The 72,089-nt window shown below is 41.1% G+C and overlaps 1 protein-coding gene and 4 long non-coding RNA genes across 26 annotated transcripts in view; 1 reads left to right on the forward strand and 4 right to left on the reverse strand.

Moving 5' to 3' along the window:
* Nucleotides 1–4,985: 4,985 nt before the first annotated feature.
* On the reverse strand, nucleotides 4,986–14,558 carry LOC147758066 (uncharacterized). 2 transcript variants are annotated; one of them, XR_015320907.1, is made up of 4 exons: nucleotides 14,463–14,558; nucleotides 8,609–8,719; nucleotides 8,045–8,206; nucleotides 4,986–7,894 (listed from the first exon to the last, which is right to left on the reverse strand). It is a non-coding gene; the product is annotated as an uncharacterized LOC147758066 (long non-coding RNA). The 2 variants fall into 2 exon arrangements; XR_015320906.1 differs by having other exon boundaries at nucleotides 4,986–7,463; nucleotides 14,463–14,552.
* A 6,460-nt stretch (nucleotides 14,559–21,018) lies between these two features.
* On the reverse strand, nucleotides 21,019–29,616 carry LOC111244722 (uncharacterized). 3 transcript variants are annotated; one of them, XR_002671029.2, is made up of 5 exons: nucleotides 29,114–29,616; nucleotides 28,069–28,536; nucleotides 22,564–22,714; nucleotides 21,469–21,874; nucleotides 21,019–21,083 (listed from the first exon to the last, which is right to left on the reverse strand). It is a non-coding gene; the product is annotated as an uncharacterized LOC111244722 (long non-coding RNA). The 3 variants fall into 3 exon arrangements; XR_002671030.2 differs by having other exon boundaries at nucleotides 29,074–29,616; XR_015321092.1 differs by lacking the exons at nucleotides 21,019–21,083; nucleotides 21,469–21,874; nucleotides 22,564–22,714 and adding exons at nucleotides 24,703–25,053; nucleotides 25,826–26,168 and having other exon boundaries at nucleotides 29,074–29,616.
* A 12,994-nt stretch (nucleotides 29,617–42,610) lies between these two features.
* LOC147758067 (uncharacterized) lies at nucleotides 42,611–50,785 on the reverse strand. Its single transcript, XR_015320038.1, has 2 exons — nucleotides 50,470–50,785; nucleotides 42,611–43,605 (listed from the first exon to the last, which is right to left on the reverse strand). It is a non-coding gene; the product is annotated as an uncharacterized LOC147758067 (long non-coding RNA).
* A 2,809-nt stretch (nucleotides 50,786–53,594) lies between these two features.
* Nucleotides 53,595–67,067, reverse strand: LOC147758068 (uncharacterized). 19 transcript variants are annotated; one of them, XR_015320033.1, is made up of 5 exons: nucleotides 62,844–62,858; nucleotides 60,120–61,571; nucleotides 58,365–58,531; nucleotides 55,628–57,923; nucleotides 53,595–54,757 (listed from the first exon to the last, which is right to left on the reverse strand). It is a non-coding gene; the product is annotated as an uncharacterized LOC147758068 (long non-coding RNA). The 19 variants fall into 19 exon arrangements; XR_015320019.1 differs by lacking the exon at nucleotides 53,595–54,757 and adding an exon at nucleotides 59,113–59,148 and having other exon boundaries at nucleotides 55,413–57,923; nucleotides 58,365–58,910; nucleotides 62,844–65,893; XR_015320022.1 differs by lacking the exon at nucleotides 53,595–54,757 and adding an exon at nucleotides 59,113–59,148 and having other exon boundaries at nucleotides 55,413–57,923; nucleotides 62,844–65,304.
* The window catches only part of LOC147758069 (uncharacterized), a 24,696-nt gene continuing 9,076 nt past the window's right edge, over nucleotides 56,470–72,089 (forward strand). Inside the window, exons 1-3 of the mRNA XM_086978629.1 lie at nucleotides 56,470–56,488; nucleotides 57,020–58,032; nucleotides 58,478–60,063. Of these exons, the coding sequence (XP_086834755.1) occupies nucleotides 56,470–56,488; nucleotides 57,020–57,927 (927 nt within the window). The 3' untranslated portion in view covers nucleotides 57,928–58,032; nucleotides 58,478–60,063. The remainder of the gene's footprint in view (nucleotides 56,489–57,019; nucleotides 58,033–58,477; nucleotides 60,064–72,089) is intronic.

Below are 72,089 nucleotides of genomic sequence, written 5' to 3' on the forward strand. Positions count from 1 at the left end.
ATCTTCATTCAGAAACGTAATTCTGTCCTGTACTGCAAACGATCGTGTGCTGCCCACTACAGTAAAGATAGAGCAACTATTTGGACGCATGTTATGTAATCCAGATGTAAAATTGTGTAAACATTAGAGATTTAATAGCTCTGGCTCGCTTTAGAAGCGACTCAACGGAGTAAGACCGTAAATGCATTTTTAAGCCTAAAAGGCAAATGATTGTCTTTGTTGTACAAACACAATGAGGGAACGTTAATGTAAGTGAATCGAGCTCCTGAAGGAGCAGGCTATATCAAATATATATGCCGCTAGTTTTGGTAGGCAATATAATATAGGACGGATTTTATCAAATTTGCGTTTGGCATCATACCTAACAATGAACCAGATATTACTCTAATCGAGATATCATAGCTATAATATGTTAAAAAGTGCCATATTTAAAGACACAACTGGAACTCGAACGCGCGGTGCTCAGCAGCTTACTCTCGTAGATTTCCAAGGAGCTTATGCTGGACCGCGAGTACGTGCTGAGCGTAACTTAGACAATTTTAACAACGGCTAAAAATAGACGGCGTTGAGCCACTTATACAATTTCTTACGTGACAAAGTCTTCACACAGACGTGTACTCACATTTGTTGGACGTGCTCTCTAATTACAATAGAGGGAAATAAGCAAAGCCGTGATTTTTGTAGGTGGTCTCGTAACATCCGAATAGACCGACATTAACCAATTTTAACAGAAGCGAAATTCGCTTGTGTTCACTGTGAAACCGCGAATTGCTTTTCGCGGGGCAGCTTTCGAAAGTGAATTACAACCTTCCCTTCGTTGCGATCGGACAGACATTACAGCATCCGGCAACGACATAGTCGCTGACATTGTCATCTGGGACTTCGTAGCCTTTTGTGCCAAAATTATGTTCGTGTTACGCGAAAGAGTTGGCTCTGAAGGAAAAAAGCGAAGATACGCTCGAGGCCGGACACCGAACACGGCAACGAAGCTACACGATTTCGGCTCGATGTCCTACAAGCACAACTGTCAATTCTAGACAGACCTATCGCGATAGCTGTATGGGCTTACGCCCAAGTATTCACTGCAGGAATTTCTGCTTTCCTGTCGCGTGGTCAACCATATAGTATATTTCCTATGGAAGATCTGAAGTATCGCCCGCTTCAAAATCCTGAATGCGGCACAATTCATGAACGCCTCCCTCTCGCTCGCTTACGAAAAACCGAACTCTACCGCCTTCGCGGCGCTTCGAGTGCGCCATGCGGACTGGACATAAACGGAATGTAAAAGTCTCGATCAAGTGAAGGTCAGGTAATATTAGTCGAACAGACTACAAGCACTTATTGCCGCAATAGTATTAGGCGTTGAAGATTGGAGAATATTCAATAGCGAGATTAATGGCGGGTTACCTTTGGAACGAATCACCGAAATATCAAAAGACCGCAGATTTGTGAGAGGCGGCAAAATCAAACTAGCCCCGAACTTTTCCGTACATTCACCCCGTCATTCCGCTGGTATAAAATTCATTGCGAACCAAAGAGGCACTTGATGAAGAGCTCATGTAATATTGATTTAAGGCCGTTTACAATGAAGCAGCTTTGTCGAAGGATATGCTAGTCGCGCAGGCTTTTGGTCAAACGGTCAGCTGAGGATTATATGTATCACCTTCATTTTATGGCTTTATAGTGAGACATTCGCTTAAGCTGAGAGGTACAGTTTAAGGATTTGTACGTTCAAAAAGGTTCTGCCATCAGATACTTTATACATGCCGTGGCACTTCTGAAGTAATATTACCATTACCTGAAGTAAGGCGACAAAACTCTATACAAATAAATTTGTGCTTCAATAGACGTCAACTTAAACGGATCAATAAAGCAGTTTAACATCATATTTTATGATTCTGCCCATGTCATTTCTCATTCGCATATAAGTTTTAGCTATTGTCCATCATTTCCGTGCTGGGGTACCGGACACGCGATTTAAAATTCTTCTGATTACCCAAAATTGACCGTTTCTGTTGCTGCCAAACTTCATATAGCCTCTGAAAAGCCCGAAGTAGCTTGTTTCAGGTCATCGATTGGCAACAAAAAATTACTCAAAGAAGCAAAAAAACACTGTTAAAAACGTGCGCAAAAAGCGATATCCATTTTGTCCTAATTTAAACTGAACGTCGTCTATTTAAAGACGATCATTTCTGTAAGAACGACAATTTTTACTCTTGAACGATAATTTTCGAACGAGATCATGCAGCCTTCTCCGTACGGTGCAAGCTGTTACTGAAATGTCGTCAGAATGCACTGTTATTCGTTGCATAGGGGTTATCGGCGTATGAAGCGGTAGCATCAATAGGCTTGCCGCCAGAGTCTATGCCACGCGCGAGCCCCTCGGAAACACGACACACATCGTGACTCATTTATTGCAATGCTCGGATTCATCGTCGCCGCTGTTACTGCTGCTTTCATTCATCGATGGATCGAGTCGTTGGTTCATGCAACCCTCAGTTCTTCATTCATAATTCCTCATATCGATGCATTCTACACCGCTTCGATTTTCGTCGGTTACTGTGTCGATCTGTACGCGTATATGCATGTATTTGTCTCCTTGTGCGTGTGTGTGTGTGTGTGTGTGTGTGTATACCGATTGTTATTTTGATGCATCGGACTCCGCGTCAACGCGCCCTTCACAATGACCTCTAGCAGTAACAATGTTCGCAATGTGTTTTTGCAACGGGTCGTTTAGTGAATACTGAAGTCGAGTAGATATGGCATGAAAGGGTGGAACATTATGTATACGCACAGCCCAATATAATACAAACTATACATATACTGCACTTCTACAACTAGGCATTTCGTAGTGTTCTCGTCTACCTTACTGCGCGGGCCAATAAGCTGATCATTTACCAGTAAAGTGTAACGTGAAGCTCAGTCACCATGGCCGCCGCCGTTGGTGACGCTACTATGGCCACTACCAATGAACCGATGGCCAAACTCGTTAATCATCACCCGTCAGCGTTAGTCTGACGGAACTCGACTCGGCAATTTCTATGATGGTTAGCTATTGTCTGCATATCGACATGGCTATATCTATGTACATCGGTTGATAACTACTGGCTATAATGCAGGTATGCGCAACGCAGCGAAAGTAGCTAATAGTGTTGCCTTGCACCCATTTGATTATCTACGGTATCCAGCGCACGAAATAAATCCTTTCATCACAGACATGCGGACCATGCACGTGTTGCAAGATTTCCTCAGAAGCTTACAATTTGCCATGTAAATGGTGATAGATGCACTGTGTGGCCAAGGTGCGTATTTTGGTAGCGAAAAACGAGTTTTACAGAAAAGACTGTTAACGTACCTCTTCAGTATTCCAGACATTTGAAGCGAATTGGCAGCGGCTATCCATCTTGTTTTGGCTTACGGGTATTAATCCAAAAATAAGGCATAGAAGTTGGTAAAAACTGCAAGAGCCCTTAGCTCTTTCACGTAAGAATATTATGGAAGCTACTTTTTATGTTGGATTCGTGAACCGTATCTAAGCTTATCTGTGTCGATTTATCAATTTACGTAGTAAACGAACATTACAACTCGAAATACCCCGCTTTTATATCGATTTAGAATTGACAGTATTCAAACCTAGGCGTCACTCAACCTAAAACGCGACGAATAAGCTACAGGTATCGATTATTAACGAGATGTCAATATAGTGGCGGCGGCCTTCACCCCGTGCTCGCTAAGCAGCACGATCCAGTCAGCCAACTTGAACTTGAACCTGAATCGGAGTAACTCACTCCGCTACTGGTTGAGGCGTCGGTATCATGCAATAGCGCCGTCTCTTTCTCCGCAAAGCTGCTGCATCCACTCGCGACGAAACCGCGGAAGCTTATTGGCTACATTTGAATTTGAAGAAGATTAGCTGGCCGCTGCGTAAATTAGAATCGCAAATACGACATGATCCGCCAAGCAGGCGGTCTCGACTCATTGGCGCCCGGGCGTAACTCAAGGAGGGCACCTCACTTGAGCTCATGGTCAATGGTCATCGAAGCTCCGCGACAAACGCACTCAGATGCATCTATTCACGACATCTCGTAGGAGGGAATACAACCTGCAACAGATTGGTTGTTTGCGTCGATGAAATCAGAACTCATTACAGCCTTCAATGACCCTGAGATTTAAAAAGTACACCGACCACCAGTTTATGCGACGAGTAGACTGATACTGGTACATAAATACAGCTTAGATGGTAATACGGGACGGCGTTCGTTATAAGGTTTAGCACAAAGCCGACTTGTACACGTTTAGAGGCGCTAATTTTCAGTTAGCACATATTTAACAACGGTGCTATCAGCCACCTTTAAGAACTGTTAATAGATATAATGACATTTTTCACTGAACAATTTTTAAACTGATTTCTTCGAAACTGACAAACATGCAGTAAAACAAATGTGCAGTTTTCGCAAAAAAAGAAACAGTCTCCAATGCTACTAAGGAAGACCACACAAAGACCGAATTTGCTGCATAGCACTGAGGAAAAAAATAATTAATCTTAGGTTTAACATGGAAAAGGAATGGATTGATGATGAATATATGTATTTTCGTACAAATTGATTCATTTTTGGTGATAGACGTAGGGCATCAAAATGTAAAGTCTCTACAGAACACAATGCGTTCTGTAGATTACAGTTCCCAGATTAATTTTGGTAAATGGACGTAGAGCTATCCAGCGATTAGATCCTGATTCTGTTCGTTCAGAGTTGTTGGTTATTGTGGTTTCTAAAATTTACAGGCAACTTGTTGACCCTGCATCACCTCGCATGCAACATTGTCAGTCGCCGAGAGTTTAATCTTCTTTGGGGTCGTTTTATTGAAATGTGGGATTTTTCATCTAAAGTCAAAGCTTTTTATTGGCTAAAGCCTGGATTTCAGCCGCTAAAAATCTAGTTCATCAACTGTAAAAAAGCTTGGAATAAGTGAAGGAAGACCAGGTCGTGAAATTTTATATGTCAGGAGAGTGAAATCCAGTTTTTATTGATATTTTGTCGGAAAAGATATCATCTAAAGGGAATCTAAATAGAAAGAATGGTATTTTTTCATTACGAACGTAAATTTAACACATGCGGCGTACACAGATGACTGCAGTAGCATGGTCCATATTACGTATATGCGTCAATCAGTTGCAGGGAAGCAGAACCATTGAATAAACGTTAAGACTGGCGAATATTACAGCACTGACTAAACAAAGCAAATAGACGGAACGATGCCCTTGTCTCTGCGAAACAGATGGGACAATATTCATGGACAGGCGTAGCATACGACAAGGTCATCCAGGAAGTGGTGCTTTTGGAGGGCCCAGGTCGATCTCAGAGCCAAACTGGCAACTAAAGAGTTCGCTTTTGGGCTTTCGCTAGAGAAATTATCCGACGGCATAACGGGAACGATCAACGGTAGATATTCGCTAAGCATAGGACTAACGACTTATCTCTGCGTATGAGAATCTTTCGATATGAACATACACACATATACATATAGAACATGTGGATAGGTTTGTTATTAAGATTAGCATATTGTATATTTAGATATGATGACTCTATTAGATGGCGCATGGCTGAATTGATAAGTAACCACTCTTCTGGATTTTCAGCGTCAGCAAACGAATGATCTCACTTGAAGCATGGCAATGTACATTAAGTTGACTAATACGAAACTGCAACTACATTCGTAGATGACAAATAATTATAGCTAAGAAAAAATCATGTATAGACATAAGTTATTTTTCCAGAAGAAATGATCATTCAGTTAGCATTGTATGCACGCTTTCACACAATCAAACAATTAATTCAAACAAGGAAATGCTTAGCTATATTTTTAGAGTAAGAGGCTGCCATAATCTTCAATACAGAAGCTAGATTACTTTTCGCTCGATAAAACATTATAATTATGGCATAGGGCATGGTGTGCAAAATGCTTCTTCTGAGCGAAGACAATTCCATCCCTCGCTCATAGAATCGCGCCACTATATGACAGTCAGATGGGTCGCTTTAACACCTGCTGATTAATTTGCCAAAAAAACTATAATTTCGAATGCAAATTCTTACATTCGTCTCTTGATTTCCGAAACATTCAGGCTAAACTTTATTGGCAGTTCCATGCAATAGAATCGTACGTAGCAAAAACAAATACGGAGACGCCAGTTTACGCATGTGTACATGACGGCCTTATTATCAAGTGGCATGAAATCCCTTTTAAACAAAATAAGTACGAGAAGCTGCAGTGACGAATAGCATTATTCATATATACTAATCATATTTTCCGCAAAGATACAGTATGCGTCACTTTTAGTCGCAGTCACGCTCGCTTTTTTTACATATTTATCACAAACCCTTGGTTTCGAAAAGCATAGTTAATTCTTATATGTTCTCACAATAATTATAAGCAACGCTTAACGGTACCACTGGACGTAAAACAAGAAACATTAATTTCTGTAGCCAGTTTTACCAACTCCACTAGGACGCACTTTCTCCAACTAGGGCTACAACCAGTTTGGTGTTTTGGTTCATCTCTTGATAGAGGATACATGCGTACACATTTTTCGGCTGATATCTGCGCTAGTTTCACAGCTGTGTCAGTGAACCCGGCGGAGAACAGATTTTTTTTGCTCTTAAGACTTGCACCTTCTCCATTTTCTTCTTCGACTTCTTTCCCTCATATTCTCCTGTTACTGCCGCTCGTGCGTTTTCCTTTGTACTCTTCGTTTAACGAGTATTTTTTCTTGTGCGCCTTTGTGCTTTGTGTCCCAACTCTACCACCCCCGACTACCCCTATCTACCACCCCCGTCTAACTTTTTTAACCCCCGTCCCCTTATCCCCTTCGAACCTCCTTCTGGTTCTGGTCGGTTATGTTGAGCGCATTGTGCTCACGCGTGCCCGACAGGAGACTGGGAACAGTGGGAATGTCGTCATCAGTTCATCGTTTTCGAGATTTAGCTCTTCGCCGCTGTGGCGACTCCCAGTATCGGAAGAGAATGCTCGCCGCACCGCCCCACCTTAGCCACAGCCCAACAGTAACGTAGGGGATCACAGGGTGACACGACCCTTCAGACTTGCGCTAGCAGATACAGTTAGATAAAAGATTGAAGGGGGTTGACATTCGGAGTGAAGATATTCATAGAAAGTTTACCGGTCAATCAAAGTATTCTCGTCGTGTGTTTTGTACAGCAACCTGTCGTCGTAACGCAGCGTTGAATATCGCTCAAGATGCGCCGTGTGTTATCTGCCAGGTCAACAAAAGTACAGACTTTACTGGTTTATTGCGGATCATCTCAAATTGCAAAACATTTCTATTTAAGAAAACGTTCGCTTGCGTCGAGCCGTCGAGTGTCGAATTGCGCCTTGTTGCTGTTGTTGTTAGTGCCCCTGCTGTCTCCGGCGGGACGAAGGCGTTGTCATTTGAGAGCAGAATATCTGAGCTGCAAATACATGAAAATATGAAGACGAGAGCGTTTTTGCTGGCCATACAACGCTACAAATTGGTTACCAAAGAGTGCTTTTGACCTCCTCACTCTTTCTGCGTGACCTCTATAAACCTAGATTGTATGCAGATTCGTACTATTAGGTCACGCCTGATGGGCAAACGCCATGAAACTCACAGTAGGGCAAACAGAATTTGAATAGCTTTCTTCAAGGGTTGAGAGTCAGATGTTTCCTCCTGATCGTCCAAGTAGCCTCGGATCTTGTACTGAGTATGCCAAATGTAGACGTACAATCGATTCAAACAATGTTACCAATAGACAATTGTTACAGGTAGAATGTAAATTTAAAAAAAAGAGTTTTGTTGAATTGCATTGCGCTGTTTGTATGAAAGCGAAGTGAATGCAGCTGCTGAAGACTGAAGTCTAGTCTGAAAAGCATAGTTTATTCAATGGCTAAAACGTAACAAAGGGAAATGTTGGTTTTTATTAACTATTATATTTATTATTATATAATATCAAATAAAGCTAGTTATTTATGTTATCTTGGTGGTAAGTATCAACCCTAACTGACCACTTACCCTCTGTAGAGCTTTGTTTTAACTAACAGAGTTTGACATTTAAGCTTCACTCTCTTATTTTTCATCTTCGTCATCATAAAAGGCTGACCGCACTTCTGTTGGATACGGCAGGAGCAACAGCAGCAAATGGTACTATTACTAAACACGTTCAGACAGGTAGATCTGAAAGGAATAAGCTATTACAAGTACCAGTATTGAATTTACTGGTATCAATGGATGTTGTGTCCGTATAAAATTCCGGTGCCTACGACGAGGTTTAATACCAGAAAGGTTATACAAAAAGCTATCTTGCTTTATCTTTGCCATTTAGTTTTGTTATTCCAAATGTCAGGTCTGTCCAATCTTTCTTCGTAATTATTTTCGTACTCCCGTTTGTGGACGCGATCCGAATATGCAATATGATTGCATCACAGCTACTCTGACGCACTGAGCTGTAGATTTTATTTGAGATGGCAACTGATTTCGTAAACTATTTTCGATATAGGATGAAAACTAGGTAATCCATCCATGACCTTCTTAGGGTGTAGTCGACGCACAGTGCAGAATAACGCATTGTACACCTACCTTTTTGATTCGTCGGTCGCCAGACTGTCCACTTGATGGGCTGCTGTACTCGAAACAAAATCCCTGATCCTTTCCGCCAGCAGTAGCAGCAAACCACTCGAATCTGTCGAACTGGCAAAGCTTATCCTTGTAACGTTAATTCAATGGTCGAAAGGGTATCTGTACATGGTTCTGCGTTACGGATTGCTCGTTTTTGCAGGTCCGAACATCGGGAAGCCTTTCTGAACGTCCGAGAATATAGGTATTTCTGTCTATATGAATTCTTTGGTTGTAAAGAGCCAAACCGAACGGGTTAGCAGCAAACTGCCAATTCATGCTATATATACTAGTACGCTCTAGGTCTGCTCTTCAGACACGTTCCATTCTATGCTTAGACGCACGGCACCCATTCTAATCGTTTTCAGATATCATTGCGTAGGGCAACAGGGGCGTATACAGTTTCAATATGAAAGTCGTCTAGAATAGAGCGTAGAGACTGCAGTTATGGTTCTCGAGTGGTACTCAAATGTACAAGTACTTAACGATGACGACCGTCTTTTTATCTGTTCCTGCTTTGACCAGCGTACAACCTTTTTACATAGACTTCGTAGCTCTCATAACGCATTATTACATAGAGAGTGAGCATCGCTGTAACTTCTCAAGTAGGTTTTGTCCTCAGGGCAGCTGGCCGCTACTCGTCGAAAGAACAAGGGTGTATTTTATGCCATTGCAATCTTAGGCTGGTTTAAGTGTGCTTTTATACCCACGTCTGTCTTCTGCTCTTCGCATTTTTCCGTTAGGGCTGATTTATGGGCATGCCCCATATAAGTACAAAGTAAAACATTTCAATGAGCAAAAAATGCTCTGGCGATATTTAGTAATTGCATAGAATTTATAAAAATTTGCATTTTTTGTATTGCATTCCGTTCCCGCAACTCTTTAAATACCTCTATTACGTACAAGGGATCGGAGAATACGTACTAAAGAAAATATTTTACTTGATATTATTATGCAGTCAAACATTTTAGTAAAAATAGGACACATCTTACGCGTGCATAACAGCGTTCACCTAAAAAGCTTCCTGTTTTACCCTAGGTTTTTGTCGCATATAGTGAAAACACGAAATATCAATTTTTGTCGACAACTAAGCAAAACCACAGGAACTAACAAATTCGTCGCAAATGTTCTTAATTTACTAAGTTGAGCCTGTTTTCATTTAATTTCAGCTTTGGATTTAAGATAATCTCTCTAGCCCACCCAGTTTATGCACCATTACGAAGTTGAGCTCTACAGAGCAAATATTTGGCCACATTCAGCTTATTATTTAAAACAAAAAAGATCCAGAAAAGAGACGACCTAATGACGGCCATGGGGCTTGAGTGTTTGAAATTACCAAGCACGATATGTTCGTCAGTTCAATTTGCCTCATATATGAGTTACTGTAATCGATCTTTCAATCTTAAAATAGCAATACCAACAACGTACTGAAATTTATTAGCTCACAAGATTTTGAGTGCGATCTCACCTCCGACAATAGGTCGGCACATAACAATCGGCTCTTGCAGACGCACACTAGGGCCACACTAACAAACATGCATACGCTCGCATAGTGCCACAGCACGACTCCATCCCAACGAATGACCAGGTAATAGAGGATGAGGCTTTTCCAACAAGCTCTCCATCTCCACCCGCTATGCCGGAACGATATCGCCACAATTTCAAATCTACCCAAAGTCGATTTCATCCAATGAAGTCGATCGGTCCCTTGTTGGATAGACAACAACAGCGTCAACATCAACGATTCATCCTAGAACGATCTCGCCACTCTTGTAGGTTCAAGCAACTCCCTCGAGCTTTTGCCGGCAGACTGAGATTGTGGCAGCCTGGTGCTCTTCTTGACGACGAGGACGACGGGCGGCGGCGGGCACCGCATCGATACATCAGACAAAGCTGACTGGTTTGACTACGGCGTAGATTGGGGGAGTCTAGGCTGACAAACAGATTGCGCGTCGCGCCAATTGACAACACGACGAAGACAGAGACGAAAGACAGTCAAATAACAAAATTGCGCAATGCCGGAATGGCGGAAGGCGGGGCGGATTCGCGAATTCCCGTCCGGACTCGGCATCGGGGGTGCGGCAGTGGAGCGGGAACCGTTCGAATACACAGAACGCTCTTATATGGGCGCAAATATCTCACCATCTCATTGACTATAACCCAGTGCAGCCTATTCACTCGTTGAACAAACAACAAAAAGATTGAGATACACGGACAGACAGACAAACAACACAACAAATGAGGAAAACCAAACGACTCGCTGCGCAGCAACAAGACCAAAAAAGAAGTCATAGACAACCTGGATCCTAGTCGTCGAGTTGAGGGTCTGTCTATCTGGGTTATACCGAACGCATTGAGTTGGGCAGGCGGCAACGGCGAAAGGAAACAGAGACCAGCGGCGACGCGCTAATACACTAGCAACACGATTGTCACACGACTCCGAGTTGCCACCCACAGAGATTGAAGGACGCGTAACGCTATGGCCTCGATAAAGCAGTAATGAATGTGTGAGGTCAAACGCCGGTGGACTGAGGGTAGATTTACTGAGAAATGGCCCGAAAAATACCTAGACTTATAATTTTCGAAATTAAACAAGGACTAATGGTGAAAACAAATGATTTCTTCGTAATGAAGTGTTCTCTGTCAGGGCATATATGCGAAGAGGGTTGAAATCTCTCTAGGTATAACATGGAGAAAATTCTGCTAAACTTAAACTAATCGACCTATTTCATTTTTCTTTGCCTATTAAAATTAGTGGCTGACCAGCATTATCGGCGACGAGATAAATTAATTATTAAGAGACTTAATAGTGATCAGCTCGTAATTTCTATAATTTATTCCGATTCAATACGCGGCTTAAAATACCACTGTGACACGCAGAAAGTAATGAATGTGCATGCATAATTAGCAGCACTCATTTGGCTTTGTATTCCTGCAGCGTAATTCCAAAGTTTTCGTAAATTTGTTCGACGAGATTCGTCAACGCAAGAATTTCCCCTCGAGGATACATAACGTGCAGCAGATCGAACCGCCAAAGCACTTATCCCTTAGTAGTAGTTAATCAGAAATCTTTTTTAACATACGGTGCTTTTGGTACTCGTAGGTAAAATTGGCTATTTGGAGACAATGTAAGAAACGAAGCTAATAGTCTTTCACATTAAATTCACTTATTGATTTTGCGTTCATTGCTCACGCCTCTCACAACGCCAGCATGGCTTCAAAGCTGAAAGATGAACACTTCGTCTGCATATCTCGACGTGTTGAGTCTTGACCGGGTACCACCCCTTTTAAGATTAATGATTTTCTCGCAAAGAGTGCCAGTTCCTACCAGTACAACTCATAGTGAACGTTTCTGCACCACATTTGTGAGCTGCTAGTACGTTGACATTTCCTATCTTGATATCTTAACCTTCTAACAGCGGCAGTACCGTGTCCCGCGTCAAGTAGAGACCTTGCTACTTTACTACATATGTGAGAGATTTTCAGGTAGGCAACTTAGCTGCTTACCGCGTTACCTCTCCTCAACAGGTTAGATTAAGTATGTAGTACATACCAGTACGTCCCCTTGAATTGTCCTCATCATCGACATCGTCGCAATAATGTGTGTTCTGCATTGTGCGTCCGGGTGTTGCTGAAGTGGCTGTTATTGTTCTGGAAATAACACGGTCCGAGTGGAAACGTTTGATGTCATGAACGACTAACAGCGCTCACGAAGCAACGCGTATGGACGCTGGCAGGCAGATTCATATACATTGATGCCTTAAGTTTTACAATGCGTACAGTAGAAGACCTTTTCTAGTAGCAGGGGGGGGACTGGGGTAGCACATTGCGCGCCTATACGAATGGCAACTTAACTATTGCACGTATTTCGTCAATGGTAGTGAGTTCGTTCTTTATGGGTGTTTGTTGTATTTGTCATTTCGACGATGTCGAAAGGGAAGGGTAGCCATGCGCCAGTTCTACTCAAGTACATGCCTTGAAGGTCAGAAGGATTTTATTCGGTGAGTGGACATTACAATGTTTCTCTGATGGGCAGTTATGTAAGGAAAAAGAGCGACGAAGGGTCGCAAAGATACGCCTTCGTCAACGACGATGTCTTCTTTCAGCACCATGATATCATTTTGAGCAGAATGTTTTGCTAGTCAACTTCACGCCCATGTTGTCATGTGTTGTTGAACGACTGTAGTTCATTATAGGTTATTCCAAATGGACATAAATAGACGCAAACATGAAGAATCGAATCGATGCGTGAGAGTTCACACAAAGAGCGCAACTAGAATGCGTACGCAGGGACTTGTAGTATTCATGTGCCTATTGAATTGACATCTATCAAGAAATACATTTTGAACTTTGGCTGTAAACCTAGCCTTAAAGTGCGTTTGGCTGTTCTACAGAATAGAGTACTTCAGATGTAGGAAGTTAGATAAAGATTACTCTAGAATATTTACTGACTGAAAAATATTAGGATCAATTGCTTTGTAGTAAAAAAATAACTAAAATTGCTTGTAAAAAAATTACATACATACGAGCTATTTCGTCAGAGTGAACTTGTTGTACCTGCAACAGTGAAATGCTATGATAATATATTTTTTACATCCAACGGTTATCGCTGATACAGGGACGCCGTCGTTGTAACGAGTCGGGCCCTGATGAGGTAACAAATATCCGTCTACTTATCACGCGCTGAGCCACGTTATCTACTAAAAGCCGCCATAACCAAAGACGTCCTTCAAACCCAATGGCTGCTTCATCACATTTTTGAGACTCTTTTTTAGTTGCGAGTGGTCATTGGACATCTATTATAATATACGACATCAATAAGATGACTTCGAGCACCCAGTGATGTCATGTTGACTACAATAAAACGCGTACCATTACAGTAGCCATGTATTGTATTATATGGTACAATATTGTACAATAAAAAACAGACAATGGAACAAGCTATGGGTGGCCAATCTGTTCCTCTTGAGGTGGAGCCGCAGTCTGGCCAAAGGCTATCCCAAAGGACAGCTTCGAGTAACGAGCTGCAGAACTACGAAGCACTTATCTTGAAGCATTTGGTGGCTTGTCCTCGATCGGTTAAGCGCACCCTCGCTTCGACAATCGATACATGAGAGACACTATAAACGCATCCTGTTGATTTTCGCCCATACATCTCATCGACCTTGAATATTTAAAAGAGCTTTAGTGAAGAGCAAATCCAGAACGAACACTTCCAGCATCCCACAGTCTCACAAAAGCGTCGATGCAGTACATGGTTATGTGCCATTATCGCTCATAGATCGACAGAGTGAAGATCGTGCGGTTTCCCTAGGATAACAAAGTCCAACTATCTAAGAAAGTCCAATATTCCCTCCAACAAAAGAAGCAGATTATAACTAAAATGCAACCCACATAATTTCATGCTATCTCATCAGTTTGAACTTGACCTCAATTCATTAGACACCGAACTGTCGATTCCAGGCTGCCACTATTGAGTCCCTAAGGAACCATGATGATCTTTTAAAGTCAACCAAACGGAAATTTCAAATCATATTAGCATAGGCAGCACGATTGTGAGTGTGGCTTGTTACACAGTGGTTCTTTTAGCAATGACTGATCACTTTCATAGTTCTTCCCTTATCTCCTCTCGCTCTAGGAGTGAACTCGACTGCAGTTACTCAGGCTTTTCAGACTGAACATCGATGAGCGGTAATCACGGGCTAAAATGTCTGATTAACTTAAACGTACTGCTTTTTGATAGGCCATATCTACAATACACTTACACCTCAATATTCATAGACTATATGGAATATCTGCGCATTCCTACAACACCTACCTCTGCCAGTAATAATAATCGAAGATGGGAAGCCCAAGCGCGTTGTGTTGGCTGCGGTGTGATGGCTAAACCACAAATCATGCCAGGTCGTAACAGATGTCACCATGTTACGTTCGCACACATGTGTGAAACTTATATTCGACCTAGTTGCACATGGTACAAGCACTACATGAGGGCTTGTGATGTAATAAGATTTGACCAATATGAATGTCGCTAATGAAAAAGCAGTGGGTGGCATGCTTGAAGCGCCTTAGCTATTGTTGTCCGCCGTCCACCGCGGAAGACGTACTTCATTCAAGAAGTGGCGGCGCTCTATCATTGAACGTAGCGAACGGAAAATGGATAGACTTATCTTAAATTAGTATTGCTAATGCTGGGGTGAGTTCATACCGGGCGACCCCGCAAAAGCTGCATTTCGAAGCATTTACTGCACCCAAAAAAAAGTACCCTCTCGGACAGATGAAGAATTTTCTCGAACGCAAATGCTTAAAAATTTTTAATGTAATTTCAGAACGTACTAACATTGAGTATACAATCAAAAAATGTACTTAGCGCTACCTGAGGAAATATATAAGCAAAAATGACAAAAGTAGGGCGACAAGTTAAGCATTAAGCACCGCGGAAACAAAAAGACTCGTATCGCCGCGCAAAACTAGGATCCACCGACTAGCTGAATGAGACCTCGCAACGAAGGTTTTCCCTGTGGCGTGTTACTGGTTTAACAATATTCTTTATGAAACTGGCCACACCATTTACTGAGCCTTGCAAAAACATTTATGAATCATTAATTCACTTTTTAATATCACCCTTTGAGGAAGTCCATTTTTAGCTGTAGACTTGTCTAAACATATATACGGCCTACTTTTCCCTCCGTTAACATAATGATCAAATATTTGTGTGCTGTAAAGGCGAATAATATGTGGTAAATTAGATCCAGACCATAAGGTCATACTTTTAAGACTATACAGTGGCTATTAGAGCACCAAAACTGTTTATATCAGTTATGCAGCCCTATTGTCATTTTTCTATGATGCGACGGTGCTTTGAATGAATTGATCTTATTTTGATTACTGAAGCATTTTGCGTATACCTAGCTGACTAAATGCGATTTCTTCGAAGATCTCGTAACACGTTTATGCGTCTCTCATTCTGAACTCCGGATCTGACATTCGCTGTTTCTGAAGATGACCGCTAGATGCTTTCTCTTTTTTTTCAAACCTAGGCCTGTGCCGTCTATGGTCAAAAACCCATCGAGCGACCCGTTCCGGTCGACAAGCGCGCCCACTCCGATCTTTTATCCTACTCTGCAACGCAAATCCTCCTTACTCATTATTATCAATATACATGCACGCACACATACACACGTACACGCATTGGGCGTCTGGGATGGGATAGTGGAGAAAATCTACAGGAGATCAAAAAATCTATCAGGTATCGCTCGTCAAAGAAGAGTCATTGGCTGGACCTTGTCCGCAGCGGCATGGCACCGTTTGTAGTACATTTAGCAGCGTTGCATCGCGATCGTTGCTGTGATGGCGGCGCTGGTAGCGGCGGCCAGATCCTTTTTGGCTCGGCTTACGGTAAGAAGCTTTTAAGCAATGGATATAAGCTTCATGATTCTTATGGTGACGTTGATGATGATGATAATGATGATGATGATGGTAATGATGATAGACACTGTGATGAGACTGATTTGTATTCCTCATTGGCTGGCTTCGTGTCACCCTTTGAGTACTAATCCCTCACGAATCGGGTTGCGGTGCATTCTTTGTGAGTCGCGTTTTCACCGTTGTTGGGCCCACATCGCTCAGTTAGTTTTGTCGTGTCCTTCTCCGTCATACACAACTCTCCCCGACGCGCCTACGCGAAACGAAACAGTTGTACACACACGCACACACAGAGACGACGCGAAGTTTCGAAAGCGGTACAGCACTCCTGTTTGACCGCATGGCGCTGGAGGAAGATGAATAGTACTAATACTAATAGTACTAGTAGTAAGTAGAAGTATTTATTAGATAGAGAGCCATCCATAGAGGAGACAGAGGAGATGTGGCTTTGGCTGGCCTATAGAACGGGAACGATCGCTAACGTTCTGCTGCAACAGTGAGTAGGTATTAGAGCTTTCTTGTTGGGTTAACTCGATTGATCCGTACCATGTTTCTGTTTTGCTGATCCGCTGCCGTAGGTCAACAGATGAGCCCGGAGAGAAATCGGCGAAGAAAAGGATAAAGGCCGAAAAAGAGAAAACGCCGCAATTTACCAGGGAAGGGTGAATGAGCAAACGATCGAATGGCACGGAACTGAGAGAACTTGCTGCCGCTGCCACTTATGCTTGTGTATGTATGTGCTGAATGATCGTAAGCTATTCCTGAACGAAACAGCCTGATCACTGATATCCCTGTGTTTGAACGCTACCCAGCAGATGCCACAGGGAAAGTTCCGTCGCAACTGTGATAAGAGACAAAGAAGATAAAGCTGACCTTTGGTAATAATAGTTATTCTAAAGACGATCTGCTGTGCGCAACATTGAGCAGACTGAAACAGGAAGATCGTGCTTCTATCAGTTAACTACCTATAGCTAATCACAAATGTCGCTACCAATAGTTACCTATTTCCTTCGTTGATTCATAACGAACTGCGTAGACCAAAAATATTTGACTTAAACGACTTGCACCTTACGTTCGCAAAGGCTAGCTGGACTAATACTGGTTAAATGTCAATGCCTTTGGGGTCACTCCTTAGTTGACTTATAGTAGTAGAGCTAATTTTCTCTTTGGGAATTTATTGGGCTAACATTATCAAGCATCTACTGATAACACAGCTTTATAATAACCCTGCAAATTCATTATAGAAAGTTTTGTCACTTTCGAGTAAGCGAGGTCTTTCTCTGGTCAAAGTTGTGTTGCATTTCAAAGGTCCTCTTCTGTTTCTTCGCTCCTTCTAAAGGGTTGATTAGATAGGGTTGTGGCAATTTGTCTTGCTTAAGGGTCGCTTACTAGCTTATGATCAGGATTATAATGAGTTCCAGTTTGTGCCCCTTTCAGGGTAAAGAAAGCTATTTCACCATGCCTTCTTAAGATCAATAGCAACGACTATACCACGGACGGTATGAAAATAATTGTTCGTCGTACGCGTAACGACCGCTTGCTATTCAATGCATCACACCCAGCCACTATCGTATGCAAATATTTTGCCTAAATCCTTACGATTAGGATTTGGTAGGGTTAGGCCGCACCTCAAGCTTACGTTCTGTGTTAGGCCGCTCAACTCGAATTGACTCGCTTAGACTAAAATCATCACCATTGTTATCTGTTGGACGCTAGCTGGTGTCTGCTACTATGGCCAGCTATTGTTAGTGGCTTTCAGCCGGCTACACCGGATTTTATCTGAGAACAAACGTATATAGATTATCTATGAGAAAGAACTACTGCGGAGCTTGTGTTGGTCACGTATGGTGTATATTAAGGAAAACTTTACGGAATAGAGTTTTTGAAAGTGAGCTTATTTTCAATACGATAAGTAATATATGAACGATGATTTCAAAATGCGTCAAAACGTTTTAGAACGTTTCGTAGGTAGAAAGCGGCAAGATTCGATGCCAGATAATTGAGCAGGTTTGCCGAGAATTATATGAATAAAATATTTTAATATATTTAATTGTATGGAATTATAATTTACTTGTTTAACTAAATTTCAATTAACTAAGCGTCTAAGTTAGAAATACCGGGCCTTCAGCCAAAACGATTGACGCTGAGGAATCCTTTAGTTTCTGCCAAAATAAGTACAGTATAAACATTTATGCTAGACATATTAGAGAGTCTCAAATTGTCAGATCTGCTCTCTAACATACCCGCAGCTGTTATAGTATTGCAAAGTAGGTGGTTTTAATCGCATTATTCGCCAAGCTATTTTAAAAATACAATGTATAAAAACCGCGTTTTTTTTATTCCGCCTGTATATCAATAAGATGATAATGTAATTGGATTATATTATTTTTTAGGGACCAAATGATATATTATGTACTGTACATGGTCGATGGATTGAACCTTCCTGAAATCGGTATCGCTTAAATCAAAAAAGGAGTTCCGTAACCGCAACTGTTTGTTACTAACTGATGTTCAAATAGCGATTTTTACTTTAGTAATTAGAATGAGTTTATATTTTTTGTCGCTTGTGGTGCCCGTCCTAGTAACGTCATCGAATTCAACCTCTATACTATAGTACGATCTAAGCTAAGTTGGACTCTTTGTTTAGTTCGGATCGAGGGAAACGAATCCGGCTTGTTTTAGAAACAAGCTCACGCTACGTACTACGTAGCTGTGTCTCTGAAGAATTCATGCTCTCACCAGGAGGACACGCAGCCAGTATCCTGTATTGACTGTCTGTTCTCTCTCGCTCGCGTTGTCGCCTACAGGAGCAGATCCGCCAGGGCGGTCCCGGCATTATCTGCGCAGGCGCAAATTCGGCCAATCGTATGAGACGACACGCCAAATAGGGCCCGTGGAGAAATCTCGGCGTGTTTGTCAATCACACACGCTCATACTCACAGCCAACATCACGCTGTTTTTAGCAGTCACTCAGACAGCTAACAGGTCGTTTCTTGAAACATCTTCCCAGATTTAGGCAAGGGTGTTCAATCGCTCACATCGAGGACGAGAGTGGCAAATTTCCCATATTCGGCGACCCACATTCTCTTTAGGGAGCTTTCATTGGAAGGAGGCGGAGCCACACACGCAATTCATAAAGCCTGCCGTTGTGGCGTTTGCGAGAAACACTTGACAAGAGACAGCCTTAACGGTGGCCTTGCTAAGACAACAACAGCAGCCTATTTCTCAAAGATTGTACTTGTAAGGTCGGGGCCTGATAAAGGAAAGGGGTTATCGAGAGATTTCCTTTTTTTCCTTGGCCACCTTCTCTCGGTTTACTACGGCACATGTTGCGTTTTTGGAAACATGCTCGATGAGTTTTCCCATTTTATCTGTTCCGTCTTGTGCGTAGATAACAATAACAACCTTCTCTATGTTCCTTTCTGTACTCTAAACAACCTTTCTCTGTCAAAAACCTGTCTGTCTGTCTGTTTGTGTGTCAAAATTAGAAAGCCGATTTCATATACAATATACGAGCGAAGTGGTCGCTCGACTTCAACGAATCTTCAGCAGCAAAGGAGCTCTTCTTCGCACTAGTGTGTATCGCAGACGAAGCTCAAGATAGATATCTTCGATATGTAATTCGACCAAATGGTGGAAACGGAAACAGATTAGGGGAAAATACGGTTTCGATGGCCGCAAATGTGGGGATTTCTGTATTCAGTCGGAAGTCTCGTGGTTAGGCTTTTTGTTGCTGTTCGGCGTGTTACATTGCAAGTGCTACAGAAATGGAAGGAAGACTACGGTAAGGTGGCGGAAGCGCATATCCCTGTTTACGATTGGAGAGCTGAATGCAGGCGATGCAATACTGATATTAAGCCTAGTCGTTGCTAATCGTCGGATATATTCGCTTGAAAGGGCAGCGAGTCGGACGTGAAAATCTTAAAAAAAAAAACGTTGGTCTACTAAGACCGAAAATCGTCGCGTACTATTGCAGAGAATGCGTCCAGAAAAATGTAACGTGCTGTAAAGAAATCAGTACCACTGTTTTAGAATGTAATTATATGTGAGGAAAAAGCTTGTATTGAATGTAGATATCACTCTGAACAATGGATTGCTGTGCGAAAATTGGAGGCTCATCCGCAAACCACAAGTGAAACCCTGATCAGTAAAGGCATCTTATTGTATAATTCAATATATGAACTAGATAAACAATGACATAAACCCCAAAAATAAGTACGCCTAAAAAGGGTTCCTACGGAAAGATACCCTAGTATGCACGCCAGCTTCTAGAATATTGGGGGCTTTCAAATGGAAAAAGGGACGCCTGAACATACTACGAAACATATATGTTCCCTTTTACTCAACCTTTTCCTTGAACACTTGATTGACAGTCGTGCATTTAAAACCTGCTTCTTAATTTAAATATCGAAATTGATCTCATTTGTTTCACTTGAGTCAAGCACACAAACCTGTGGGAAGGGTTTGTATTGCAAAGGTGTATGGCAAACAGGCTATGAACAGCGGGAAAGAAAGCTAAATTATCCAGACAGGTATAGCAGTGGGGAAAAACAACAAAGGATGGTTTCATCACAAATGTCGATCAGTCGAAGAAAGAGTATCCCGTTGTTGCGAGACGAAGGAAACTTTATGGGTCTAACGACCCCATCGCAAAAACAGCAAAACGTGGAATCTGCTTGTTGAAGATCAGGCGGATTGAATGGCCATATCTGTGTGGCTGGACACGCTCGACAATTTGAAACTTTATGAGATGGAGTCTCTGTTATCTAGGTTACCGACTGACGTCGTCCATAGGTTATTCTTTCCTGTCTACTAATGATTGCCAGCAGGTACAGTTAGCCGAATCTTAAGGCTCTGGTAGTATTTGCATCTATTTCCCAAAACATCAATCTTAAGAGAGAAGAAATATAAGTCACTTGTTTACAACACAGCACACAGGTTGTTGTATCGTCGGTTGGTCAGAACTTTTAACCTCAGCCTTCGTAGAGAGTTGGGCGGTTCACTCATCATCTTGCTGCAAGCAGGCGAAAATGAATAGGAAATGAAAAAATTCAATCAAATTTGTTTCATATACTCTCTATACCAACATATTACATATAAACTTATAGAGGGAAAGCAGACAGATGATTCTCCAGTAAGTTTGAGTTAGGCTGATGAGTAGACGTCCGAATTACAAGAAAATATTTGAGCTATTATTGATAGTCGCGCATTCATTAGCTACATTCAATTCTATTCATTTTAAGCTGGCCATAATCATATTTGTATCTATCGGTCCCACATTGATGTATGCTGTTAATTTTCATCCTCGAAGAGACCAATTTATAATTAGAATTAATTCATCATCTTTTCAAGTATCTCGCTACTCTTAGATCTGCTCTTTCAGGATTGGGTTGCCTTACCCTCTGTAAAGTTTTCGAAGGTATCATTGACGCTTTTGGGAGACCAAGAACGGTATTGTCATTGGAAATTGTAGGATGGACATAACTTTGGATCGTCAAACAGCTTTAGATCTGTCATGGCGCTAAGGTCCAAGTATCGAGGTTGCTTGACTTGATCTGATCGAAGGAAGTCAGAGCCCCAGCGTAGATCAACTGTTCACTCTCGTAACATCCGAACTCGCGTTGATCCCAGGCATCGTTTGTGTTTCGGCTTCTGTATGCACCATAAATTCGATGCCGGTTCTCCCGATTGGCGGTGTAGCCTTAAAAACCACAAAACATTTTATCTCCCGATAGCCGTTCCGACTACCAGTCCCGGGGCCTGCGATTTATGCGTCCGTTTTATTTTGTGATCCCCATTTGACCGCTGCAAGTTGGCGAAACGATTTAAGTATTTAATCTTCAACGGAATAATGCGTAAAGTCTCACACATTATATACGCGTACAGATACGTAATGCGACGACAATAATGAACATTTTTTTAAAACCGCGATTACTTTTCGATGAAAAGCCAAACAGTAGAATTGAGACTATAACGTCAGCAGATCTAGCAGTTATTAAACGGTTTTCTATTATAATAAATAATACTCATGCCATGTCATAAATTGGGCAACTGAGAATAGTTCCTCAAGCTCTAACTAGGTTAGTCACGTATCCAAAGTCAGCCTCCCTATAGGACCCGTTCACAGACACGAGCCATTTTGTATTGAAAAAGAGCCATTATTACTGATGCGGACAATATTGCGATTTGTCTAATACGATTATTGCATACATATTAAATACTATTTATCGTTGTCCTATGCTTGACTTTCAACAATAGCAAGCCTTTATTTACGCATGTATCGCATGTAAAGTTTGCAGGTCAGTTTCGAAATATAGCCATTTCTGCCGGATAGTAGACAAATACTCATAAATAATAACAAAAGCAGAAAATATCCGAGGTCATTTCGGGATACGACAACTGAAGAAATCGAGAGACTGAGAACGAATAAGAAAACACAGACGTACACAATATGTCCGTTAAAAGCAATCGCAATATTTATTGCCAGCTCTTACATGAGGAATACAAGCGGACAGCGGGACAAATAAAACCATTGCTGCCGCTGTGTCCAGTCGAATGAGTTCTCGTCCTGGTCCGGAAGGCACTCGCCACAAGGTGAAAGGGCTGCACTACGCTGGTGGTCTTTCAAACCTTGAGATTTCGTCGCTGAAAAGATTGCAAAAAGGTCTTAGTCATGAAACAGCAGGGTGGAGTCTCGTAGGCAGAACTGTCTGATTTATATTGTGCTGATAAAATTTCATACTCAGATGATTCTCGTTTTCCTCGCCTACATTATTTGAATAGATCAACAGTCTGAATATTAGCAACATGAGCTTGAACATGTTTTTGCCAGCCTGTTCGAGTATCTTCCTATTGGGAGTGATAATTGTTGCAAACTATCTTTCGTTTCTTCCCCATTTCTTCCTAAGAAGAATACATTTCCATATACCGACGTTCGACATTTAAAAATTCATCCACCTTCGTCATAAATCTATATACGCCTTGAGTAAATCTGGCCTTATATATAAACATTCCAAACAAATCAGTTTTTTGTCGGTTTTACGTTATTTTCTGAATACGCTTGATGCTGTCGACGACATATAGCGGAAAAATTTGAAACGAAAAATTAAGTTAAAAAGAAAATAAACGTTAAGAACTTTTGCGCAAAATGGTGCCCAAATTAATCTCTTGTCAATATTAAGTTACACGTATTTTTTAAATTTTTGTGATATCTTCAACATCTGACACGCGTCTCTGAAAAGCATCTCGACATATGTAGCACTCCAAGAATTAACACAAAAGACCGAATTTAGGCCAGTCAAGGCTGTTCGTGCAAAAGGGTCTAAGTTCATTTTAATATCTACGTGCTGCTACCTTAAAAACTGCAAGCGGATGTTTTTCAAGCTTGGCCTAAAATGCAGTTCACATTAATATATATATATGTATATATAAAAAGGGTCTATTTCTTTAATCGAAATGGTGGGTTCGATTTTTTTCGGACACATCTTGTGCTACCCTTCGTGATAACCGCGTATTAAAAACATGTGCGCAAAGATACCCGTTTTTTCAATAATTTCGCATCAACATGTCTTCATGTGTGTTGTTTTATGATATGTCGTATTGAAACACTTCGTAGAAATTGAAACACAGCTTTTGTTGCCATTTCCTTCAAACAGTAATCAATGCGCTTGAATGTCACCATAGTCGATCTTCCTGAAGGAAGTGGCCATGCTATTCCCAATTCTCATCGCTTAAACTAAGTAGAACATCTGTCAAGATACCGACAACGTATCCTGAACGTGTCGAGGCTGTGAATGTGTGTGTGTCGGCTCCTTTGAAATTTCTGTGCAATGGTTTAATGGTCTCGGCGATAAGACGGGCTTTTTCTATGGTATCATCTCAATGAACGCTAACCGAAAGCGCCCTCGTCTAAGGGCATTTTACGCTCCTGTGGTTCTGAACAGTTCCCTCGGTCGAAACTTAGAACACGAGGTTGTTGATGCAGAGTGAGACGTCGAATGAAAACAGCGCACAAGTTATAAAGCATCTTAATATCAAACGAATGTGATAACGTTGTTTAAACTAGAAAAGCAGAGGAAATTCGAAATATCTAGTTAACAAAGAACATTCGATAGGATACGAACCTTTTACCTAAATCGTTCAACCTTAATAGTGCTGCTAACAATAACTATCTAGATTTGAACCTAAATGTGTTATTTTTTGTAAGATCATGGAGAGACATGGATAAGACATCACAGAGGCCAACCCATTCCGTGGGCTTGTCACAATATTCGTGGGTCAGCAAGAGCAGAAAGAAAATGGCAAGTTACAGTTCCCGTCGGCTAACTTATCTGGCGTAGGAAATGACACACTGCTCTTGTGCATCGCGAACCACAGAACGGTTTGCAGCTGGTTTTATCAATGTGCCCTTGCCCAATGAGGCTAGAAGTGCCTCGTAACTTAAGTCTATCTGGACCTTGTTAGAGGAACCATGATATGTGCGAATTCGTCTTCATCGTATCCCTCCGGCTGACGCTGATAGCATCTGTCGAGTTTTATAACTCATCAATTACGACGACGTTTGTTTATCATATTAATTTGTTTTATTTATAAACCTTTCATTAATTAACATGTCTCTTTCTTTACAGTCCCATTTTTACAGCCGTTTTTAGTAAAATCATACTGTTATCAATAATTTTATAAATCTTGACCAGACAATCTGTGGAGTGTGTCATCCACTGCGCTCAAACCTACAACATGGGATCGTGGCAGTAAAAACGCGCTCGCCCCTGGGAATCCAAAGTAGTTTAGCTGTTGACATTTCCCATCATGAACACCACCGAAATTAGGTAGATCATTCGTGCTTACAGGATAGCTATCATCAACTGCTTCAGGAGAGCTCCGTCGGGCCGCATATAACCGCGCGCTTGTTGAGGCTCAACTTAGCGGAATCAACTGGTTCAAGTGGCTCCCCAATGGCCGAGGGCAGTAGGAGAGTCCTTGAACTGAAACGGACCGGGTTAATTTCAATCGACTCAATTTATAGCTGAAAGCTAGGGCGTACGAACCACTCAAGTCATTTCTGGATACTCACTTCGTACACAGCTTCGCAATAATTGAAATTATTAGCTGCAAACAAACGCAAACGGCGTTCACCCGTTCAATGGACGCAAATCTATTGATGGGGGCACGCTCATGCACTTCATTCCTTAGGGATAATCTTCGATTGATCATCGCTTCTGGTAGCAGCCCTAAATTCTCGCGTTAGCTTATTTTCCTTTTCTCTTCAAGTTGGTATACGGTGGCTGTTTATAAACAATAAAAACTCTCAGCTCAATAAAATCATGCTCGTGCTATCACCTTAGAGTTGACATCAGTGCTGACACATTAAATAAGGCAGCCTCAATATGTATTACATCGACACTGAAATAATGTTGGCGTGTAAGACGCTATATATGCTTTGTACCACACTTTGGCTGTAACCATCATATGTATGTATAAAGAAAACCAAACGCTGAAAGCCATTTACTGGAAGCATTTACGTGATATAATTGGGCTAGAGATTTTCCAGGAAAGTTGTTTTAAAGGACAAATTTAATTAGCTTGCAAACACTTTATCTAGGTTTTCTTGAGAACTTTTGACTGTGTTCTCGATGTATTTTGAGAGAACTGATATCCTAAAAATGCAGAAATGTTCATGATTTTTAGGATGGATATAAAGTATGCACGTTCACCAATAATGTACCTTTCGGGAAAAGAGAACAACTTCAATCATACCACTTTTGCTGACCAGGTAGAACACCGTGTCGTTCTTTTGATCTCGCCCCTCTGCCAAGCCCGAACTAGTGTGAATTGAAATATATCATACTTCGTGAGTTCGTAAACGTTGTTATCTGCGCTAACCGGTGTTCAAAGGTATACACATAGACGTTAACGTGTCGATTTCAGGAAAAATATAGATATTTTTGTTTTTTCTTATCGTCTTGTGACTGTGGCTGCCCCGCCGAGTCTCCGTCCCTGTTAGCTAATCTTTTGTGTAAATTCGTCGTAACACGGCTACACTTGGATCTCTGTTGAAATCTCTGATACGGCCGAAGCATGGCGCAGGGCTTGAATGATCCTACAGAAAAAATCGGTGCGATCATTGAACAGATTTGCAACTAGCATTTTGTGCGTATTTCACTTCGGCAGTTCATGCTGGGGGAATTTTAGGTTTAAATCAGACTTGAATCGACCAAAAGCATAAATCTATCACTGACATTAAGTTTTTCAAAGTAATATTTACTCAAGACTAGGTCATTTCACACCTCCTTTTTGTAAACCATTTGCTGGCACGCATGCTAGTAAATGATTCATTTAAATCCATAAGTATGCTGGAGAGCAACTCGAGTCAGAGACGATGGCGATAACCTTATCATAGGTAAGTCTAACCACTTATTGATGTTTTATTTAGACAGCTCAACGTAGGTCTCCTAGAGGTTACCAATGAATTTACTCTTTGGTTGACAATGGTATTTCATTCCTATAGTTGGCATACACTGTATCGAAGACACGATCGACAAAAGCACTCACACACATTAGCATTACAAATGTCCCAGGAAACCGTCCTGCATTAGAATGTTTCGAAGTGCTTGTACAATGCTCCTCAACTGACTTCTTGAATCTGTCTCAGCAGAGCAATTCCCATGACCAACAAGGAAACACTGTGATAATTCACTCTGAACAAGCCTGTGCGATTCGGCATACACGATACGGCGACTCCATAGGATTCGTTTTCACACAACGCCGATAAGAAGTTTATGAGGTTAGTGACTACAATTGAGAAGGAACAGTTATGGCGGTCAAAAATACTTCATCTCGTTACCAGTTCACAAATTTCAGGCAAGAATAACCCATGTCCGATTTTAAATAACAGTGCATATAATAGCTGAATTATCGACGCCATCGATGGGACTTGCTTCAACATCTTGAAATGTCCCGTTAGATACTTTAGTGTATTCATGAAGCCTTACGTGAATTCGGATAAATTTCACAGTGTTATGCAAGCGCCTACAAACAGGTTTCGAACTGAAATCTGAGAGACGATTTATACCTACTTGAGTGTGCCAAGACTTGAGAAATTAATTTATTCGTTACAGCACATTCCGTTAAAAAGATCTAGTAGCACTTTTCGGCAAATGAACACATATATTTATACAAATTAGTTGCTCGTTTCTTAATAAAAAAAAAAAACATGTAGACAATGTTTTAAAGCATGTCCTATACTTGTCTATGAATGTTTTCTGCAAAACTATACAGCACAAAAATACGCGATAGCTTTGTAGCCTTAATGACGGGACAGGTCACTGAGCCTTACTTGGTAGCTAAAGGATATCGATGAGCAACTTTATATTATAATATATATCACTGACCTTAGCTGATAAGTATGTTCATATCTAACCTGCCCTTAATTGTTGGGTCCGTACTTAATTCAGAGGGATATCGGTCGACTGACGCAGTCCGGATGATACCATCTCAATCAATTCAGGATGAATTTCGAACATATCATTCACAAACTCAAACTGAATAAAAGACTGTTTTTGTCTGGTCTTTAATGCCTTCCGCCGATCTCATAACCGGCGCGCAGTTCCGCATTGAGAAAACGACGAAAACGACTACCCACTACAACGAAATCCACTGACACGTAGATCCGACCGTTTGGCTCCACTTTTTGGTTGTAGCTTTAAGGGCGATCTAAAGTAAGCTAATTTAACCTATCCAGATAGCCAACCAGGAAAAACAGCAGCCCAACTTTCAGCATCATCATCATCACCATCATCATCATTGCGACCAGAGCTGCCATAATGATTGCTACTGGTGAAATGAAATAGACAAACAACCGTTAAAGGCACAATCATATCACCTTTAATCTCCTTCTGTCCAAAGCCTTTTGGCTGCAGAACTATCCATTAAAACTGTAAACCAAGCTAAACCCATAAAGAAGTGGTATCCCAATTTGCTCAAATAAACAGTCTACTTACCTGTCTGCCTGCCTAGGAGCTGAGTTCGTGCTGACGCGGAGCTAATTCGACCTCACGAGAGAGTTCACGAAGTCTATGAGCTTCTCCGAAAGCCCTTCCGGCACTCGAACATCCGTTGAAACGACCGCCCTCTACAGTGCAGAGCGCTTCGTTATATAACCTCGGCATCGCATCTGTGTTAATGTACATACGCACATTCATTCCTTCTTTGAGAAATAGACGTCCGTAAGCAACTTGGCTTACATCCAGTTATAGCTCATATTCGTTAGCCAACAAGCTTTAAATGGGCGCAGAGTGTATTTGAAGCTGGTAAAGTTGTTTTTGTACTCTAATTTGCATCAAACGAAGATGGCTGGCGGCACGGCTGCCTGCTGCTCAAATGAATATTCAGTTAAGCTTGATCTAGTTTCTGACCCGGCATCCTATGTTATATTGATACCGTGCTGCCTTCCGGAAATGTGACGTTAGCTGTAATAAAGTATTATTTACTTAGATTTTAGTTATTTCGGCGATACAGGAAGGTATCTGTGTACAGTTAGTGATAGGTTCCTTTACCTATCGATCAAAACAACTTCTGAAGTATAATGGCACAAAATAGGAGCCTTTGTTTCATGACCTTACTTGAGATAAAATATGTCTGAAGATAGGATTTTACAAATTTTTATCATGTAGTAATCTTCAAGTAATTTTCACGCTTGTATGGGACTGAAGTAGCAGATCTAGCGGAATATGTCATTGCAAAATGCTTGTATTTCAATGGGCACAACCAAATGATACAGTCATCGCACAAATATAAATAATAAAATGATTATCACAGTTCGCCAGAAGATATAAACTTAGATTTCTTATTCGATTTACACTCTACAGATAGATTTGTCTGGGTACATTAAGCGTTGCACTCCATTCTTTCTTTTTGTATCTTACGAACTCAACGTATAGCTTCAGAATGACCTCAGATCTTAGATAGAGCGCAGACAGTGAATCGTCGTATAATACATATCTCACATGCAACTGGACACCGAAATGCAGAAGGTCGTCTGCTTACGCAGTGTTCCTTGCATGTCTGTCTCCTTTAGTTTCCTGAGATGAAAGCGTGCGCGCTTCTGTTCATTATCTTCGCTTGTAACTGCCTGACCATTCCCAGAACGATCTCAGTTCTCTCCCTGACTGGCAAAAATCATTCGAGCCACATTACGCATGTTTCACAACGAACAACGATGAGCAAATGTGCGGCGCTGAAGTTCAGCGCACATGCGTCGATTATGAATTTATCTTTCAAGTTGCGGCGAAACTCGTATAAAGATAATTCAATTGTCCTCACCCGCTTCAATGGTCCACTGTTCAGAACACATTACGCAACACAATGACAACAAAAAACGAGTGGGAGCATCGTTTTTCCTGGCCTCGAGGCGGTACAGGCCCTGCTTTCACCGAACAAACATTGATGGCGGCCAGTAGCGATTCAAAACGGCGGCTGAAATTGACAAGCAGTGATTTGATTTCGTTTTCAAGGTTTATTCAGATCTGTTGATTCCTGTTACTGTTATCTTTTGATGAAAGCAAATGCCAAAGATGTTTATAGTCGACGGCTGTTACTGCCCAAATATATCAGCGACAATACCGCTGCTCCTAGCAGTAGTGTATGGATGAATTACTGCAGACGATACTTGTCGACATGACAATGAGGTTCGTTCATTTGACGTTAACCGATTATCGGCTTATGGTTGACGTGTTAATTCTGTCCCCGAGTTGTTGTTAACGTGACCTGGCCCGGCCGGATCAATTCACATGCATTGATGGGTGCCAGCCGAAGCCCGACCTAAACTTGGGCGGAAATTTCAGTGCGGTATTAATCGTTGATTCGAAACAGCTACAGCACCAGTTTAGGGTCTGTCCAATCGTACGACTAAGCTCGAGACAACAGCTTAGATAGAAAACGTCATGTTTCTGACGTTGTCATAGAGTTAATTGCGAACTGACTAACAATTGGAAAGACAAAAATGCTTTTTTAGGTCTGAATTACTATTATGACATTGCTAATAACATAACAGGTAGATACCGTCATCTGTTGAGTTACTCACTTTCTAGTAAGCTCGAATACCGTTTTTATGCGCATATGTTACCACAACCGCAATTTCTAGCTGCATTTACTTGAACTTATAAAACCCTAACTTCCAACTGTCTCCCACCTGTCTAGTGTCTATTTGTCTTCTGTATTGTCTGTGTGTTGATAAGTGTACTCAGTACTATCTTATAGCTGTTTTCAAAGGGTCTATCTACACTTGGCGGGTACCTTCTCCTTTTCGTCCTTTTATCGGTGTCTCTTCAAGAGAAGGACAGAACTGCCTGAGTGACAATCCATCCTGCCTGCCTCCCTCCTCAGACAGAATCGTAATGACAATGGTTTCAATGTATTATAACTCCTGTTACCGCGTTTCGTATTCGTTGCACATTCCGCTTCGAAAAGGCACATCTTCGTCACTGCCCGTGACGAAGACCCGTACATTATCATACTCAAATCACTCTCCGTAGTTGTCATGCAACCTTGGTTCTTCTGTTACAGTCATCACAAGTAGGAAGTCTCGCAAGAGAATGCCCCAACTGCCACTGACCTTGACACTGCATAAGATCGCGACATTCATATATTGACGTTTTATGGATACATATATATATATCTCTCAGTATACACATATATGGATATAATAAGATCTTCTTTTTTTGCATACGAAGTATCTCGGACCCTATAACAATACCAATACCATACTAAAACGTCAATAGGTTTTTTCATCGAAATATAAGTCTTCATTCGTACAAAGCGTTTAATACCTCTTGACATTACCTTGTCCATTAACAAAATAATAATGAAGCTGATTAGAAATTCACGCAGATCGAGCGACATTCGTTCACATGATACTCTCAGGTCGTGTCCAGTCACAGCTTTACTTTTCTATCACCTTTAGAGAGCAAATAACTATATGCAAGCTAACATAAATTTTTCTTTCAATAAAAACGCTAATAATTCTCTAACGGTTCAAGCTTATGCGACGAGGACAAGGCACCGATACACAATTTATGATACCCTAGAAAAGCTAACTATTTTAATTGTACAGCCACGAACGAAGTTTGATCATGAACATATTATTAGTCTAGCCTCTGATCTTCGGGATCGTATCTGTATTATAATTGAAGATGATCGAAGATCTCCACAAATATTGAGAAGCACCCTCAGAGGCGTGGCCAAGCATTCTCCTTCCCTTATAGTAATATTTAGCTGGTCATTTGGGAACTTAACGTATCAGCCCACCCCCTTCCACCCCAGATGGACGAGTACTGCAAAACTTACTTTGTCGACTTCGCGCGATCTCTCTGTGGACCGCTTTGCTTGGCTTGCAGTCATCATGAAAATTCGCTAACGTAACGAATACCATATGTAGGGCAAAACGTTTTATATCTTAATGTGAACTTTCATTTTAGTTTGTAATAAAACTTTAAGTTATGTGCATAAAATAGAACCTATCTTGTAGATTACGCCGCATGTGGAAAAAACATGTTATACGTTTGCCTTATTTTCACAAACCTCTTTATTAATAAGTATGTTTTAAAAGCTAACATAACGTTACGCACTATAAATGATTCTTTTTTTGATTTTTTTTCTGATTAAAATGCTTTAGAATAGTCGTGAACAAATAAAAGGGTGCTTTAAAACTCCAGGTCACTTTGAACGTGACGAAACTCCGTCTTGCTAACTTGGTCTTATTGGGGAAAAGCACTTTCCCAATAACAACAAAAAGCGACGATGTTAATTTCTTCGAAAAATATGCTTGGACCTTAATTCACCACATTTGATTTTTTGGCTTTAAAATTAGCTTAGATTGTAGCCGCAAACCTATGAAAGGCTAAGACGTTGCTGTTCCATTTAGCACCCAGCATTCTCACAAAAGGGAACGATTGATATCCCAACGGGTTCTAAAAAACAGCAACCGCTAACTACAGCATGCGCTTGATATCTACGAACATAAATTGATGTATGTTTCCTACGATATGACGTACTTTCAAGATTATGCTCGGTATATTGTCTACCGAATAGCATTCAACCCGTAACACCAAGTGATGAGCTTATGAAAAATTGTCTGCTGATCATTACAATTTTCCAGATTATTAAGTTTTCTTTTTTCAATAAAAAAAATGAAATATATTGTTTACAAACCTTTTTTAGGCTACTTTGAATTTCTGTTAGTAAGAAACCAAAGTAAGCTTTATTGTCTCGATATGTCCAATGTCTCGATATGTAGAAACATCTATCCCAAATTCTTTTCACCAGCATGATAGCTCTTTGTTGAGTCTTCAAGATATGAAATTTCAGTGGAGAAATATTATGTAATTATCGTCCACAGTTGAAGCTTGTTTCCGAATTTGCTAGACCTATTGTCGTTTAGACGGTTTTCAATGGCATTTTCAACGGCAATGGAAAGTTTTCTAAACTACCTCACTTTCGAGTGAACAAATAAAAAATGGTGAATCCAAGTTCCTAATCGTACGACTCATTAGTACTACTATTAGTTATTCTTAAACGAATTATATAGGCGCTAGAGGAAACAATACGCTCGGTTCTACCCGCATACATTTGCACCTTTTCTATCATGATACGATTATGTATTTTGGATAATGATAAATGTAAGCTCACTTTTTTATATATTTTGAACTGTTAGCGCCTATATGGAAATCAGCAACCCGTAATCCAATTGAAATAACTGCTTTATTTACCAAACTCTATCAACCGCCAAAGAAAATGATGTTGATTTTTGGCATAATTTGCGTAAGAATGATGGGCGCGTGGAGAGCAATTGATCCGAAGGTGTCCATAAAGGAACATCGCTTTATACCGCGCTCCGAACATACTATAATAGCTATAAGCAGTTGTAGTTCTTATTAGAAAATCCACTATACCCTGACTAAGAAGTGTATACTACATATATATATATATATATATATATATATATATATATATATGTATAGTATACGTTTCTGTGTATTTTAACGGGCGTTTAGTCTGGATGCAATAAAGGTCAGCTTGAATTCCAGACGGTACCGTGGTTCATTTCTGCACGAATGAGTGTCTGTGTATTGAAGCCGTCGAATTGGTCTAGGGTCTCTAGCAGCTGCCTACTGGCGATGGAATATATTCACATTACTTGATTCGATTGAACAGCTATTGTCTGATAGTTTTATAACATCTACAATATATATAGTCTTGATGACACTCGTTTCTGCGGCAGCCGATCCACGATGACCAGACAGGTCTCTGAATCTCGGCTAACGAAATTTGAATCCTCAGAGAGGCGGCAGTTCGTCGAAAAGCTGAGGATAATGACAGCGTCGATAGTCGTAGCGGCTCGATCTCAAAAGAAGCCCACCGGAGCCTCGAGTAATCTATCGCTTAGTGTTCATTGACACTTCATTGATGCGATGGGCCCATGGATACTCTTCTCGATGGTGGTGTTATAAACTAATAAATGTGCGCTGTTGAAGAATAGCGGCAGAAAACCCACTTTCGGGAAGCGTGTGCTCGACCAAGACACGCTAGAAAGCTTGACCTATCTATTGAACTGTCAGTGTTTCGATGGCGTTTCGTTCTGAAAGATATTAACACATGAGGTTCCCAACTGAAGTCAATAGACCTGTATATATTATAGATGTGAAAGAGTGCCGACTACGAAAGTGGCACAACAGGTTATCTCATTGAAGATAATAACGATGTTTAACTGGCAAGTTACAGAGACGTTCAGCATATAGGAAGGTCCTAAGCAGTTTTACTGTACAACCTGCAGTGGATTTCTTAAAGTAACCATATACTCACTTAGAAGAGCTATGTAAAAAGCATTTACGCTCGCGTAGTTCACAGTCCGCCAGTTCAAGCTTTAAAAAAGCCACGCTGATTGTTTATACTGCTGCACAGATCTGAGCTACTTAGAAGATAACTGTCAGCGTAATCGCACAGAAGAGTCTCCTGTCTAAAAAGCGGTCTGCCTAATGTGCACTGATGTTAGATAACCTTGCCGCTTCAATTAACGACGGTCAGCTGCAGTTCCCAATGCTTAAAATACCATGTTGCAATTAGGTTAGGTAGTTGCTGCAGAGAGGTTTCCGTCTGATGTAGGAAAACAGCTCAATGTTTATGAAGTGATTGTTCTATATAAATGTCTCTCCTTATCTAAGATTCAGCCGCAAATTTTCGAAAATGACCAATCTATTTACCTACTGCTCTACCCGCAGAGGAAGAAGCGGAAGTATCTTTTGGTTGGCTCCTTCGCTACAATTCTACTTGGTTCAACCCATGTACATGAGCGTAACTTGGTCTACGGCATTGTTAAGCTTTGTTACGCCGCTGTATCGCCTCTGTTGATCGAGTCTATAGCGACTCAAGCTTGAAAGGGTTGATCGGTAAATGAGCGACACATCCGATTGTACTAAATCATGACTGTATTGTTTATATGCAACATGACACACATAAGTTGGTCACCGTGTGCAGTTTCACTCTGTGCTCCTCCCAATGAGCTTGTTCTTTCTTTATGGTACTGCTAGTAACGCTTGGCTATAACAGTAGCACATAAGGTGTCGGGACTATACATATCTATTGACCCCCTCAGATGTCTTATTCACCTTACTTCCTCATGAGGAATATAAATTTTGCTACGAATTATAGGGCGAATCGATTTCTCTGTATTCAAAGATCACAGAATAATACGTGTGCCATTGCTCCTGAAGCTTCATAGGCCGAATAAAAACGGTTTTATGTATTTCTTTCAACCAAAAACGCAATCCTCTATTTTGCTTGTAACAGCACAACCAGATGCTAAGAAATTGTGGTCAAAGTATTGACAACATATTTTATTCAGAGTGCCACAACCTCAAGTAATTATCCGCCTTTTTTTGTACACTAGCTCACAACAAAGAATTCAAAATATAGTTGAAGTCGGAAACAGCTAAAAGTCTGCGTCTGGCTCCGTAAACGCGATCTATGCATTGACTGCACATGTCATCTATCATGCGTGATCCTCTCCTATCTTATATATGGATAGGTCACCATGGAAGCAAACCGGTTCCGCATAGATAACTGGTAAAACTTAAGGTGTGACGGCACATATTACCCTTGTTCAATCGGCAAAAGTCAGCTCAGACAACAAAGATGTCACTTTCCTATCCTATATCTATATTTTATTCAAGCTGCCCAATAACGCATACTGTTCCATCGCTTCATTCAAATCCATCATATTTCACAATCTCATCTTGCTGGGTTAGGTTAGCGTTCTTTCTGTGCAAGATCAGCTCTGCTTTCTTTGAATTTCAACCCTTACATCGACTTGAAGGCGCGTACACCCTCAAGAGACAAATCTCATCCTAACCCTTCACGAATGAAGATCAATATCATGACTCTCCATTCGCTGCCAGCTTGAGTACGGTTATCATATCTTATCATAATCGTCATATGCATGGGGGAAACTAGAGTGCTCAGTATCGTTAAAGCTCTTAGCTGTATGAAGCATATGCAATCAATACTTCTGATTTATTGCTTAGATCATATCGTAAGATCGTTACGCGTATGCCAACATATGACAATGTCACCATGGAGCTTTGTACGCAGACAGGCGTGTAGACCCAAAATCTCTTGATAGTGTTTTGAAATCTAGACCTAAAAGATAAACGAACAAGGAAGACCACTTCTACTTCAAGAAACCTTAAGCGGGTATTGAAAAACACAAAGGTGTAATATTTGGATATTCCAAAGGAAAGTAACGGGTATGTATAGAAATTAAATATATACATTAACATTGTCTATGTCTCTGGAAGTCAGTTCCTTCCTTCATTTGAAGCGCAGTGCGCTTGCACTCATTGTCGTTTTGAGCAGTCACCCTTTCAATAATCAGGCTATATTATATAATAGAAAACTTTTTTGTGGTATGTTATTTCCTCAATTATTTTTCAATTCATTATTTAACTCATCATAACTATTTGTAATCCAATATCTAACCGAAAAATTATTTTTCCTAAACGTCAACGCCGCTTTTATTTGCATGTGTGTTCATTTGTATTGACGCTCCCTCTGTGCAGAAATCTGTGCAAATTCATACTGATCCATGTTAGTCAAAGGTGGAATGCTGACAATCACGAAAAGGCTGAAATTACCTATGTCCTACCAACAATCTATTGAGTGCACACGAAATCCTTTTTCACTTACAGTTGCTCCAACAAAGGGTAAAGGCCATAGGGAGGGAAGCTGGGGTGTCGAGCTACACTGAACAGACAGGCAAACGTGAGAGCATTGCGTGTTGTTCTAGGCCAAGCCGAATGTTTATACCCATTAGGTTTTCAAATAAAGTAACGTATTTAACCATTTTGACGTTGTATTTGCCTTAGTGGAGTTAATACCACTAGTATTTGTCATGAGATATTTTTTCGGTCATTGTCCTTAATTCGATTCAGTATCTTTTGTCGTCTGGTGTGCAGACAGTCCCGCTGTTGCACCTTAGGCCCTTATCGAAACGAATTTAGCTGTCAGCGTCCAGTGGTTCAGCTCAGTGTGGCAGCTAAGTCGACGATGGTTGAATCTGCTGTGACTATAGCAATAGTAATAATAATAATAATAATAACAACAACAGGAATATTTATGGCTTCCGTCAGGCAACCTTGCGAAAACCGGCACACACCCTCAGCAGCAGCATCTGATTGCAAGACACTCTCTCTTCACCAGTTTTCGAACGGTGAAGCTGTTCGGAAGAATCGCGGCGTCACCATCGAGCTACAAATGGCCAGGGTGTTAGTTGGCCACCACAGTCCAGCCGTCACAAGCTTTGTACTGGAGAGGAAGACCAGCAGGACCGTTGATCGCGGCAGATGAAGAAAAAGGGGTAGCACCAACAGGACCGCCAAATATGCGGTCGCAGCCGCCGGACACGGAATTCAACCGAGCAATGGGAGAGTGCTCGCTGAACATTACGGACCCCGGATGCACGGAACCCCAAACGAAGTTCCGAATCTGTTGCTGACACTATTCGAAACTGCAGTGGTGCGATTTGCCGAGACTTGCACACTCTGTGAAGGTGCGATGTATACGTGTTCTGAAAACGTTGCTTAGGTTAACTAGATGGCGAGTAGAATCCTAAGCTAGAGCATATTTCTCGTCTTTTGCGCATCACCCATTTTCGGAGGGTTAACTTGGAGTTTGATACCCAATGATGGCATTGGGCGAGTGTATTGTAATGCCGTAACTCTCTGGCGAATCGAATCGCTATAGATGTCGAACCATTGGGTTAGAAGGTTCGTAGCTGCTCGTTGAGCAGTGTGTTGTATACAGCAGCAAAGGGGTGCGATGTTACGATTCGCAGCCACCCGTTGGAAAATGAATAAGTAACGCTACGTTGTCATGAAGACGAGAAGAGGTTTTCTCTATTTTCGACCTTCCCTCTGGTATTGAAAAGAAAGCCGACGAGTCATCTGGGAAGCGAATCTGAAGTGAAAGCTGAGAAGATGAGTTGGTTGCTTAGCGTCTGGAGGATGATCTTCAAGATGAAAGTTCATTTATGAGTTACTCCGCTGCGGACTCGCTGGGTGGGCGCGTACACCATATAGCAACAGTAGAATCAGTTTTTAATGTAAATTACTCGAAGTGAGACGCAAAATATACATTGCGATTGTTGTCAGCGCTGCCAGCTGACGAGCCTCGCAAAATCTATACTAACTATATCCTATACGATTATGAAAAAAGTAAGGGTAGGCGCTTCATCCATTTGTTTAAACCTTGGACTACTTATTCAGCACACTATTGCTGGGATTCTCAAAGTTGTTCATTTTCTATAGCGGCTTATTGAATTTAAAAGTCGCTCTTACGATAAAAGGAAAGGTTAAAAAGCTTTATAAAATATATATATATATATATATATATATTAAAAAAAATTTATAATAAGAGGAAATGACGTCAAACGTCAATTGGGAATAAAACAATAAATACTTTTATAAGGTCAAACTATTATATGTGGACTCGAAATATTTTGATAAATTCCAGCTGGGGTATAGATTTTGGAACAATCAGAACAGAAACAATTGGTGTCAGAAAGGCTTGTATGCTCATTCCTACCATGTTTTCGTCTAATACGTTCTGTGATTTCTATAACCTAAACAATCTGAACTCTAAACATTCCCCAGCTTAAGCAGAGTGATTCTCATTTAAAATAACATAATCTCTATATAATATATAACTATTCAGTGAGCACCGCTAAATTTCCGGGTTATAAAGCCCAATTGAAATCCCTATATATATATATAACGGTATTAATGAGTGCTAGTTTTGATAAATCGTTTGTGCAGCTTAACCGTTCGTAACGTAGATTGCGCCGGTAACATTCTTCACTCATTTCAGCGCACTTTAATATATCTTTATAAAAAATTTGCTACGATAATACTAATGGTACTATTATTTAGAGTTAGCCAGTACTTTTACGTAACATTCGCGGTGACAAAAAAGTTAGCAAATGGGAAGTCTTTCAACTAGTACCATCAGTACATAAAAGAACCCCCTGGCCTTGTAAATTCCTCTGAATAAAAACTATACACCACAAAACCCAAATGGAGCCTTTTGACTGCCCGGCTGATTTTCTCGATAGCGTCTTTCTACAGGAACTAGTTTCTCTCTGGTACTATAGCGGATCATTGACAGCAATACTCGTATTGACTTGCAGATTGCGCCGTCAATGTCAATCCGTACTTGGACAACGTATGTCTTATGCAGCGTTAAGCTAAGATATGCATTCGTCTCGTCTGTAGCGACAAGACCTAGTTAAATAGGAGTTACTATTGCTTTAGAGCCCCACATCGGTCTTCTTAGGATCAAAGGCCTATATTTGCTGTTTCTCGACGGAGAAAAAGGTCTAGACCATGTGATAGACACTGCCAATCCCGAGCCCAACGCCGTCACATCATCATCGACCAGCTTTTGCTCAATGAAGGGTTGTGCTGAGTTTGAAGACCTGCTGCCTTCGAAGACTGCCTCTTCGCGAGGCGTCAAGTTATCCGATGCGCGTGTGACATTAAATCAAAATCAAGCAAATAAAGCCATAAGCAAATAGGTTCCGATGTACAACAACACAAAACACAATGCTATTCGTACACAATGATTGGCCGGTCAACGATAGCTCGCACGCATTGTCAGAGAACCAAGCACCCGCAGTGTCTAGATCGGACAGCGTGACTGGCTACCTCAGCACGGCTAACGTGCTCATAGATCGTATAAATTTGACGAGCCAAGCTGATCAATCAAATTGCACAGATAAACACCTCTTGCAAAGTGATTGCTGCTGTCCTCCCTGTCGGGTCAAAAGACTTCTCAAAAAGTCTCGGATAAACATATACGTATACCTATGAAAAGAAAAGCCAACCTCCAACGATAACGGGGACGTTATTATGGCATGCACAGGCGCCCTGTAAGGACAATAATCATAGTACTAATAATCATTAAACTGTTGATTTCACTGCCTGTTGAGGTGAAGTTTTTCGACTTGTACTCGACACCCAAAGGTAATAATCGAAGGTCAATGTGTGTCGCGTATTACAAACGAGATAATGAGCGCTATTTTAATGCGGGTAATATGCAAAACGCGGGTTTATTTTATCATTGTGTCATTTTCAACGTAATGTTTTATTTTGTATGCCAAAAGCTTCATGATCCCTAAACATTAAGTTTTAATTTTTTGTCATTAATTCACGAGTTGCGCTTACTTGTTATTTAAATCTAGTTACGCGATTCTATTTCTCGTGTTTTATCAGTATATATTTACAGCTTTTACTTATTCACGCCAAAATAGTCCTAAAACGTCTCGTATTTACGGGTCAGTGGTTTACAGCGCGTGTCAAATTCCAGCCTTATGATATGAAACTGCAGTAAAACCCTAAATCTCGTAATAAATTCTGGCTGGCTTAAACGTGCGTTGATCGAACTGTTAAAATGTTGATATCACTTTGAGCTTACCAAACGCCCGTAACTAATTAAAAGCCACATGTCGTGACAGAACGACAACGGCTTTTCAAAGTCACAAGATATCCGATTGTCCTAGAGGCTGTGCGATAGTATTATGGCCTTCAGAACTAGTACTTCCCAAATGCCTGAGGTTCTTCCGACGCGCGGCCACTACAAAGACGCCTACATGACAACAGTTCACTGTTTTGTGCGGTGCTAGTACTCACAGTAGTCATACCGAGGTCGTTGTGAGCCTCGTAACGTCTACAACGGTATATCGCTGCACGACCTGACGACTAGCCTTGTGAATGAGGCTCGAAAGTGGCCGTGCCGGACCGTCACAAACAACTGAGCGTAGTTAGGACTCACTCGAATTCGTCACGCATCGCCAAGAACCTTCTTGTCATCGAACGTTTGATTCAAAGGGTAGAAGTCTAATATATACTCATCAGCGACTCGTCAGATCTGATTCACGTCAGATGCTCTAAAGGTGTTCGCCCTTTGATTTTTTGAGAAAAGACGAAACACCCTGCGGTCAAGCAAGTACCACACCGAATTTTACAATGGTTTCGAATCCGATGAAAATTGAAGACAATCGCATATGACTGTATGTCCATAAGGGAACGCGTGGCAATCATAGATCCTCGCTTCGAAGCATATGAGCGAGTCTAACAAACTGTAGCCTTTCTAGCAGACACTAGAGTGTCATCTATAAGCTGTTTTTTGATGTGGCTATTTAGAAATTTCGCCGGCGAAAACGGATAGTAATCTTCCAAGACCAAAAAAGCTCAAAAAGTAGAAGCAAAAAAGCTACGTGAATGGCTTCAACAGCATTACAGATAGCCATCATAGTTGCCTTAGCACCTAGCTTTACACTCTACATGTACATACATGCCTATGTACCTCTTTATATGTGCACAACATGCCCTCGGGTTAGGAAAATTGATTACACATAGCCTAGATACTGATAAGTTACTTTAGTGGTAAATCGCTTCTTGACAAAAAATTGAAGAGCTTTCCGAAATGCCCGAACGTTTGTCATAGAAGCCAGCTACCTTAGGTCCACTAATTTCTTGAATTAAAAAGATGTTATTATATACAGAAACATGTATAACACACGTACGCCACGCCAGCATTCACGGCGATTCGCTCTAATGATTTCACCTTATTATTGGCAACTTAAATGGCACTATACTCCCGGCGAGAGAAATTATGTCAGATTTAACTCTTCAAGGGAAAAGAAGAAAGAATCAAAAGAACCTCGATATTCATAGAAAAAAAAACAAAATGCATGGACGAAATAACAGTGAAATACTGAGACAGAAACAAATAACGAGATTATTACATGTAAATAAAAGAGGAGCAAGGGCAGTTAAACAGCACGAAGGAGCAGTGGCCTGCCGTTGAACACTGAGCATGACTTGATATTGTCCCCTTGCATTCGTACAATACAGTGTCCTCTGTTGCTGTATTTATACCTGGTCGGTGTCTGATAGTCACTTGCACATGTACTGTTGGCCTCAATGATCCTCTAATCTGGGATCGATGCGGATCGAGCATGTCGTCAACTAAGTACTCACTCAGTCACTAAGTGACCCAATGAACCGTTTCCTATAGAGATGTTGCGCAAAAAACCATATGCGGTACTGCAATAACGTTGGTGCTGTTGTTCGTGGTAATAGCGATGCCGAGAGCGGCAACGCTGATGATCGCATAAGTTCAAAGAGGAATTGGCGGTAGTATAAGTTTTGAGCGAAATCGGTCGTTGATGTAGTTCTTCCCATACGAGCGGAGCAAACTTCAAGCCGTCCGGTTGTAGCTCAGTGACCTTTAGAAAAAAACAGTGATCCAAGGGCGGCCGCCCACTCAATCATGTTAGATCACCAGGGCGCGCTCGAACGTTAACTACAACCTCTATGTACTTAAGGAGTACCGCGGCAGCGAAAACTATCACTACAAACTATTCAAAGTAAACTCGGCGGACAATGTGCACCAGTGCTGCATTATTTGATAGCTCCAAATGCAACAACAGTATGGTCGATAAGTAATATGTATCGATCTTTAACGACGATTTTCGTGACGGCTAAATACTGAATTTATTCTCACTCTCCCAGTAGTACGTTGTTATGTGCTCTAAGTCCTCAATCTTACATGACACGCAGGCATTGACTTATGCAACCACAACGTCAGTGTAGCGGCACAAATCAGTTTTGTCAGTGCTTTCCGAAGATCCGGCAACAATCTGGCTATAACACTGTGTGTTGGTCTGTGGCTATTCATACAGGAAATATTTAACCATATTTAACGAGGACAAAACAGTTTTACTGTAAAATCTGGCTGCTAACCTCATAGCTTTAGGCTTATGTCTGCGGACGCTGAAGACTTTGGCTCCTTTGGCACAGAGCAACTTGTCTTTAGTGCCTAAATAAAGCAATTATATTGTTAAAAATAAAAGAAATGAACAATAAACTACGAGATGCAGCGTTGCCAAAGCGATCAACACTAATAACGAAATATTAAAGAATCACTTTAAAATCATGCCATATTGATCGATTTTTTTTATGAAGTAACATGAATGTTTATATATGAGTGCGCTTTAACTTTATTTACGGGTATAGAAATGTTTAAATAAATATTTACAATGCACAAAACGATGACGTTTGATGACCTGGTGCTCATTGGCATATGTGCTGTCAAAGGAGTCGTTAATATTTTCCTCAGTATGTCTCGTGCTGCGAATGTTTTGAAGAAGCTGATTCTATGTCTATTTTACATTTTTATAGAAGTTGAGTGAATATAAGTTTCAATATTATGAGTGTTTTGTTTCGTTACGGTAACTAGAAGGGTTGAAGTAATCTAAATAATACTAATAACATAATTACGTTATTTACAAATTTGCAGATACTAGAGCAGATTAATTTACATATGCCTAACTGCATCTTGAACTTTTTCTTGGTACAAGTCTCTGGCGTTACGCCTAGTTTTTTTTCAGAGGTACAAACGTCAACTGAGCGCATAACTTTATCTAAGAAAATCGCATTTAAGTTTCCAATGTCATATACCTAATATGGCAGTATATTTTTTGTTTTCTTAACGATGTCTCTTAGATTTCGCTTCTGAAGCCTTTGGACAGTTAATACACAGCCTATACTGCTGTATCGTGTTTGGCCATGTAGAGGAAATAAAATAATTAGCTTGCTAAACGTAATATACGCGTTACCATATGTCATAATCTTTGTTGACCCAGTGGCAGTGCTCTGGGTCATTGTCGTGTCTGTGGTTAAGTCAACGGATGCGCATTTTTTGCATCAGTTAGTTGCCGAAGCTGAGGTGAGCGACCCCTTCTTTTTTCACTTCATTGTCGTTTTTGGCTTTTGTCATCTTCGGTTTGTTCGACGTTCCGACAGTTTCCCCTGTTCATCCAATGTCTTCGTCTGATTTTTGGTGTCCATCATCTAGTTAGTGGGACACTTATTTTAGCCGGCAGCTTTTTTCTTATCTTTTTCGGAACAGCCTTCTTTTGTTGTTTCCTGCAATAAACATCTGTCCCCGTGTTAACGAAACGTTTTCTGACAGTTAAATAAACTTTATAGATAAACTTTACATTTTTGTGATCCATTTTCGTCATTTTTATCTTGTACTTCGCCATCACCACAAACATCATCAGTTCTCAATATCATAATTGTTATGCGATAATAGTCGCCGTTATTAAAAGAAAGAAGTAATTCGTTGTTATAATAGACGTGTCCTGAAGTAGAATTTATTTAACACAATTTGAAATTAAGAGGTACGATACTACCCGGTTTTACTATACTGCTGCACACTTCGACCTGAACGGTGTAGTCAAAACATTTACCACTTCTACTTCTAGCAGCGCTCCGCCATTAGCTTCGATACCCGTCTGTTTTGATGTGTGCATCGATACTTTTCTGTCAATGAATGTGTTGTCGGGTGGAGTCAACGCCCTCGGGCCTCTGGTCTGAACTAGAGGCAGCGCGGTACTACTCGTCGCAGTGGCAAGCTTTCCACGACGACTTGGACACGCAGCACAGAAGTGACGGAGATGACTTCTGACGGAGACGAAGTCTGCGCCGCTCAGATCCTGCACGCAAAAGGTCGTCCCCCAGCAGTGCTTTACAATTGTAAGTGTTATTGAGTTAGCTACTATCGAGGCGGGTATTGTTACGTTAATCAAACTGACGTCATCGATAAAGGCTCGAACAGGCACGAGTAGGGACACTACACAAATAGACCGATAAGTGTTGCATTACAAGCAGCCGTACTAGCTGAGTATGAGTACCTTAAGAGAAGCTTCAAAATTGCCAGTTTCTTTCAGTTTTCACAACAGCTTCGTTTATGACATTCTTGAGTAAGATTTTTCCGGATTCATTACTACAATGGGATGCTGTTCATTGTTGTTTTCGCTTTGGCAGCTAAGCACCAGGCAACTATTGACGATGACGCCGACAAAAAGTCCGTAGACTGCTTCGCTTTCTCGAGCGTCTGGATTATTTCGTTTCATTGTCGCTACGATATTCTCGGTCGGTGCTTTCGTTTGGCGCTTTCCTTCGGTTCTGGTGTTCAACGAGGAGAAGGGGCCGCTGCACTCGAGGAAAGATGGCACTGCCTCAGCAGTTCGCCGCATTCATGAACGAATTGATACCATTCGGTCTTTAGTCGATGCGCAATAGTTTGGCGAGCCAGCGCCAGAAGACCATAAATGAAAGCCGACAACTTTCGTTTGGCGAGTCCGAGCTAAAGGTGCTTGGTGCCGTTTCAGCCATAGTATCATCTTGCCTTTATCTGCTGGTGTTCCTCATACTACCAGGTCTTTCTTTCTCTAACCGTCCGGTAGAAAAAAAATGAAGAATTTCAGCGGAAGCACCAGGAGCACATTTGCTTGTCGTAAAGGAAAGACAACAGCGATGATGACGGAAATACAAAGCGATACAAGAATGATGTAGGCGCAAAAAACTCATGGAAATATATCGTAGGTTAAACCACAGGGAAGCTAATGAATGCATATTTTTCATACTTTAAGCAAACTTAATTAATCGTTAAAAGATCATTTGCTACATACTGATTCGAATTGGAAGAGAGCTGCTTAGTATGGTTGTAATAGTGAAAAAAAATTCTATACATAAAATCAACGATATCATTTTCAGGAGAATATACAATGCGTTCAAGCAGATAGCTTTTATTCCTGCGTTCAATTTCTCAAACGTAACCTACATGTCTGTATTATCTGTATTTACGTATGTATCTAAAGCATTGGGCAATGTTTATATATTCTCGCTGAAATGCCTCTTAGAGATTTCGTAAGATGGAAACGATTACTTGTCTAAATTAATTTTCGAGTTGAAGCCCTTGCTTTTTCTCGTTTACGTGTCGATTCTCTAGATGCTATCACTTTTTAAATTTGGCTGTATTATGTGGTCTTCGTCGTCGGTGTGCAGATGTGTCATTGGCTACGGATCCAATATGTTTATAGCGTATCGCAGTTAACGTTCGCACTGAGTTATATTTATGACTGTTAGTTCCAATCAACTACAGCTGCATATAAACAGGAAACGCCAGGTTAACCTATATATAATGTTGGCATAGCTACAAAAAATCAAAATCGCCATGTGTGTACGTACATGTGCCTTTGGTACATCACAACATCGATTTGAACGAGGTTTGTCTTCGTGCCTTATCACTATCTGTATTTTGTTATTTTTACTATTATTACATAGCCCAGACATTTTTACAGCAGTTCTAGAACTGCTGCGGATGGCGCTTACTTCGCGGGTCCTGAATCCACGTCCTTTATCGCCACGGCGACGCACGTCCTCCTAGTCATCGTTGCATCAGTCACAGCAACAATCACTACAGAAGACGTAACGATCGTAGCACGCCGCCGCTTAGGGGGTGAACAACCTCTGCTTAGCGGCGGTACTGACCGTGGCAAAGGTGGAAAAGGCGCACCAACACGAGCAGCGTCTTCGTGTTCGTCGAGAAATGCTGAGAAAGGGATGAAGGGAAAATAGGGAGCAAAGCGACGGGCGAGGTATGTTAGTAGCGGTAACAAAGCAAAGTGAAGCGCACTGCGCTCTCACTTCACTGCGCCGCGGCCGCCACCGCCGCCGCTTGTGATTCTGCTGTTGCTGCTGAAGGCATTCCAACGGGTGACTGCTGTTGCGTCCACCACAGCGACAAGCGTCACGCCGCTTGGTGACTATCCGCTCGCCACTACATGAACCCGCTGCCAGCAGACAAACAGCTAGATAAATAGATAGCTCCCAGATAGACGGAGCGACAGATGCTTGCAGAGGCGGCGCCAGCGGCTGGAGCAAGCATACGACAGCAACAACGACCGGCCACCCGCCCAAATCGCGAGTCCCGATGGCAACGGCACCACTGCGACAGTTCGCTGCTTGGGGCCGCCGCTGCACCATCACCACTAGCACAGCCGTCGTAAGCGGCAGCAGTTGTAATGCAACTAACGTGTTGCTAACGCAGCGCGAGAGAACGACAGCCTCTTCCTACCTACAAGCACAGCGGCGACCGAGACAGTAGCAACTGTGTTGATTTCTCCTCGTCTACTAGTCTAGCTGCTGTTGGTAGAAATGTAGTATTAGCAAAAAGAACATAGAAAGCCAGCAAAAAAGATGCACTGGACAAGGTTGCGGCTGAATTGAGTCTGCTTGAAGTCGCTGAGTCAAATGCAAAGATAAAAACGGGCAGGGAAGTTTTAGTAGAAGGAGGAGATGGTGATAGAACAAGTGAATGAGCGGCCAAGAGAATCAAGGGGTTCAGCAGTAATAAGGGAAATCTGGATTTAAAGGCCCCAGTCCGGTCATCGACACCGCGCATCGTTGACGTCCGTCGGCTGTCTCTCTTTCTATGCGTGTGTCTGCATGTGTGTGTGTGTGTGTGTCGATGCGTGGTTGTTTCTGAAGTCGTACACTGAAGGCAAAAAGGAGAACGAAGGTGAACGGCAAAGCCGAAAACATGCATTGGCACATTCCCATTGCTGCTGATGTTGCTCGCGCTGCCGACGGCGCGATCTGCTAAACTAATGTTGGTGTTCGTAACGTTCAGGGAAGAAATTTTTAAAAGGCGCAATATACTCCGACCAAAACTATTAAAAGAAATCTTTTTCTAAGAATTTTAGATCTAAAAACGCTAGAACCTTCCAGCATGGAAATTATATCCACCTACGTTGTGTGGTAAATTTGAAAATGTATATTTTATGTGGCAAGCAATGAGATTAAGTAAGAGTCTACTAATGTGTCTTACATTAATATAGAAGAACTGACGTAATAAGTTGTGCCGAAAATAAGTATGTTTGGGCGTTTGACACCAGGCGATTAAATAGATCAGCCATCTCTCGTGGATAACTTGTTTTTTTTTTGTAAATCTGATAATAATCTGGTAACGAAATGTATTAGGACATAGAAAGGTGGTTGTACGTAGGTATATACATCAAGTAATTAGTTTGCAATTTATTATGCTTTCATATATACAAGAAACGTCATTTGCAGAGGTGCAGACGCAAATAGGAGCCTTTGGATGAAATTTCCGTCGTGCAGTCGAGACAAAACTGCATCTAAAGTTTACCCACCATTTGTAAACCATGAAATTTTTAATTAAAGTGATCCCATTATTTTATTATTGAGGTTCACGCAGAGTCAAAACTGGTGTTCATTTGCAGCTCTATCGGTCATCTCAATTGCTATCTGAATTTAAAGCAATAAAGGCATATTGCATGATACAAGTGCATCATATTGGTAAGAATAGATCTGTCAGGACGAGTTTGGTGATATATCTATAAGGATTCAGGTTAAGTAGATATTCCGTATAGAATACGATATACTTCTACAAACAGTGGATGGTTGCTCTTAGATACTGCATTAATACTGGCTCTTTGTTTGGAGAATAATATTTTGTGCTGGAAACATCCGTTACTCAAACGAACTTCACGAACGACGTTGTGTAAGGCGGCGTATGGCGAGCTTTCATCTGAGTTTTGCGAAAAACACATTGAGCCGTGTGAAATTTGTCTCAGCTCACATTGCCATATCGTGTTCGATAAAGAGACAATCGTATTGTAACGCTTGTCCGTTAAAACCTGGCTCATTTAACGCTGTGGAAAGCCATAAGCAAAACAGGTATAGTGACAAAAGAAAAGCGAGATCGCAGTTTCGCATTATTATAGTGCATGAGTGTGTGCCGTGTTTAGTCCGAGGCTCGGAGCGTTTCATTCTCATCCATCTTTAGCCGTTGCATCGATGTCTTCATCTTTTCATTGCTTCTGTACTTCGTAGGGCAGTGATCGTAGTTGCCGCTGCCTCTGTTAAGAGAACGAGTTTAAGGGGAGGCGACGAGTCTCATTAATTCTTTTTGTCAACCGTGGTCAACTGAAAACTGTGGACAGATTTGATGGTGTCTACGCTTTTTCTTCCAAAATTCTTACGTAACGTAACGAATTTGCGTGACGTCAGAGAGGCTGCGCACGGAGCAGCTAAGTATCAACGCTCTCAAGCATTCAACCGCATCTGTATATATATATGTGTATTTTTGCATCCGGCTTCAGAAACAGCATAGAAAAACTAATGCTACTAACAACAACAACAACCACTCGGTTGACCCAGAAACTCCTCCAAAAGAATGAGACGTAATACAAACAAATGACCATTTGGATTATATAGACGAAAAACGATACGCTCACACACACACAAGACTGAAACACAGAACAAAGGCAGACGATACAAACGTGATTCACAGGCTACGTGCGTGCATGGATACGTGAGTGCGAGGGAAAGATGTGCTACCCAAGAAGAAACAATGTGCACTAAGTGGTTTGCACCGGTATGTCCATCGGTGGCCAGAGGGTCGTAATAGAATACGGTCCATCGACCAGCGATAATGATGATGGTTGTATGCCAGGCATGCAATAACGTACCAAGTGCGCGGCCAATGGCAGTATGTGTATATCACTTCGTCGTCTACTATACATTGCGAAGCCATGTATATCAAGTGTACATAGAACTACAGAGTGACAACGATGCATAGAACTTCTATTGCTATTCCATGGAATGCAGTAGTTCTTCATTTTTCGTTTGTTTTTGTTGTTATTTCTATCGTAGTTGATGTTTGATGGAACGGCTACAGCACCCACGAGAAAGGGTTACGAAGACTTAGCAACGTGTAGTGATCAAGTGATACACAAAGGCGAGGCGAGTCGAAGACCTCAGTGGGTGGTGAAATGGTGTTATTGACGCTACCGCTGCTGGCGTCGCCGATGCCTGTAACGACAGCAGCAACAAGTGCTGGCTACTCTGATCTCACTAATGTGATAATAGCGTAAAAAAGAACAAATCGCGTCTTTCAAGAATTACCCGATTGCGGGAACATGTCACAGACCGGTACCATCTTACCAAGGTCTAGACGAAGCTGTTCATTGTACAATAGTGTACCCGGCCATAAGTGCGAACTGCTTGGCTTTGCGTCGTGCAGCATTCTCACAAACGAACGTCGTAGGGCCAATTTTGTCTATGTGCAGGGTTATAGGAGTTTCCGTAATCACTTCAATTGATAGTTTTAATGGTGTATTTATCTAATGCATCTTATATTTATATTATATTATCTACCTAATGAAGAATAATTTTTCGAAGATTCAATTAGGATATGTTATTATCATGGCCACGATCAAGCACGAACGAACGAACGAAGCGTATAATGATGATGATGAGACGAGAAGCGTTACATGCTTATTTTTATCTGAGTGTATCTGCAAAGTGTAATCAGCACGAGACGTGCATAAACATTGTCTTGATTACTGCAAAGCTAATATAAAGTTACTTTAGTAGTATGTTCCGGTGATAAATGTATGATTTCGGTGAGTAAGTTTTACAAGACGACACACCCTTGCCAAATACAATTTAATTGTTGTTGTTTATAGTAAGACTACAGTTTCCTTTTTCCAGTTCGCTAAACTTTTCAAAAAAAGCAGCACGGATCGTATGTATACATACTTTATAGAAATACAATCATAGCTGTTCCAATGAAACAGCTCTAATGGCTTTATGCTTAAAACGACATACAGCAAAGAGAACAGCTGTGCTCTCCGCGCTTCATTTGCTTTCAGATTTTGAGGACGAGAAGTGACGGGGATGGCACTTTGATACATTCTAAACGGCGCACACGAAGACAGTCATAGTTACGAGAACCCCCTAAGAGCACTGCACGAACAGACGCAGATGGTGAGGTTGCATTATAAGCGCAATCCGTGAGCCAAGTTGGTCTCCAAGGGAGTGAGTATCCCGGGAAGCAAACCAGCTGGCTTACCAACAACAAAAATATAAAATTATCATTCGTATTACTACTACAATGATTGTTGGTGGACATACCCAGTATTTTCCACTGGTGCTTCATCGTTTACCATACAGAAACACACAGATAAGTAAATCATTGTGTTCTCGCCGATGATTTTCTTGTTGCTGCTGCTTATGGTTCTGATCCCGGATACATGTGCACTTGAGTAATGTAGCATGGACAGGAACATACACTCGCTGACTTTAGGGGAAGTAAAGGGAGCGGGCAGTCACCGACCGTCACCCCATTCACGACGACGCCGGGTTGCGTGCTTCACATCATCATCACGCTGTTTTGCTGTTGAGAATCGCGCGTTAAGTTGACTGATTCTGTTGTCACACATTTTCCGCTTTCCTCAGTAGCGATTCGGCGCATCCTTTGACCCGTTGTGTTATAGCCGGTAATAGGGAATTTCTAAGAAATAGAAGAAAAGCCGCAGAGCAAACAAGTAGTAGACGGATTCAAGGTCCCAAGATACTTCTTCCAATACTCGTACCACATGAACGTGATTCGTAGTGTTAATGTTACACAGAAAAAAATTGTCTGACTAAGGTGCAAAATATTTTTTTACACGTTAATTCACCTCGGACTAATTTATAAGACGTATAATAGTGATGCTGACTAGATAATAATTTTATGGGTTCGAGTTTAGTTAAGAGCTAGACTTAAATATAGGTAGGTAAAGTTAATTTCAGCTAGATTTGCTGTTTGTGAATAGACCTACCGTTTGAAGACAACGCGTATGCTTTCGATTCAAACCTATCAACGATATTGGCCATCAAAATATGCAATGCTTATGACGTGAACGATATTTCAAAGACAAAAAACCAATAATTTAATTTAGGTTGCAATTGAGGTAAACCTAAAACGAGGTGGACAGACTAATGCACCTGTAAAGTGCGCGGTTACTAGCTTGAACATTAGAGAAAGCCATAATGAGCCCTTCAGCCATAATCGTTACCTGATTGATGGAACGAATATGTTTATTTCTGTTTTGTACCTAACATATAGTGCTTTGCTATCGAGCTGAGCTCACTCCGTTTTATTTTTGCAAATAATATTTATATACGGTAAGGTGGATAAGCAATCAAAAGGAGATAAACTCTTAATCCAAAATAATACGTTTTCTGCTTAGTAACAATTTAGTATCGCATCATCTTACCTCCACCTGCTTCTCAGCTTTCGATCGCAGCAAAGGTACTCACTTTAATAATCTACAGGTTTCCAGCAAATAGGTTCAGTGATGTCTCCAAGAGTCCAAACAACTTTCACTTGGAAATTTAGCTAACTTTTTTATGAAGTTGACTTGTGATCCTTACATGATTCCCACTGTCTCTGCCCCATTGCACGCTACATCAGCAGGCAAATTATTGTAGAAAGCAGCTCTAACCTATTCTTCATAATCGTATTTTGATGCATTGTTTTACGGCATGCCTCCATTACAGCCATAAGCGAGATAGAAATTCAGCCCTCTCCCCCGTTACATATTCTCTGAATACTCAATTGGTCAAAGGCATTAGGATCCGACAAAAGACGATAGTTGGCTATTATAGCTGCACATCGCTTTCATTACAGGTGTACATGTTTTTTTTTATACTATGTTTTATTTCTGTGGTAAAGTTTTGCAAGTAGTCGCGACATCCCTTCATATCACTGTGCTTTAAAAATAAGCAATGAATATGCAACGCTGACCGTGACGTACGCATCTACTATAACTTCTCACATTGTTAAAATCTGAAACAAAAGGATTGAGTTGAGTGTTCAGGAGGCCGAACGATGAGTTAGAAAATCAGCCGTAGCATTTGGATTAAGACAGCTGACCAGGAGGATGACGAGGTGCCATCAGCTAATTATATAAAAACAAATCGTTGTTGAATTTGTTCATCAGCTTTCTTCTAGGATCAGCTACGTAAGATTATACAATTAGGCGTGAGGTATAGTATCGTTAGCACAATTTTATACTTATGTGTTCGCATTCATTTTAGTTGTCTTTTTTGGACCAAGCTATCGACTTTTCCGAGTTCCAGCTTCTACAGTCATGTCAATACGTATCCCTTAAATACTGGCGTGTGCCTGTGTGTGTATCGATGCTGTCAGAATAATAACAACTAAGTGATGTAATGGCGCAACGTCTCTCTATTCTAGTTCAGTTGTTATCGCAATCATTCCGCGTCCGCTGTTGATAGCACACAGGTGTTTACTGCCATAATCGTGCAGAACGCTTCGTTACAGAAGGCTCAAATAGATTGCGCCACCCGCCCTTTACAGGGGGCAGTGGCTTCTGACAGGGATCTGCATAGTGTTGAGTAGCAGCGATGTAGAAGGCTCGGCACGTCAATGGGTCTGTTCATCATTAAAGCAAATGCCCTCCCACAGAGGACGTTGGCTTCCGTGGTGACGGTAGCATCGTCAGGTTTACGTTATCTAAGCTAAGCTGTAAGAACTTTGCTTTTGAAGCCTGCTAGCTCAAGGTAACGCAGCCTTGATCCCCAATCCATGGCGTCTAGAACGGTTAACTGAGATACACTCTATGATGGATCACGGCATAATGCACTAATAATAGAAATCTGTTGAAACACGTTCTGCAGATTTATTTGTTTGCAGTTACCTAACGGCTACCGATACTTCTATTATACATTATCCGAAAGAAGCAAAAGAAAACTGTACGTTTTACGTAGAGACGCATACTGCTATGATATACACGTTGTTTTTTTATTATTTACTTCTCCTTATGTCAGCAAATGAAATATTCAGGTCTTAGTTGTGTGACACTATATGTTAATGATATAACTAGGCTATTAGTCCTTACAATCAAATAATTACATTTTATTATTTGTTGTTTTAGATATTTGATATACTTTCAAAGAAAAAAACAAGCTGCAATCGTCCCTTACAGACTGATGTGAGATACATGAAACAGCTGTGCCTACCCTCGGGATATATTATACAATGTCGCATGTAAAAGCAAAAAAAAGATCTGAAAAATATAGTCAGATTCTCGGTAATCACAGTAACCGTTTCTTCCTAACAGTAACATTTGCTTCTAACGTTTGCTAACGTTACTTCTTAATTTGTTGGCTTTGTTATTAGTTAGAGTATTAATAGGGGGTATCGCAAATAAAAAACAACTAACGTTTAGATAATAGATAACACAGTTAGATAATAGAGCAACATTATTTTTATTCGCAACAAAGCAAGAATTAAAATCTGCAAATGAACACCCACAATTCGGTAGCCACAGGAAGTCGGGAATCCACCGCTAGATCGCCTTTTAGAGCTTGGCCTCTTTTTATTTGGACCCCTTGGCTGTTTTAGATATCCGTCTATTTCTCTATAGTTGTGTAGGTGTATATATATATATATATATATAGTACACACCAGTAATAGTGGCGGTATCTAGCTGCCGTTTCTACTACACACGGTGGGTAATTTTGGTCGCGGTCAATCTTGTACTGCTGCAACGCTGCTGATGCTGCTTGCTACCGCTGCCTACCCGTGTCTGACACTGGGGAACAGCACGCAGTATGCTCGAACTAACGCTTGAAGCGCCCTAGGTATCGCAGAGTGGCCGCGCCTCGACAGAGACGCCTTCACCGTTGAACGTAAGCAAGTGAACGTGGTTGTTCAACCGAAACAATATCACCGTCATTATCATCCGCAGCAGCCCACAGCTAACTAAACCAACTCCTGCTGCAGCATTGCAGATGAAGTGCTGTTGAAAGAGAGGAAGCCAGGGAGCGGACGGGATGGCTTTCACGAGCGGACGGACACCCAAGGAAAGGAGAAAGGACGGCATATCGGGCAGTTCCCTTCCTCCCTCCGTTCGTTCGTAAGTCCGTCCGACTGACAGGCAGATAGTGTTGGGCCAGAAGCCGGCGCAATGGCGAAGTATAGAGAAAAGCAATGCTTATGGTGGCAGTTGTAGTCGTAGTAGTAACAACAGTGGAGCAATAAGCAAAGTCTCCGACACCAAAAGACCAGGGAGGGTTCAATGACTCGTCGGTCATTGACTTCATGACGACGTCACTTCATCGCCGGTTGGTCCTTGTTGTTCTTGCCATCGTTGTGCCACCAGTGGCTGGAAGTCTGAGGCTTCAACTTCGATTTTGCGACGTTGCCCGAGAAGCCGGGGAAAATGCCGGCGTACCACTGTCGAAAGATGGAGTACCTTCAATGCTGGCATAGCCCAACTGCGTATCACAAAACTCGCACACAGTTGCTTCTGCCGCTGGCGCTGTTTCGACCCATAGCGGCATCGGAATCGGCAGAGGATAGAGGAGATGCCAGCCACTGACAGACCACTTCGTCGACAGCTTCCTGTAACTGATAACCGTCACCGTTTCCTAGTCGTAGCAAATTACCTTCGGCAACAGAATCTCAAATGGGGACATTTTCTCTAGTGAATTTATCCATTATATGACAAACCTTGACTTAAGCCCCACCATACGACGCATTTAGAACTTTCTTTTTAGTGGAATATTTTGAACGGCGCACTATATATATAGGCCTTGATATGCAGAGAATATCAATAATATCTTCTCTAATTATCTCGAAAGCCATGAGGACTATCTGAAGCATATAAATTCGTTTGGCTTTTGGAATGCTATAGAGATGGTGTGTACTTGATCTAGGTTTGTCTTCAAAATATTGGTGTTCCAAGTAGTTTGTTTTGTGAAGTAACATGTTCGTTATATTAGTCTGAGATGAGTAAAAAGCCAGCGTGGTGACCCGAACATTACGAACGGGTAGCTGCAATGAATCATTGGAACAAGATACTAGCACAATCGGGTTAATGCCAGCAGAATACTTGTAATAAGATAACCAAAATCGAATAGAGTCAGTGTAATAAATAGATTAAAAGCCGACACACAGATAAATTTAAACTGGGGTAGTATCAACGAAATCGGTAAATACAGCTGTAAACTACGCATGAAAATGCTCAAAAACAAAATCTAAACTAAATTTATCACGCTAGGCATTATCCATGTTAATGTCAAATGAGTTTTTATTGCGCAATTTTACGGTATTTGATGGATTTTTTTAAAATATTTAACTAATTTATTTTCTATGTGTAATGGGTCGCTCAAAAAAGCTCTGCGTATGCCCAGTCTAACATTATATAACTCATATTGTTATTATTATAGTTTCTATTATGTACGAGTTATATGGTCTCCAATGCCTATAGATACTTACTTCTTAAGCAATTTTGACGAAAACCATTTGACTAGGTGTGTACATTGGTTACGACACGCTGCTAATTGGGTCATTGAACAAAACGGACAATAATGTCTAGAATAAAGAGTCCTTAGTTAGGTAGATAGTGCTGGCTATTACATTTCTGCATTGTTTTGACCAGACCTTTCCTGGCGATAATCTCTTTTCGAAAGTACATATATTTTGATAGATACATGAATAATGTTGTTACCAGAAAAAAACTTGTACGCTGCTGATTGCGCCGTGCGCGAGGCATTCTGTTTTACGTCTTCCGGTTTCAGAGGATATTAAGGTTCCTACGACCTATCACTGAATCTCGAGATACACCAGAAACGGCTTGCAAGTAACACCATACTGTGCATACTTATCATACGAGTAGAGTACTCAACTCCATTTGGAGAATTTTTAAAGATTACAAGTTTGCAATTTGATATATGCCGAAATTGTGCTATCCGTTACCTGGCGGTTCCCCGTTCAGCTCACCATTCAGCAATAGGACCTATACACTGCAATATCGATAGTTTGGGATTGCTTAACAAGGTATGTTCCATTAATGCTCGGGGTGTTTTCCGAGCGAAGCTGTACGCGTCTCTGATTTACCGATACCAGAGACAATTCGACAGGGTGTATTTGCCTATCGTGATTGCCAGAAGACCTCAGTATAAGTAAGTATCAAATGAAGATGTTGCTTCGTAGAAAAGGGCTGCAAGAGCAGATCAGTTACGGTGATGAAGGCTCGTAAAGGAAACCAGTGTCAAGCTAAACCCCGCAGGTTGTGACATTGCAGCTACAATGTTTTAGATATTAAGTTTCACGTCTAAATGGCTTTGCATGAGGACTGTACCTTCGGGGCAACTGGCTCTTGCAAGGTTCTTTCTGAATCAGAAAAAACAGGGTTAACCTTTTAATGCACTGAAATCAAGCCATTAGGCATGGTTATTAAGCTTCGTCTTTAATCATCACTAACCAACTAAAATCTAGACGTTAGGTAATCATAAATTAGCGGAAAATGGCCTGTACTTTATTATTGTGCTTGAACGTATCTCGAATCGGTCATTCTTCTAGCATTTTAGATTGCAGTATAACGTATTTAGGAGATTACAAGCTAAGAACCCAGCGTAACTAGTTGAACAATAATAGTCAAAGGCGGCTTGTAGTGACTTTTACCTCGACAACCCCACCGTACAAATGGTTTTCTAAGTCCGTGTGTAATAGTTGATTGAGATATATTGTAGTTCGTCGATATTATGTTATGTCACAATTCCTATATTTCCAACTCTTTCGTCTTCGTCTACAGCATTATGTTGTTAATATTCTTACTGATGCCGTAGCGCTGCTGCCCTTGCAGCAGCGGTTTTTAAACGTAATCAGCTGATGATAGCCTCCTCTACTTCTGTATTACCGTTGTCGTCGTCGTCGTCGTCGTCATCATTATCATTACCAACAACTCACCACTTCTATTGCAGCATTGCTCCAGCACATCTGCCACCGGTTGTTCCGTAGCTCTGGGGTCGGCCGTCGTCTGCTGGGTCGGGTCATTGCCCTTTTTGTTAGTCGTTTCTTCCGCATCTGATTTTCTGGCGTCGCTCCCGCATCAAGCGAACAGCCGAACCGTCGTCAGGGCCCAGGGTTACACATACCAGTACCAACGTGTGTTCATCGACCGCCATTTCGCCGCCCGACAGTCGGTGCTGCACCAGCAAAGGCAACAATGCACCGGCAGCTGTGGCAAAGACAACGTCCGACGCCACAGCGTTCGCGCACCTTCACGCGTCAAGGGAGAGAGATCACTGAACCGAGACAGAGAAAAAGAAGGAAGGAAACAAAGAGAAAAGGAAGAAAGAAATGAAGGGGCTTTGATGATGTTTTCGCGAATGGCTGACGACCGATGCTGTGTTGCCTCAACAATATCAAGCTACTACTGGTACAAACTGGTAGAAACCGACAAACCAACGACAACGACAATGACAACGACGACGACTGAAAGAGGTTCAGCACGAACTACGAGGAAGCAAGGTGGATGGAGGATAACGAAATGCCAAAGAGACGGAGGCAGCCATGGTAGAGAAAAACGGACGGGCGGCGGCAGCGGCCGCGCCAGCAGCAGCAACGAGAACAAAAACGAAGAAATGAAAAACGGTGAAAGTGCTTCTGCTCTTCATCGCGCCTCTGATGTCTTCAGCTTGCAGCGTCGTCTTGTAAAGATCGCGGCGATGTTGGCGATAATGATGATAGTGTGGCGCTGTGGTGACGGCGACGGTGGCGCTGGAAGCAACTAGAGTGATGATAAAAAAGGATGGTGATTAAATGATGGAAAATACAAGACTACTGGAACCACGAATGAGCGGCAAAGTCATGTACGAGGCCAAGAGACAATTCGATAGGTATGCTCTTTCATCTCTATACGAAATTACAGCATCGATAGTCTTAATCAAAAAAAAAAACAATCGTAGAAGCGAAGAATCGTAGAAGAGGCAGCCTGAAATGGCGCACTTCCGTTCTGGGTAAACTGTAGTTCATTAGATCAGTTTCAACGTGCTGAGTTTACAGTTCTACTATTTCTTTATCTAGTGGAAGTAAAATGTTATTAAGCATTTAAAGTACATTGCAGGTATACTCGAAAGGGCACTTTACGTACGTTAGGCAGCTTTTTCGTAATTCAAAGTAACGCTTTATATAAAACCTGTCGGATTTTTTGACAATGTACGGTACTTACGGTATAGATGTATGCAGAGCATCAGCATTAATCGTTTGCTATCGTTGTCCCGACAATATATATGTATATATACATCAAGCGAACACCCATTGTCTCTTCTTCTCTTTATTTAGATCGGTTATTCCTGGATGGTTCTTTTGCCTGTGTTTCTGCTTTCCCTACCTCGACTGAAACAAGAATTCATTGGAAGTATTAATCTGATGCGTGAGAGTGGCGTCTAATAGACAAGGCCAAAATTAACCTGATGTTGACTCACGTGGCAAATACCACGCCCCAATGGTTAAAACCGATGGTAAAGAAACAATAGCAGAAGCACACAAGGCGACTAAATTGTAAAGCAAATGAAGGAAGGAAAGCGTATTCCGTCCGAAGTCCGACGCTGAAGAGCGAAGAGGATCCGATAAAAGAGGAGGGAAGAATTCTGCCCGAAAGTGAAAGAACCGGCGTCGCCAAGCAGGGGTCGATGACCCGACGTGAGCTAAAGAAGATGTTTTGGCTTAAAGCAAGCGAATGCCACACGTCTTTTGTTCTCTTGTCCATCTGCCACTAGGAGGAAAACGCCAAAAAAACGGTACATTGGTCTACATATTTGTTGACAGTGATGATTATTCAGGGCATCATTATTATAAAGTTAGCTTGGATGGTAATAACATAGATTTATTCGTCAGTTAGGAGTTGTCACTATAAGTTTGCACAATGGAGTCAAAACAAATAGGACTGAACATTAATTATTTTTTCTTATTTTTACTTGATATGATCAACTCGAGTAGTCTCCTGCCGCCGCCTGGAAAACAATAAAGGTGCAAATGAAATATAGAGCCAATATAATATTACCAACCGCTTAGGCCTGTTTTGAGTTCATTCCGAAATCTGTTCAACTTTAAAAGGCCGCAAGCACTTACACACACACACGCAATAACTGCTGGTGTTAAAAAGGTTATTTTGATGTTTTGCATCCTATGATACATTTTCCTAAGTGGGCCAAACACGTTTATTACAAAAGCACATCTTCTGTATTTATGCTATCTCTTAGACTTCCTCTATCAATGCTGCGTTGGTGGACTGACATTCACAAAATCAGACGTACACTTCATTCTTTGGATCTACCGACCTGTAAGCAATAAGTAATTCAGCACAATGTCACAAATGAAATGTATTTGCGGATAGTTCCGCGCAGCTAATTGTAGCGTTACGAGCTCATAGGCTTCCACTTCAAGAAAAAAATTTTCGTTTTAACAGTCTTTCTAATCTTTGTCAGAGCAAACTTTTCGCAAAATGTAGACTGATCACCGAAGAGGCCTCCGTTATTGGTGACGCGTTGATAATTGTGTTTGTACAAGGACTGAAGAATATTACTATGATGTTATATATATATATATATGTTTACGTTTTAGTCACAAGCTAGCACTCTCTAGCATCAGTACGTTGTCGTTAATGGTAAAAAATATGTTTTGTTGTCGTAATACCGATAGTGGGCAAGAGACATCATATCGGCGAATCACATCAAGCATAAGCAGCTAACATGTATGAAAGCAGTCAGAAAGATACGTGTAATTTGGTGCCCTGATCATCCGGCTACCAGCGAAAGTGAACACGTTTAGAAAGCAAAAACAAACACAAAGACAATTAATAGATGAAGGTTTCCGGCTGGAGAACGGATCAGTAGACGTATCACAAAGTAATAACTTCACCTAAACAAGTAAGTCTGCGAGTGTCTAACATAGCATGAGAATTACATATATATAAGAAACTTACCACAAGTCCTCTTGTGCGATGGTAAATTGCAGCCGATGCTACTGCTTCGTTTGGCTGGCAACATGATCGTTATTCAGTTCATGTGACGCGCGCGTCGATCTTGCGTCTAGTGTGACACGTCGTCGTCGTCGTATACACATGTAACACCTCCCACCCGAGGGCACCAGCGGTCATATTCGTTACTGTAGATTTTGGCTGTTTATGCGCTTCAAGCGAAAAATTCGAATCGAAATCGAGGGCGCCAACCAAACCAAGTGTACGCATAAATACACCCAACAAGGTTTATGTGAACTTTAGAGCAATTGTGACAAGCCCAATGTAATCATGGTGGACACAGACAAACTTTGATACACGTGGCCGATTGGCCGGGCGCCAGCGGCCGCTGACGATATGCGACAACTAGCGGCTATAAAATGCCCATATGTACTACATCGTACTAGTATTAACAGTGGAAATGGACTACCGTACACGGGAAGTTCGTAGGCCGAGTCGTGTGGCTCGAAAAGATGCGAAGAGCTGACGGCCTCGTAAGGAATAGACACTGGCGCGTAGCCAGTCTGATATATACTATGTATTCTATCTATTCTATTTTGTTATTTATACATCTGTACTTATAATGGCCGAAGCTTGGTTGTTGTATCTCCGTCCTATTTTAGTGTGGGTTAGATTTTACATGGTGTAAATTTTTCACAGAGAACCAGAAGCAGAATGAAAGCATTTACAGCAGAACGGCGGCACTGCTCGATCGTATATTTATGCGCGTATATTTTTCAAATAATAATATTAGGTTATTCGCAGCAATCTAGCGGGTCGAAGAACATGAATGACTCGTAAACCATATAAGGCATTTCGTAAGATAATTTGCTATATATTAAATGCAGTCCACTTGATTGTTCAACTGGTAAGCCAGCGCTCTGGTAGTTGCCATTTGCATTACCACACCTAATTTCGTTATCGATGGCTTGACAGTAACGGATGACGCCATTTACCTCTTTTTTAACGTATTAAAGTGTACGTTTATATTTCTGAGGAGTATTGAAGCGTTTTTGTTTTCCTTGGCCTGAACTGTGGTAGGTGCGTAGCGATGAGATCGCGCATTGTCGTTGAGCAGCCACACCGTGCGTTCGGGAATTCGAGATGAGTAACGCCAACGGCTGTTTCTTTTTCAAGCAACACTTCGTATTAACAAATGCCTTTTTAGCACCACAGTGGACAGCATAGACTGACCCCTGTCTCGCCGATGGCGAATTTTTGTTTCATTTGTTCTATATTCAGATCGTGAGGAACTCATTTTTCACTTCAGTGTTTCTATTACGGTTTCATAAAACATGCTTGGAAGGAGCCTATGTTGAAGGATAAGTCGAACGAAGTTGTCTTGGTTTGCTCGGAGAGCTTCTTTAGGTTCCATTGAGTTTTTCAACCTCTCAGTTTCCATTTTTAATATAATTGTACCTGTAAAGAATCGTAAAAGCTCCTTTACTTCAGTGCTCTCTATTAGTAAGAAAATGATGTATCATTGAAAAAAGCACTATAGGCTTTACTATTATTAGCTTTTGTCAACGAAAGCAAAAGAATGCATCTAGAGTATCCGAAAGTGACAAGGATATGAAAATAACATCGTCTATGGAAACGTTTTTCTTTCGACAGTTGATGAATTGTTAAGCACAATCGTCTTTGATTGATTGCTTTTTAGCAACAAACTCTATTTCATGCTGAGTGAAGTGAAAGGATTCAGAAGACTGCGCTGCATGCAGTAGCGTATGAAGGCCCTACCTTCATGAGTCGAGTACTATTTTAACTACGTTAGCTATGGAGTGTCCGAATGATTAATCGGTGGCTCATCTCAGAAGGAAATATTATGTATTTATATGTTACATGCATCAGCTTTTAAATAAAAGCTGAGAACAGTTCAGAAAGCCTGATGATCGCTAGCAGGTCAGTAGTGAACGATGCGGTTCACGATATGGCTGGTGGCAACGGAAGCAGCATTCGTCACATTAGTATCTGTTATTCGTTCAATAATAACTGTAAGCGCAGAAGCGGCGGGTGTAGAAAATAGCGACAACGAACGCAGACAGGCAAGGCGATGGTTAGTTAATAAAGGATCGTTCGTAGGAAAACTAGCATAGGATAGAGAATAAAGCGGAAGTGCCAGTGCAAAAAAAAGTAACAAATATCTGAGCATTTACTAAGAAAAACTGAACCCAATTTATAACCAGTTCCTTGAACTACATAGGGTAGACGGACTGTTATGTGATGCCTCGAGAGATTTTGACGGAAGCGGAGTGTGGATATATGGATAGTGTGGACAAAGTATATGGAAGCAATATTAGGCTACTTCAGGTATTAGCTAAATCGTGACAATAAGTGTAGGGAAAACATCTCATTTGTCTAAAAATCCATAATGCAATGTATCTATTGTGTGATATGATTGATCAACAGCTACTTCAGTCTTCGTTGATTGGCTAAGAAGAAGTGCAACAGAAAATTTAAAGACAAATATACCGAAACTCAAGTACTACACAGCGAACATTCCATTCACGCTATGATGGCGAAGCGCCGTTGTGGTGATTGACATTTCTTTCACACAAGTGATGTTAGTTAACACCTCAGGGAAAGCTTAAACAGGTATGGCAGATAGAAATCTATACTATTGTCACCACACAGAGCGTCGATCGAAATACATAATGCTGCATCACATATGTATAATGGGTCAAAACTCACGCGTGAATGAAGATCCTTGCGAAGAATGCTATTCCGCAAGAGAAATCTGTTCTGCAAGCATTAACTATGCAATACTCCACCGTAAATCACCTGCTTAGCCAAAATTCGGTATTAGAGTAACTTCGGCTAACGAAAGTACATCATACATTTAGGAAATCAGTTAAATAAAATTTCGTAACAAGCCAACTATAGGAAAACGTGATGTTCCTAAACAGCAAATTTCAACGTAAAAACGTTACTTACCATCCCAATGTTGTACGATCCACGACACGAAAATAGCACTTCTAAAAGAAGTAGTAATCTAGATGGCCTGGTCAAATGCAGCGGCATCTTTCTCAATTTTTCTATCTGTAATGGTCAGTCTGTATTAAGGGGCCCTACCACGAGGCCATTGCCCTTACTACATTGTCTTCGATTTCACTCACCACCGATGTATTTGCACTAAACAAATACGTGGAGCGAATTTAGATATAGTCACCATTATCCAGACAAATCAAGTTTAGATGCTGAACATTTAACTCCTTTTAGTAATAGTGACTGGAATATCGTTACGGAAAAATGTCATTTTGTCCAAATTAATTGAACTAGAATGTGGAACAAGCGAACGTGTATCCTTCAGGTCAAATCTTTTTCAAACTTCAAAACTTACCAATATGTTAGTTAAGTAAACAGGTTATGGCCGTTTTTGGTGATTGTCTTTCTTTTTTAATTTTCACTTACTAACGGTAACTTTTTCTGCTGTTTGCTCTCAAAGCTTTTTGTAATAACGATCGATAAAGACAGCCCTACGGTTTTTTCGACGTTTCTAATTTGCCTTTCGTCAGGGTCAAAGACAAATAAATAAGGTCTCAATCCGCATTTGGTATTTGATTATTTCGTGTACCTAATTGATAATCCGCCTACAAAGACCGCTCGCTAGAGTCGTCTAATAAGACGTATTCCTACAACGTGCTTAAGGCTCATTGAAAAACGGTAATCTTTAAAAAGTTAAAGCTTATGTCCGAAGAATCAATAGTCCTTCTTGGACACAATGTGGCAGATGCAAACATCTAGTTAGTTCGAGGCATGCTTTTTAATTTTACAATGGGTACTGACAGTTCGATGCCAAAGGCTCGTGGCCTCCAGATTGAACACAAAAAGCTTTACAAATAAACTTGAGTTAGAAAAGGCAAGAAGTTAATTAATGACTTCTTATTCTAATCATCAATAAATAAAGCTTTTTCTTGATAGCAGTCGTTAAGAGCTCGCGGCAGTAATGTGTTAATGAGGTCCGTCCTTTGTATCCGCCGTTGTCGGCTGTACTCGGTTGTCACCAAATAAACCAATACGGCTTTACCAATTGGCCTTGTTGACGCTGTTTGCAGTCGAGGATAAAGAAAAAAAAGCCGGTTTGTCTCCTTGTGTTGTTGACGAATTGCGGAAGGTTTTTGAACCCCGAGTCAACGTCCGGTGGGGCAGCAGCAAACGTTGCGATACTAACTCAGAACTGAGCTATGTCTTCGTTAAAATGAAGCAAAGATTTAGTGAAGTAGAGGCAAAAAGATCATTATGGCTTTCTAACTCCCACCAATCAGGATTAAGGTGTCAATGACGTGTGATAAACGAAACTTCTTTGAATAATCGGTGAACATTCTGGTGCAGATTCGCAAATGTATTCAGGCTGTATAGATAGCGATCGAATATATCTATTGAACATTGCGGAAGTCATGCGGAAACTACGTATCGTGAGCGTAGTACCAGTATGCTCATCTGGTTAGATCTGAATACTGTTTGGTACTGCTTTTCTAATGAAAAATAATTTTCATAGGCCTTCTTCGGAGTAACCTTTTTCTCGATCAGTTTCTCAGTCAAAGCAAATATGGTACTTGAAAATGAATGCTAGTTAGAAATAATGTTAGCATACTGCTTGTTGACAATAAGTGTACCTTCATAGAAATTTAACAGACCGAAAATTGTTTCTTTATGAATTTGATTCGTCCATTTCGGCAACACAACGCCACCATCGGCTGTCAAATTGATATTTGCATTGGCTACCCGTATAAACTTCGCCCATCATCGCAAAGCTTTTTACGCTCATACAAAGATCAAGGGTTAAGGGTAGGTTTTCTTCATAGTAGCGGCCGCAGGACATTTTTTTCATTTCGCTTTCTTTCTTTATACCGATGCGCAGAATACTAGTAACGCCGCCGGCGGAGGCCAGCTAATGTGCTGTGTTGTTGAAGGGTTTTTGAGTTATAGCGGCCGTGGTGCCGGTAGCGACCTCACAGCAAGAAAAGTCCGCTAAACGTTCAGATTGAAAAAAGTGAATCTTCCCTCCCTCGAAGTTTCGAGGATCACCCAGAGTTCTCCAGATCTCTCGCAATATTGCCCGGAGTCACTGCCACAGCGAACACATTGTCGTAGCATATTGTCGACATTACTACAATCCTCTGATGTTGTGCATCATGTTGTATTTGCTATAACGAGCACAAAATAACAACAAGAGATGACGCGGAAGACATTGGCGGCCCGATTCATCCTTTTGTTGTCATAACCGTCTAGTGCAATATGTTCTGGCCGATTTTCGATTCTTTGTGATCTCTACAGTAGGGGTGCATTGGGGGCAACAAACAAAAAGGAAGTTTTCGTTCGTAAGGGCTCAAAACATCTGCGTCCGTTAGAACATTGCTGTTACACACATTACCCGAAAAACGAAACACAGATAGATACTACTATAGGAATCAAGAGGTTTAGGATGACTAAACGCCCTTATAGATATTTCGGAAATTAGGAATGATGTGTGTAGTTTTGTTGCCTTTTTTCTTTCTATATAGGAACACGTATAAATGGAGAGAGGATGCCTCGAACTTTTTAATTGGTTAAGGTATGCCAAAATGCTTAGGGTACTTCGAATGCTCCACTTCTAGTATGTGGACATATTTGACTCAAGTAATCAGGTCTGATAATCATCACGGTGATAATTCTGGTATATGGAAGGCTGACTGATTGAAAATTCGTTGATTTGAATTCTACTATATGTTTCATTCAAATCAGAGCATACTGATAAAAAGTGAAGTAAATACAGGAACATTTTATAATAAAAATTTAGCGATAACAGCTGTCCTAAAAACGAAGATAGCGATTTTGCAGCAGAGGCACCTCGCAGTTCGGGAGAGGACTTGATTGCACAACTCAGTGGCAAGTTATTACCCTGCAAAGTTGCGTGACACACACATTAGTTAAATCAAATTAACAGACATTTTATTGCTCAGTCATAGAAAAAAAATTGGTATAAGATTATTCTACAAGGCCTTAGTAATATAATGAATTTCCAAGGTTAGTAGTTCTACTCGCAGTGGAAGAAAATTTGTTTATTCATACAGAGCATGGGGACCTGTCCAGATAATGATGGTAAAGTTAAGCAGCGCTATACATAGGTGCAGGTATTTTTGGAAAAGCTATATATTCTTTAAGTGAAAGCTTCTTACGTGTTGGAACGTTAAGTCAAGTAACAATCTTGGTGCAGCTTTTGATGCCACTCGGCGAGTGGCGTACGTGGCGCCACCTGTGGCCAAAAATAGAACTAGAAACGCGTCATTTCTTGAGGAGCGGGTGGATATTAGCTGACCTAATTAACATTAAACACATTTTATCCCTAGCGGACCCAAGGCTTTACACAACACAACCTATATAATAAAAAAGACATCTCAAAAAAAATTATCAATGAAAAAATTTAATTCAATAGTACCAATGCTCAACATTTTTATATTGGAATACTTATTTTTATACACCTTAAATTAAACTACAGAAGGGAAGATTTTTTAGCATTTTTCAAGCTCGTTTTACATAATATATTTACCTGGTTACAAATAATGCACCCAGCGATGCTCTTAACATAGTTTAATACGTAATGTAGCACTAGGCTATATCTCTGTAGAGACACAATGTAGAAATTACGGGTTTTTAGGAGAGACATATAATTAACATTTGTGTTTTCATTGTACTCATGGGCTTGATGCACCCATAATAAATCGATCTCATGTTTCACATATGGTTGCTATTTTGTAAATATCTCCATCATAATGATTTTAGTTCATACGTTGTTTTAGGACGGTAGAATGTGGGATACGTTAGCTTTTGTGATCTATCATTACTATTAACTACAGAACATATAGTTAGAAGCTACAATCAATACATGCTATAGTGGGAAAGTATGGCGCTGTTTACTTAGTCTTTCCTTGGGACGAGATGTGAGTCTACTGCTATTAAAGCTGGCATAGTCAGTAACTTGAAAGTCGAATTTTCCCTTCGGGAAGCACGAAAGATACACTTAGAACCACTTCAGGACTGCTGCTATTGTCCTTCAATTTTTCACTTCGATGGAAGTTTATGATGTCTGTTTACTGCCTTCAATAGGAAATACACCCTAAAATTACTTTTTTATTGCGTTTTTCGGGATAAGTAAAACGGCACTTCATAACAGACTGTTTTGTCACCAGGCGACCAAAGACAGAAATAAAAGGAGTCAGAGTCAATTGTTGTCATTCACGTGCATTGTCGTGATTCTAGCTGCATATCGTCGTCTAGAATAAGATGGATTGTCACGTGGTTTCGAGAAATAAACATTGTGCTTTCCGTTACCAGTAACAATCGCGGCTTACGAATATTATAAATTACTAACTAAACTAAATTCCATAGTGTGTTTTACATTAGTGCGAGTTGTTACCACAATAGAAAAGATATCGTAGAACAAAAAATTTTGTCAATTATAAGCTGCTAACGTCTAGAGAAAAAGCAGTTGTAAAAGGTAAGTACAACGTTCGAAAAAGGACCACAGGCGAAAACGACAGTCCTCCACAGTAAATAGGTGAATAGTGATTTGCTGCCCGATGGGTTATCAATGCGATGAAGCGCATATTAAGGAATCTCGGCTGGGAAGCTTCCCCTCACCCGACCGATTCTCTAGACGGGCTAAACATGTATCTGTGGAAATGCAGCTTATATCTAAAAACTGAATGCAAGCCTGAGCTTTCGCATGCAGTCTATTAGGTAAAAAAAAAGCTAGAGCAAGGTGAAAGCACCTAGTTGAAACCGATTCACGTGCTTTCCTTTCCTTCATTCCAACTGTCTGTGTATTTAACAAATTATGGAAAGTCGAACTTTTATTTATTAAAATTGCAACCAGTGAAAATCGATTGCGCTCATAGGAAATTACACGGCGTAACGCGCTGTTTTTAACTATATGACGACTTTCTAGTGGTTTCTTAGGTCGGTTCACGTTGACCTGTTTTCGTTAGTTAGAAACAGACTATCGCTCTGCGGTCACTTCCGTGTTGAATCTCGGCTAGTCTTGGTCGCATGCCTGACTCTATTTGACCCGCCCGTCGCTGTAGGGAAGCCCACAATGTACGTTAGTGACGGCCAACTAAACATGCGCATCATCGATACAACTCGGGTATCTATTCGTCGACCTTTGCGGCCGCCCAGATTCCAATAAGAAGCCGAATTTACTGTCTCCGTTCGCTGTTAAATCTTCAACTGCTGCTGCCGGACCTGCTGCCTGCGCCATGAAACACTAGGGCGCCGCCTTCAAAGCCGCGGGTAGGAAACGGCCCAGCCTGTATCTCGAATAACCTAGCATAAGTTGAAGTTCTGTGTGAGCTAAATATAAGTTTCCACCGTGAAGGCTTAGCGTACGTGAAAAAGGGGATTTCACCTCGAACGGCCGCGTCGTTACAGAGACTACGAACCATCTTGTTAAGGAGCTCATGCCGAAGCCAAAAACATAGCGTCTGCGATATCGATGCATTCATGACTGGTGTTCAAGCACCGTCAAATGTGATCTTTTAATTCAGATAAAAATAAAACATCTGATGAAAATTCAGACAGCCTAAATATGTGCGCATCTTCGAAGGGTGGATCAGAGATCTGAAGTGCTTTGACATACTCAAACGAGTACCTGCACCATTCGAGTCCAGCGGTTTCGTATTTTAGTATCCGCGTGGACATCGCGCAGAAGAGAAGAATTATTCGTTTGGTACTTGTACGTATTTGTATTTACTCAAAAACGTTACGACGTATGCTATATCAGGTGCATTCTACAATAGCTTCTGATAGATAAGTAGCAAGCATTACATTGGCGTGTGTCCTAGAATAACAATCATTTATTCATACAGGAACGCTTCGAGACGGAAGAAAATATTGTCTTCAACTTTCAAGAGGTAACACAACATCGAAGCGTTGTCTGTTTTCAATAGTGTCTCCGTTTCTTTTAACTTGAGGCAATAAAACGTTTTATTTGAGAAAGCTAGCCTTAGTGCATCTTCACACAGCCAGATGTACAACGTCGCGCCAGTAAATAGTTTCCATCGACTGACTGACAACCCATACGGCAAAGATTGAAGAATATACAACGTATCGCTTCCTCTACACTTTTACCGATTGGGTGCCTACCGCCAGCAACGTTCAACGATCATTTTGTAGTCAATGATTTACTATATATCTACCTACAGTAACCACCAATTCATCACTAGGGCTATCATAATGGTAACACAACAAAAAACAAGCACCCCCCAGTGTGAGCACCCGACCCAGAATTCGGTCATAAAGAATGCCGGTAGGGTGATAATGGTCTGGGTGATGCTGAGCGATCATTCGCTTCTACTCGTTTTCTGAAATCTTGAAGGGAGCGAATCAGATATGAGTACGTACGCTCACGGGTTGTGCAGTTGCCGGCCAATGTCTAGTAGCATTTTTATCAAGTTAGCATTTTAGGAAGCTTAGTTCTCAATAAAGTGGCTAAAATTTTATCATATTGCATCACTGTGCTCAATACACAGGTTCCTTGCTGATACTTGTAAAAGTAACTGGGTTAGAAGTATGATACGTTTAGATTATTGCGGTTTCTAATATTGCTAAAAGCTGTATTACTGTTTGATAACACAACAATAAGAATCGTTGAATCAAAAAACGTTTATTCAACGTATGTTTAATAAACGTTTTTTGATTCAATTTGAAAAGCGAGAAAGATGCCGTCTGTTTACACAGTTACACAGTGTTCTTAAGGTAGACAAGCGGGACTTTACTGTTTAGAGTAACTTTCAAGATATTTAGATTTTACTTTAGAAATTTTACTTTAGGCTTAAAATAATACACTGTACGCAAATCCGTATTCTATCCGTATATTATCTATTTGTTAAAAAAACTATCTATTAAAAGATCATTTTTATCGTTTGGAGCATCAGGTGTTAGTTACTCTTCCATGGGGTCAAGTGGTCTTCTGAGCACCCGTTCTATGTTATTAGATTTATGGCGCTGAAATGGTCATGCATTGTCCACAAATGTGCAGACATTTGTAACAATCCATATCTGTTGTCCGGCTTCGTGGCTGTAAAAACAACACGAACGTGCTGGCTTACCTGCATATTATGTAAAAATGAAACTGAGTATAAGCACTTGAGCCTTTTTGGCTGACGCCTATAGAGTAATCGGCTCCACCGTATGAGTAAAGCAAAGCAAATCGCTTTGTTTTCCATCTATAGAAGACAGTTCGTAATGACGCAAGGCCACATCGGCCTAATTCAGGTAGAACAATACTAAACAAACAAGCCTGAATTCAAAGCACGTCGAACACACATTCTAATCAAATTTCAATAATTTGACCTTTTTAAAGAATAATGGCCTCAGCTAGTATCTGAAAGCAAATTTCTGTTCATTAGTATGTACCTATACACAAAACTACACGCGATAAACGCCGGAACCATATCAATTCATATTGTTGTTCTCTATGAAAAATCGTGCTGAGTTGTACACAAAAGTCGTAATCCAAAAAATTCTACGAATGGAAAAACGGCCCACGTAGACTTGACTTACTATACCTGCATGTATGTGAACGAATATGCAGCCCTAAGCTGTTCAAAAGCCTCGTCATGAACTCATGTAAATGTTTTCAATAAGGCTGTATGACTACAATTTACACGTAGGACACTCATGCGGTAGCTGAAGGCATGACATTTAGACTCTGTCTTTGAATCTACGCGTGAAGAGTCCCTATACTTATGAGTTCAAAAATTCGTAGTGATCCTTATTTCCACACGCCCACTTATGGGGCCTGCATTTAGACCAAAAAAGCCGACCAAAGCAGAGATACGAGCTCAAATGCAGCCGTCTATTACGGTCTTAGCGAAAGCGACCAACGGATGAGGCCGCCACACAGAATTCATATCATCACGTCGTCGATTGCCGCCTAATGGTGCATTAACAATGATTTAGTAGTTGGCACTACCTTATAGCCGTTGTGGCTCGAGCCATCGTCATTGGATCGTGGCCCGGTTGAAGAACATCGCGTTATTAGAAGACGAATTGCGTAACACCGATACATAACAACCACAATGGCAGCAATAATAGCAACAATAAAAGCAACATCGTAAACATCAACATCTGATCGAAAAAGGAGCCAAAAATTGCTCGACAGTTATTCAGCTACAATCTCGCCGGCAGCTGGCGAATCCCTAAGTAGGTAAGACTTCGACGTTCGATGAATCTGACGAGACGGTACTTAACGAAAGCAGAGTTATTGGCTGATTAGCAAACTAGCTGACCCACAGCGAAGTCAAATACACCTGCCTCGTGAAATAACCGTTCCCCAGTTGAGTTAGTATGTGGAACTTATGTTTTCTTTTTTTATCTAACGTTACAATTAGAGAGGCTCTACGGAAGAAACTACCTAGCATATCGGCCAACGTAAAGCCTCACATTTCTACAAAAACAGGTGTACCTATTCACAAAAGCTCAGGTTATGCACATACGTATCGTACGGAGGACAGTCTTGTGTTTTTATGCTTCAACCTAGCAAAAACTTTAATTATGTTGATTACACAACAACGTCGCCTTTAGAATATTACCTAATAAAGAATTTAAGCTCTTTTTTTGATGATTTAACTAGTACTACCTTTCCATTGAGTCGTAGTTTTTATTTGAAATCACCGACAGAATGGACCATTTGTTGTGCTCTTCCAAACTGTGTTCATGAACGATATCCTCCTCCTTAAATAAAGGCTTTTTTGAATTAATATGCTACATATAATCGCCACCTATTACGCAGCTTTGTTATCATGTCTGTGTCCTAGATAACTGGCTGCCTCGGTGCTTATTAATAGCTCTTCCCAACCAACGGATTGGCTTAAACGTAATAGAAAAGCTTAATTTGGGTATGCAGAGGGGCCAATAAAAAAATCCCCTGTGACCGAGTCCTGGCTCTAAATGCCT

The sequence above is a fragment of the Varroa destructor genome, unplaced genomic scaffold (genome assembly GCF_002443255.2).
Source record: "Varroa destructor unplaced genomic scaffold, Vdes_3.0 BEIS01000002.1, whole genome shotgun sequence".
NCBI classification, from domain to species: Eukaryota; Metazoa; Arthropoda; class Arachnida; order Mesostigmata; family Varroidae; genus Varroa; species Varroa destructor.